At 37.0% G+C, this 72,089-nt stretch overlaps 1 protein-coding gene across 3 annotated transcripts; it reads left to right on the top strand.

The window, feature by feature from the left end:
- Positions 1-36,072: 36,072 nt before the first annotated feature.
- Positions 36,073-48,784, top strand: LOC142504637 (putative histone-arginine methyltransferase 1.3). Of its 3 annotated transcripts, none has more exons than XM_075617508.1 (15): positions 36,073-36,381; positions 36,732-36,794; positions 37,094-37,196; positions 38,172-38,312; positions 38,535-38,638; positions 38,741-38,839; positions 38,925-38,994; positions 39,198-39,294; positions 45,699-45,753; positions 45,984-46,067; positions 46,523-46,600; positions 47,295-47,398; positions 47,482-47,654; positions 47,758-47,909; positions 48,466-48,784. In XM_075617508.1, exons 1-15 carry the CDS (start codon positions 36,208-36,210, stop codon positions 48,511-48,513), a joined length of 1,545 nt encoding a protein of 514 aa, XP_075473623.1. In that variant the 5' UTR covers positions 36,073-36,207; the 3' UTR covers positions 48,514-48,784. The 3 variants fall into 3 exon arrangements, with proteins under 3 accessions (XP_075473623.1, XP_075473622.1, XP_075473621.1); XM_075617507.1 differs by having other exon boundaries at positions 45,699-45,812; positions 45,953-46,067; XM_075617506.1 differs by having other exon boundaries at positions 45,699-45,812; positions 45,953-46,067; positions 47,479-47,654.
- Positions 48,785-72,089: the final 23,305 nt, after the last annotated feature.

Raw genomic sequence — 72,089 nt, 5'->3', positions numbered from 1 at the left:
AGTCCTAGCCCTCCTAGGACTCTCCCTAGGACCTAACCCTGACCCCTAGGACCCAACATCCTGACCTGGTCGAGCCCTCTTGCCCCATGCACCACCACCGATCCTTGCACCTTGAAACTAACAAACAAACTCACGGCCCTCTTTGCTTCTCTTGCCTACGGTTCCAGCTTAATTTTTTTCTTTTTATTTTATCATGCTTTGGCTATAAACAATTCAATATTAATATCCTATTCATGGCAGCCACTTAAACAACATAAAAACATATTTTTTTGAACCCAAAACACATGCTTTAAAAATCAATTATGATGCATCTAGAAAATATTGCAAGGTGCAACTTGTTTTCATGAAATTTTCAAACATAAATACATAATATGGTGTGATGATGAGTAAAAGGAGAATATGGCGTGCCTTTGCGTATTTTACGCACGAAAAACCGTTGGCGATTGAAGAACGGCGACAAAGAAACGACGGCTTAAAAATCCTTGCAACTTTTGATGCTTTTCCTTCAACTTTTGTGTGTGTGTCTCGTGTGAAAATTGAGGGGAGAATTTTTGATTTGCTAGGAGAGTGTGGCGTGTAGTGCAAAGGGTTTGGGGTAGGTTAATTGCATATTATATAGTTTAATTAATCCTTCAACAAGCTTAGGCCCATTAGGTAGTTAATTAGGCCCAATTAAGCTCATTAGTGATTAATTAAAATATTAAAAATAATTTTGTTTAGAAATGTTTGTGAATTTATTAGCCGGGTTGCCAAAAAGCTCGTATTTTTGTTGAAAAACCAACACCGATAAAAATTACGTCCCGGCGTATAAAATCACCTAAAAACCCCATATTTTCAAAAATAAGAAAAAGCATCACCCATATTTTTAAATAATTAAAAGCAATTATTCCAATAAAAATATTTTCTATTTTTTCTTCCTTCGGTCTCCGTTCCTCGATCGCAACTCGAATATCCTTTTTAAAAATACATTTTAATGCAACCATGTAAAAAAAACAATTTTAAACATGTAAATATGCATCACATAATTAATTAATGCAATTAAATCATTTAATTGAAATACACAAAGAATTTAATGATTTGTGCATGTGGTTCGCGTAGACCTTTAAATTTTCGGGGCATTACAATCTTCCCCCCTTAAATTAAATTTCGTCCTTGAAATTCGCTTATCCGTAATAACCCAAAGTTTAGACTTAGTTCTAGCATCCCAAAAATACACGCTTTCGCTGCGCTACTCCGATAAAGCTTAAAATCTAGAAGGTCCTTACGTCTCCTTGATCCTAGTTAAATTTTCCTTCTAAATCCTTATTAGCGATTTGCAACTTAAGAAAACTCATAATAACTTAATGTTATTACTATTATAACCTCGAATTTCAATTTTTCTTACAATTCCCAATATCAAAAGATGGATGACCACTTATCGTATATTACCTTCCTTATTTTATACCCAAAATATTCATCAACTTATCAATTTAAAATTTAAAATCTCAAACACACCTTCAAATTCTTAGATTTTTCAAGCCTAATATCGATTCATCCTTAAAAACCCATGAACAACATTCCTTATAACACTATAACCAAGATATCCCAAAGTTTCAAATATTCTTAAAAGTCTAAATCATCAAAAACTATTATCAATTAACCCATTCAATCCTCACTTATTGATAAACTAGTCCCCAAATTTCGTAATAATTGCAAAACAAATTCTTAATTTCCTCAAAAATTATCCTAATTGGTCCTTAATTTCGAAAATCTTACGATTAACCCATAAGTTCTTGGCATTCTTAATTTCTTTCTACAGGTTTCCCATAATATAATTTCGATAAATTTAACCTTATTTACCAAAAAAATCAATTCCTATAACCAATCTTATCTTTCATCAAATTAAGATCCCAATTTATATATTTCTATACTCCCAAAGTCGATGAAATTTTCGAATAATTATTACTTATGAGTAATTCCCAAAAATTAATTCAACTAGTAATCATGAATCATAAATATTTTCTTAGAAAATCTACGTATCCCAAAAATATTCATACAATTCTCGATTAACTTATAGCCCAAAAAGTAAAACGTCAATACTAAAACCCAAAAAATAAACATAGTCCAATTCCACCACACAACCAACATGCGTTTGAAATCAAATAATTTCTTATTTCCTATCGTATCACATATAAAATTCTAAAGCATATAAAACATATATTATCATAAAGCTATTAAACATTAGACATAAACATATAAGTCATGTACTTATGCAGGTAACATTTTAAAATCATATAAAGCATGTAAATTTACAAGTTGAGTTGACGACTGATCTTTCCGGCGATGATGGTGGCACAACCCTTTACATGACCTTTGCTCTGATACCAACTGAAATGTCTGCTATTCGTTTTCTTAAAACGTGCTAGTTTTTTTTTTTTAAACCTCACTTAGCATCGGCCGAACCATAAAATATTTTTGACATCATTTTAAAAATAAACATCCAACTGCCATTTAAAAATCCAAAGGAAAATATTTTAAAGCATAAAATCGTCAAACATTTTATCAACCTAAAAATATTATTCGAAAAGTATAGCCCATACTATAACCTCTCAAAAATCTCTCATAACATAAATAAAAGACGTAAGAATATCTTTAACATTACTTAAAATCATAAATCATAACTAGTGCGGAAAACTAGCGTCGGTCCTCGGGTTATGTGCACCTTCAGTCCAGCAAAGTCAACCATCAAGACCTCCATTAACATTTTTATCATAATAACCTGCATCAATCACACCTAGTGAGTCTAAAGACTCAACACCCCATATTCTTGATAACGAGTAATACGTAATACAGTTAACATATAACAGTGAAAAATACTTGTACTTAAAATATCGTTTTCATGAAGATGCATAAACATAAATATTTTCGTAAACATTTTCATGATGCATAAAACCTTTAAATAAAAACATTTTCATAGTCTTATGCATAAACATTTTCATATAAACATGAACATATTCATATTCGTATCCATATTCATATCAACAAATTCATATCATCATATTCATATTCATGTTCATATTCGTGTTTGTTGAATTCAGATCGTGATTGTGACTCGTATTCTTAATCGTATTGGGCGATGGATCCATCTAAAGAAAAACACAGTACTGGGCGGCGGGGACACCAGCAACCCTCTCACCAGTCAACTGGGCCTTGGCCTACGTATTCGTATCCATATCCAAGGAAACACGATCGTCAGGCTCCCACTGGGTCTAAAATTTTTTCTTTTAAAACACAAGTACGGAGCGTAATGGAATGTAACTAATACACATCTCAGTATATAAGTACAATAATGTACAACAATTATTCAAACTAGTCTAAGGTTTAACTACTAAATTTCAAGTATTAAACCAAGTCTACAATAAGTCCGGAATCACCACTCTAAACTCGTCTTCTCTCATCATCTTCTTGACCCCGATCCTGTCCCACCTGTTGTCATGCACACATACAAAACAAGACAACAGCCGGATATTCCGGTGAGAATAAATCCCAGTATAATACATGTATACATGCATATACACAATATAAATCATAAAGCATATTATCATGCATAAAATCCATAACAATAGGTTTCATAGTCTATGAAACTAAATCAAAATAAGCATTCAGTAACATAGGGTTCCATAATCTCTGAAACCAAAATAAAATAAGCACGCGACTCAATTCAAGTCATATCTTGACTTAACTCAACTCTAACTCTAGGGATCCCGATGAGAATAAGACGTCACTGTCTGTCACCTACCCTCCCAATCGGGGTGACTGTACGTCTTATTCCTAGACTTCGGCCCTGTCTATATCGAATATCTACAATCGGAGTGACTCTGATCCGAAGCGTCGATACCACCGAACATCTAGTAATTTGGCGAATCTACCAAATGACTTTCCTATTTCAAATGCTTGAATATAATTCTATAAACAAAGCATAATCATATAAAAAAGATAAACAACAATTTTAGTATGTGATTTTGTTGGGAAACTCAAATTGAATCTCATTTGAGTTGTGTCTTCCCCAAACAAAACATGAATTATACCTTTGTCTTCCCGATTGACGAAGACGAAGTCTTGTATTCCAATCTGTCCATACCCAATCTGGCAATGACAATCGCATAAATACAATATCAGTATATAATTCGACTCAAAACCTGTTCTGATCAATACTCAAATTAGTATATAATCTGATCCATATCTGAACAAGGTACAATCTAATTCATATCAACGATATCATCGAAATCATTACTGAATCTGATCACTCTAAGTCAACTGATGTTTCGACGGCATAACAATACAGTTTCGATATCCCCGTCAATCTCAACATCACAGATATAATATCAGAATTCATAATCAGTATCAGTACAATTCATAATCTCAATATCTGTACGCTTAAGATCAGTAACAACACAACTCTGATATCAAATCCCAATCAATATCTTTCGAAAATCATAACAATTGTATAAACAGTCTATTCTTTAATCTGACTTCAATTATACAATGTCTACTGTAGCAGAAACACCATATCTGATTCATATTCAATTCTGACAATATCCTAATTTCAAATCATGTCTAAACGTAACAAAACTTACGTCCAGTTGTAGCCTGTGTTGATAGGAGTACAGTACTGAAGTTGGATCTAAAATCGAACGGGCGGATTTTGTGAAATCTTGATTTAGAATTTCACGAAGAAATTCCTCAACAATTTTCCTTCGATTCCTTCTTTTTGCTTCTGAAGGTTGGCTTGTCTTATATATATATTGCATGTAAATTGTACGTGGCTTTTCCAAAATTTGCCAAAAAACCTCTCGTGCATATGCGCGCCCAAGCCCCGCGCATATGCGCGAGATTTATTATCTCGGCGCTTGTGTCTCAACCGCTCGCGCATATGCGCGCCCATCGTCGCGCATATGCGCGAGACCTACTGTCTCGTGCATCCCCTTACTCGCGCATATGCGCGCCTTTTGTCGCGCATGTGCGCCGAACTCTCTGGACGTTCCGCGCAGATGCGCGCATTCAAGCCGCGCATGTGCGCCGAACTCTCTGGACGTTCCGCGCATGTGCGCGCATTCATGTCGCGCATGTGCGCGGGGACTTTTCTTGCACAAAATGTCAAATCTTCTTTCGGCTCTCCCGGTCTAATCCGTTTCATCTATAATCATCTCAATTAATAAATAAATCATTTCAGATTAATCTCAGATTACAGTAATAAAATCTCGGGCCTTACATAAACAATTCAATATTAATACCCTATTCATGGCAGCCCCTTAAGCAACATAAAAACATATTTTTTTGAACCCAAAACACATGCTTTAAAAACCAATTATGATGCATCTACGAAAATATTGCAAGGTGCAACTTGTTTTCATGAAATTTTCAAACATAAATACATAATATGGTGTGATGATGAGTAAAAGGAGAATATGGCGTGCCTTTGCGTATTTTACGCACGAAAAACCGTTGGCGATTGAAGAACGACGACAAAGAAACGACGGCTTGAAAATCCTTGCAACTTTTGATGCTTTTTCCTTCAACTTTTGTGTGTGTGTGTCGTGTGAAAATCGAGGGGTGAATTTTTGATTTGCTAGGAGAGTGTGGCGTGTAGTGCAAAGGGTTTGGGGTAGGTTAATTGCATATTATATAGTTTAATTAATCCTTGAACAAGCTTAGTCCCATTAGGTAGTTAATTAGGCCCAATTAAGCTCATTAGTGATTAATTAAAATATTAAAAAAAATTTTGTTTAGAAATGTTTGTGAATTTATTAGCCGGGTTGCCAAAAAGCTCGTATTTTTGTTGAAAAACCAATACCGATAAAAATTACGTCCCGGCGTATAAAATAACCTAAAAACCCCATATTTTCAAAAATAAGAAAAAGCATCGCCCATATTTTTAAATAATTAAAAGCAATTATTCAAATAAAAATATTTTCTATTTTTTCTTTCTTCGGTCTCCGTTCCTCGATCGCAACTCGAATTTCCTTTTTAAAAATGCATTTTGTTTGAAACTAAATTCCGGCGTTTGACAAAATATGAATCAACTGAAAATACGAACCAACTGATCGAGTAAACTGAACTCAACAACTGGACTTAATAATTGAAATCAACTGACTGATCAGTTGGAAACTGATCAGTTGATATATTCAGCCGTATGCTAAGCACCCTTCAACTGAACATATCTCGGGAAAGCACAATCAACCGTCAAGAGACATAGAAGATTGCAACGCCGCACTTCAATCAATACAGCTTAGAAAAACGCATTTCGGCGAAAGCAATTAAGACGCCGCATCACAATAAATGAAGCAAACAATGTCCAAGGAATAATCAACGGATACAAAGATTCAAATTCATCTCAAGTTACTGTTGGAGAAAAGAAGCTTATAAATATGACAGAAGAACAGCTGAAGAAAAGAGAGTCGACACTATTCAAAAGCTTGCTGTCACTCTGTCGAAATCTCTGCTCAATCTTACTTGATATATTCGTAGCAGTTAAGGCACAATTTGAGCTCATTAGCAAGTTGTAATAATCGTTGAAATTCGATAGTGCTAATATCAGTTACGCACTGAGAACATTCGGTAATACTAAGAGTTTCAGTTTTGGCAGTGTTAAGTCCAAACTGAAGTGGGTCAGTACAATTCTTGTATTTGATCAAAGTCTTTTAGTGGATATCCTATCCTTGAGATAGATGGGGTGACGTAGGAGTAATTAAATTCTCCGAACATCCAGAAACAACCCTTGCCTATTTTTATTTCAGTTTCGTATTCTATCTTTCAGTCAGTTATTTTCCGCAACTACTTTAGTTTAACTGATTGTCATTGACCAACAAGATTCCGAGAATCAGTTTGTCACCAAACTGAACTCAAAATTCGAAAAGATCAGTTTTAATTGTGAGTGTTTATTCAACCCCCTTCTAAACACTCTTGATACGTTAATCGATCCTATCAAGTGGTATCAGAGCAGTTGAATCTTGTTCTTGAATACTTTTGATCTAAAAACTTGCCAGCATGACTTCATTCAACAAAATTCCCATGTTCTCCAGAGAAGAATTTGATGATTGGAAAATCAGAATGCAGGCTCATTTGGCTGCACAAGATGATGACATGTGGTATGTCATAACTGATGGACCCATGAAGATTCTAAAAGCAAATACAGTAGTTGCCATAACAGAAGGGGCACCACAAAGAATAGAAAAGCCCAAAGGGTTGGTGGCTGATGATTCGGAGCGATTATCTAAATTCAAAATTTTCAATGGGAAGAATATTCTGCCACCCAAGACTAAACTAGACATTTCTCCTGCTCAGTTTGTAAAGATAAAACAGGAGATTGGGACTCAACAGGCGGCTCCCAAATCAGTTAAACAGTAAAAGACGTTGGCTCAACTGAAGACAGTTAAAATAAAACTGATTATTAGTGAATCCGATTCTGAGAAGACGCCCTCTCCAAAAATTGCCAAGAAACCAAGAACACAAAGGACAAAATTACCAACCACAGTAGAATCAATTCCTACTGAAAGACTGATATCTTCAGATGCCCAACAGCCTATCAAAGCAGTTCCTCTGAAGATTATTCCACCAGAAATCTCAGCTGGTGCAACAAAGGAAACAGTTAGAATCAAAGCTCCTCTAATCCACATCAATCGTCCTACCGTTCTAGCACCTCCCAGACCCAAAGGTATAAAGATTATAGAACATGTGGATACTACTCGTACTGGATTGGAAATTCTACACATCCTCAGTACTGAAAAAGGCAAAGGCAAATTGATTGAAGAGCCCAGGCCATCCAATTCAATTCAAACTCATATTGACCTTGTTTGGGAACATGTTAATAATTTTGCAGCATCAAAACTTAAAATCTATGATGATTGGACCGTCTACAGAACTCAAATTTTTGCTAAGCAGCTGAAAAAGAAATCCCAGCTGAACAAATTTATCAAACTGGAAGCAATTGTCCTCAAAATGGTCAAAGCTGCTACAATTGTTCAGGCTTTGGAGAGAAAAACATATTTTTTTGATCAAATTCGAGCTAAGAAGCTATCTCAACTGCTTGAGAAATTAAAGGCAAACTACATTCCCACCAATCCAACTGCCTATAATGATCGAGCTGTGATCACTCAGCTAGATACAGATCTTACTAGCTTGCAAGATCAGATAAAAATGTGGAAAATGGATCAGGAGTTAGTTCTTCCTGAGGAAGCCTCTGAAGAAGAAGAAGAAGACCCCTCCCTCTCAGCAGAAAGAGCCATCCTCAGAACAAACTATTGTTACAACTGAAGAACCAGTTCAGGATGTGCCACAATCATCTGCTGTGGAACATCAGCTGTACTCTGAAGCCGAGTTGAATTTTGCCAACATTGATGAAATAATTCAAGCAGTAGTGACAGAATCTATGAATAATGAAACCATTTCTGAAGAAGTTGATCACTCAACTGATCAAATCACTCAAGAGGTTTCTATCTCAATAGAAGCACCAGTTCAGCCTGCTATTTCTGAACTAAAGGAGCAAACAGTGGTGCCTACTCAATCACCTAATCAACAGATTGCTGAAAATATGGAGGCAGTTCATGACCCTTTCACTAAAAATCTTATTCAGCAGGAAAGCCCAATTGTTGATCAACATCAATCTTCATCTCCTCCAGTCCAAGTAGCAGTAACTGAAACAGATGTTCCAGCACAGACTGTCTCTGAAAAGATATTATCTGATAGAACCATGGTGGTCTTTGATCAAGTCTCACATGAACCAAGAACATCTAATCAGTCACCTCCTCTTCAATCCACAGAAATGGATCTTGTTCTTGAAGAAATCCAGAATATGCAGCACAATATGCAGCAGATGATTACTGAATTCTCTCATACTATCAAATTGGATTCTTCAATTGAATATGACTCCGCAAAACTGAAAGCCATTCAAGAAAACATGGAGTCTCTTACCCGAACTGTACTTGAGATGAAAAATAACAGAGGTCTAGCTCAAAGTCTCTATACAACTTAGGATATAATCAGTCAACGAGTTGAGCGATTGGAAACTTCTGTTTCGAATAAAATGGAATTGCTGCAGACTTGTTTACAAACTGTTGTCTCAAGTATCTCCGCAGATGTCAAAATTCTTTCCACTGACGTTCGAAAATTATCTGAGAAGATGGATTTGTTTGACAAAAAGGGGGAAGAAATCAAAGATCAAAGAGCATCTTGAAAAACAGCAGAAAACAGCAGAAGCAGTTAATCAGATTATTAGATTCAGCTGTTATTAAATCAAGATCTCTTTCAGTTCAAGAAATTCAATCTCTTATTTTATCTACAATGAGCTCAGATGTTCAGTTATTATTTACTTAGTTTTGTCAAACACCATAAAGGGGGAAATTGTTGGAAACTAAATTCCGGCGTTTGACAAAATATGAATCAACTGAAAATACGAACCAACTGATCGAGTAAACTGAACTCAGCAACTGGACTTAATAACTGAAATCAACTGACTGATCAGTTGGAAACTGATCAACTGATTGATCAGTTGGAAACTGATCAGTTGATATATTCAGCCATATGCTAAGCACCCTTCAACTGAACATATCTCGGGAAAGAACAATCAACCGTCAAGAGACATAGAAGATCGCAACGCCGCACTTCAATCAATACAGCTTAGAAAAACGCATTTCGGCGAAAGCAATTAAGACGCCGCATCACAATAAATGAAGCAAACAATGTCCAAGGAATAATCAACGGATACAAAGATTCAAATTCATCTCAAGTTACCGTTGGAGAAAAGAAGCTTATAAATATGACAGAAGAACAGCTGAAGAAAAGAGAGTCGACACTATTCAAAAGCTTGTTGTCACTCTGTCGAAATCTCTGCTCAATCTTACTTGATATATTCGTAGCAGTTAAGGCTACAATTTGAGCTCATTAGCAAGTTGTAATAATCGTTGAAATTCGATAGTGCTAATATCAGTTACGCACTGAGAACATTCGGTAATACTAAGAGTTTCAGTTTTGGCAGTGTTAAGTCCAAACTGAAGTGGGTCAGTACAATTCTTGTATTTGATCAAAGTCTTTTAGTGGATATCCTATCCTTGAGATAGATGGGGTGACGTAGGAGTAATTAAATTCTCCGAACATCCAGAAACAACCCTTGCCTATTTTTATTTCAGTTTCGTATTCTATCTTTCAGTCAGTTATTTTCCGCAACTACTTTAGTTTAACTGATTGTCATTGACCAACAAGATTCCGAGAATCAGTTTGTCACCAAACTGAACTCAAAATTCGAAAAGATCAGTTTTAATTGTGAGTGTTTATTCAACCCCCTTCTAAACACTCTTGATACGTTAATCGATCCTATCAAGTGGTATCAGAGCGGTTGAATCTTGTTCTTGAATAATTTTGATCTAAAAACTTGCCAGCATGACTTCATTCAACAAAATTCCCATGTTCTCCAGAGAAGAATTTGATGATTGGAAAATCAGAATGCAGGCTCATTTGGCTGCACAAGATGATGACATGTGGTATGTCATAACTGATGGACCCATGAAGATTCTAAAAGCAAATACAGCAGTTGCCATAACAGAAGGGGCACCACAAAGAATAGAAAAGCCCATAGATGAATGGACAAGTGAAGACAAAAGAAAAGCAAATCTTGACAATGTGGCTAAAGACATTCTGTACAAAACGCTGGACAAAGTAACTTTCAGCAAAATAAAGATGTGTAAAACAGCCAAAGAAATTTGGAAAAAGCTGATCCAGCTGTGTGAAGGAAATGATCAAACCAAAGAAAATAAACTTTCTGTTGTTGTTCAAAAGTTTGATAACATCAAAATGAAAGCAGGAGAATCAATGCACGAGTATGATGAAAAAGTGAGCAGTATCATCAATGAGTTAAATGCACTTGGAAAAGTGTATAATAACAAAGAGATTGCACTAAAGATAATGAGAGGTCTTCCCAAGGAATGGGATGTCAAAACCATGGCAATGAGGGAGTCCAAAGATCTAAATCAGATTGAACTTCATGATTTATTTGCTGATTTAATGGCTTATGAGTTCGAGCTGCAGACCAGAGAAGGAGAACCATCCACCCCTGCAGCCACAACTGCTCTAGCTGCTGTCAGAACTGAACAAATCAGTTCAGTCGAAAAATCTGCTGATCAGTTGAGTAATGATGCTATGTCATTATTCATCAAAAAATTCGGAAGATTCATGAGAAAGAATCAAGGGAACTTCCAGAAGCCATACCAAAGGAACAATTCCAAAGATGGACCAAATGCCTGCTATAACTGTGGCAAATCAGGTCACTTCATTGCTGATTGTCCTAAACTCAAGAAGGACAGTCAAGGCTCAACTGACAGAAGAAAGAAATCATATGAACGCAAAAGAAGATCCAAGGAAGATAAGAAGGTCTTCAGAAAGAAACATGAGGTACTCTTAGCTGAAGAAAACAAATCTAAATGGGCAGAAACTGACAATGAAGAGTCGGAACCAGAAAGCTCATGCAGTTCTAGTGATGATGAGGAAGTAAAGTGCTTGATGGCTAATGATGCAGCAGAAGAATCATCTAGCCAACAGGTATTTGATTTCAGCTCAACTGATTTCACACGAGAAGAACTCATTCTAACATTACATGACATGGTAAATGAGTATCAAAAGCTTGCATCATCATTTGAAGAAATCAAAGCAAAGCAAACGGATCCCACAGACAATAAAACCAAAACTGATGAATCAGTTGATGGGTTGAGTCTAAAAAGGGAAATTGCTGAGCTAAAAACAGAAAGAAACAAAAAACAGGAATTAATCCAGAAGTTAATTCTTGAAAATTCAAAACAAACTGAACTTATTCAGGCTTGGAACAAATCATCTGTTGCATTGAATGATATACAGAACTCCCAAAAACAAGTAACTGATAAAACTGGTTTGGGGTTCTGTAACCAAGATGAAATGTCAACCAATGATACTCAACCAAAACTGAATATGGGCAAAGGGAAATACGTTCACTTTGTCAAATCAGTTATGGTACAAGAACAATCAGAGCCAAGTAAACTGGTTGAAAAGTCAACTGAAAGTATGAACAAGGGCAAAAGATATGGTATTGGTTATAGTCAAAAATTCTCAACTGATTCACAAAGTCAGTCATCAAAGAGATTTTACAAAAACCATTCGAATGGCTATTTCAATTACTATAACTGCAAGCTAGTTCAGAAGAGATATAGACTGAACAATCAGTTGAATAAAGCTAAAACACATATTGTATCATTCGTACACCACACAAGCAAACAAAAGCCGATAAAAACCATTTGGAATACAGCTACTGGAAAGCCTGTTAGACTAATCCAAGTATGGGTTCCTAAAGGACTAATCAGTTCAGGACCCAAATAGATATGGGTACCAAATTATATTATGTGTGTGACTGCAGGTAACAGGTACAAACAGGAACTCAATATGGTATTTGGACAGTGGATGTTCGCGACATATGACAGGAGATGCAAGTGTGCTATCTCAACTGATCAAATACAGTGGTCCAAATATCAGTTTTGGGGACAATTCCAAAGGTAGAACTGTGGGTAAGGGTAAGCTTATCCATGGTAACTTTACTTTTAAAGATGTTCTATTAGTAGAAAACCTGACTGGTATAGGACCAAATATCAGTTTTAATTGTGAGTGTTTATTCAACCCCCCCTTCTAAACACTCTTGATACGTTAATCGATCCTATCACATTTTAATGCAACCATGTAGAAAAATATATTTTAAACATGTAAGTAAATATGCATCACATAAAATAATTAATGCAATTAAATCATTTAATTGAAATACACAAAGAATTTAATAATTTGTGCATGTGGTTCACGTTGACCTTTAAATTTTCGGGGCATTACAAGGCAAGCTTGTGGTACTCATTAACCATGTCATGAAGAGTTGAAATAAGTTATTCTCTAGTGAAATCAGTTGAGGTGAAGTCAAATACCTGTTGACTGCTTGACTCCACTTCTGTATCACCAGCCATTAGACACTTTACTTCCTCTTCACCATCACTGGAATTGCATGAGGTTTCTAGCTCTGACTCTTCGCTGTCAGTTTCTGCCCATTTAGATTTACTTTCTTCAGCTAAGAGCACCTCATGCTTCTTCCTGAAAGATTTCTTATCATCCTTGGATCTCTTTTTGTGCTCATATGACTTTTTATTTCTTTCAGTCGAGCCTTGACTGTCCTTCTTGGGTTTGGTACAATCAGCAATGAAGTGACCGGGTTTGCCACAGTTGTAGCAAGCATTTGATTCCTCTTTAGAATTGTTTCTTTGATAATGCTTCTGGTAGTTCCCTTGATTCTTCCTCATGAACCTTCCAAATTTTTTTATGAACAATGACATAGTATCATTGCTCATTTGATCAGCAACCTTCTCGACTGAACCAGTTGGTTTTGTTCTGACAGTAGCTAAGGCAGTTGTGGCTGCTGGAGTAGAAGGTTCTCCATCTCGAGTTTGCAGCTCAAACTCATAGGCCTTCAGATCAGCGAATAGATCATGAAGTTCAACCTTGTTTAGATCCTTGGACTCCCTCATTCCCATGATCTTAACGTTTCACTCCTTGGGAAGACCTCTGATCACTTTTAAGGCAACTTCTTTGTTGGTATACACTTTTCCAAGTGCATTAAGTTCATTGATGATACAGCTGACTCTTTCATCATACTCATGCATCGATTCTCCAGTTCTCATCTTGATATAGTCAAACTTCTGAACAGCAACAGAAAATTTATTCTCTTTGGTTTGTTCATTTCCTTCACAAAGCTGGATCAGCTTTTACCAAATTTCTTTAGCTGTCTTACACATTTTGATCTTGCTGAAAGTAATTTTATCCAGCGTTTTGTACAGTAAATCCTTTGCTACATTGTCCAAATTTGGTTTTCTTTTATCCTCGGCAGTCCATTCATCTCTGGGCTTTTCAATTCTATGAGGTGCCCCATCAGTGATTGCAACTGCTGTGTTGGCTTTCAATATTTTCATCGGACCTTCAGTGATGACATACCACATGTCATCGTCTTGTGCAGCTAAGTGAGCCTGCATCCTGATTTTCCAATCATCGAAGTCTTCTCTGGAAAACATTGGGATCTTGTTGAAGGAAGACATGATGAACAATTTGAGTAGAAATATTCTGAGACGAGATACAACTGCTCTGATACCACTTGAAAGGATCGGTTAAAAGGTGATAAGTGTTTAGAAGGGGGGTTGAATAAACACTCACGGATTATATATATTTTTCGAATATTGGGTTCAGTTTAGTGACAAACTGACACTCGGTATCTCGTCAGTCGATAACAATCAGTTTAACTGAGAAAAACGGTTGAGGAAGTAAACTGACTGAGAGATAGAATAACTAACTGAAAGTAATAACTGAAATGAAAATGCACAAATTTTGTTTCTGGATGTTCGGAGAATAGAATAACTCCTACGTCACCCCTTCTATCACGAAGATAGGATTTCCACTAAAAGACTTTGATCGAATACAAGAGTTGTACTGACCCACTTCAGTTTGGACTTAACACTGCCAAAACTGAAACTCTTAGTTCAAAAAAACTTTTACAGTGCGTGACTGAAATTTAACACGACTGAATGAATCTAACAAAGATTTCAAAGTGCTAACATGCTCGTAAATATAGCCTTGATTGCTACTTATATATCTGGTAAGATTGAGCTCTTGATATTTGAATACGAGTGGTGATTTTAGCAGAGTAACAGCAAGCTTGAATAGAATAGTTGTTTGTGTGTTCTTTCTTCGACTGCTATTCTTGCCTATTTATAGGCTTCTCTTCTAACGATAATATTAAATAATATTTGAATCCATATATCCGTTGATTGCCAAGTCAATATTCTCTGACATTCGTACACTGCAATCTCTGAAATGCGGCGTTCCACTACGAGTTGCAGTCTATTGTACTATCTGTCGGTTGTCGTTCTCAACTGATGACGTGTACAACTGAGAGATCAGCTGAAGGATAATAGCTTGAGTGTTTTCGATTGAATATATCGACTGATAGGTTTACTACTGATCAGTCAGTTGACTGCTCATTCAGTTGCATAAATCATTTGCATTGGTATCAGTTACCTTTAATATTAAGCACATTAATCATCAGTTAGGCAAGTGATAGTTGATTTGCGAAGCCTGGTTACTTGATCAGTTAGTCCAATAAATTCGATGCTTAGTTTGTCAAATCACTGAAATTTATTTTCCAACACATGTCAATTAATCAGTATTGAATAATTATCAACTACTATGTTTGATTCAGTTGGACTTATATATGTATAATGCAATCCAGTAGGGAGCATTGATAGTTTTTCGACTACATATTTCTTTCCTGATTTATATGTGGTAAGACACATATATTTCTCATTTCCTTCATTTATTGTCTCAGCATGATACCCATGGGAATATATGTCATTAAAACTCAACAAATTTATTTTCGATTGTGGTGAATACAAAGCATCATTTAAAGAAATTTTGTACCATTAGGTAACAAAAAATGTGCTTTACCACAACCTTTTATCAAGTCTACAGGATCTGATATCGTATTCACCATTGTTTTTGTTGGTTTTAGTTCCAAGATTTATATTTTATCTCGGAGAATAGTGTGCGTTGTACCACTATCAAGTATGCAAACTTCCATGAGATTAGTTCCTTGTTTAGCTTTGTCCATAGCATTTTCCATATTTGAACTTTAAAAAAAAATTATGCAATGAAAATAAAATTACTGACAATTTATATGTAATAAAATGCATATCATAATTATACAATAAAACATTAACATATGAGCACATAAAAAATAAAATATTTTTCATTTTTATTCCACCAATATATTGATCATTTTTAGAAAAATCATTTAGAAAATCTACAACATCAAAATGAGTTGAATTACTCAAACGGTCACTGTATTCAATGAAGTTGGTCTCTTTTTCTTTCTCCTTTATCGATTCTTTATAGAGCTTACAAAGATGCTCGGGGGCTCGAGAAATACTAGACCACTGTCGTGGAGTTAGAGGTGTCAATCGGGTGGGTTAGGTCGGGTTTCGGGTCAACCCGCGAAATTTTTTTTATTTTTTTTAAACCCGAACACAACCCGAACCCGAAGCAACCCGAAAACCCCTAACCCGAACACGAACCCGTATAACCCGACTCAACCCGTCTAACCCGCCTAACCCGAATTTTATTTATTTTTTTAAAAGTTTTTTTAAAAAATTATTGAAAAAAATTTAAAAAAATAAAAAATAATAATAATATTTTAATTTAAACACATAATAACAAGATTTTCGATTTAAATTTGAAATTTTAATCGTAGAAAATTAAAAGTATATTTACTAAATCAAATAAAAAATTGTTAAAAAAATAAAAATATGCAAAATAAATATTAAATGATGAAAATTTATCATATAAATATACAATAAATTTTGTTCAAACATACAATATATAAAAATATATGTAATATTTTCAAAAAAAAAGTTCGTGGGTCAACCCGCGACCCAACTCGACCCAACCCGAAACCCGCCTAACATGACACTAACCCGAACCCACCCAACCCGAACCTGATTTTTTTCGTGTTGGGTCGTTTCGCATTTTGACACCCCTACTTGGAGTGCCGCATCTAAAACAAGAAATTTCAAATTTTTTTGAGTGATTTTCATTAACACTCATATTCTCATGATGCCTTTTCAATTGGTGGTTCGTGACGTACTTTTGAGATGAGTTATAGAAATAACTATTTCGACTGTTTTCAAAAACCACGGCCGCGACCACTTCCGTGTTCACATCCACGTCCACGTCCACGTCCACGTCCATGACCACGATCTCAACCTCAACCAAAACATTGTTTCTGAATTTGATTTTGGTTCACATGTTTAAATTCATTTTTACTTACAACATTTACTTCTTGAAATATTGTTGATCAAGTGGGTCGGGACTAATGATTTCTCATTAGCAGCTCTTTGTTTTTTTCCTCCACAAGAAGACATGCAATAAGTTCAGAATATCTCGCAAATCCACGCTTTTTATATTGTTGCTGTAGAGTTATAATTGATGCGTGAAAAGTGAAAAATATTTTCTCAAGCATTTCCAATTCCGTAACCTCATGTCCACAGAATTTTAATTGCAAGATTATTCGATACATCGCTGAATTGTTATCACTGACTTTCTTAAAATCTTGGAATCTTAATGTATTCCATTCATCACGGGCGGTCAGAAGTATAACTTCCTTTATATGTTCAAATCTTTCTTTTAATCCTTTCCATAAAGCCATGTGATCTTTTTCAATTAGATATTTACATTTTAATCCTTGATCAAGTTGTCGAAGATAAAAATATTATAGCTTTTGTCTTTCTTGTGATGATGAGATACCATATTTTTTAATGGTCTCACTTATACCCAATGATTCAAGATGAATTTCTACATCGATAGTTCATGGCATATAATTTTTTCTCGTAATGTCGAGCACAACAAATTCAAACTTTGCCAAATTTGACATTAAACATCCACTACTTGTTTTTTAAAAATACTAGAATTTTTTTCCTCATAACTATTTTGGCCGAATGGAAACACATATTTAACATCCAACTATATTTGAAAATTAAAGTAAATAGTTTAAATCATAAAAACGTCAATCATTTGAAAACCCTAACTTAGCAAAATTGCTAGAACTAACAACATTTCAAAAACCACTCAAAATCATAATAAAATTCATAAAAATATCTTTAACATTATCTCAAAAATCATAAATCATAAACTTGTACGGAAAACTAGCACTGGTTCTCGGGTTATGTGCACCTTAAGTCCAGCAAAGTCAACCATCAAAACTTCCATTATCATTATTATAATAATCACTTGAATCGATCACATCTAGTGAGTCTAAAAACTTAACACACCATATTCTTGATAAAAATAAGACACATACAGATCACATGCAATAGTGAAAATAGTTTTACATAAAATAACATTTTCATGATCATGCATAAACTTAAACATAAATATTTTTAATAAACATTTTCATATTATCATAAACTTATTCATATTCATCATAAACATAATTGTATTCATCATATTCATATACGTATTCATTTTCGTTGAATTCAGATCGTTCATTGTTACTTTTGTATTCGTATTGGGGCGATGGATCCATCTACATGTAACCACAATACTGGGTGGCAGGGACATCAACGACACTCTCACCCGTCAACTGAGCCTTGGCGTTACGTATTAACATATCATGTCAATGGAAATAAGATCGTCGGGCTCCCTCTGGGGCTTTCTCCCGTAAACGGGCTCTCTCTGGGGAAATTTTCGCTGACGATATCTCCAATAATATCATCGTATCATGGTATTAGTCACAATTACTTTATTTCCTTAAACATTTCGTATTTTCATCACTTATAAAAATTCAACATGCATATCACGTTTTTCTTTTAAACCAAGCATGAAACATGTCTTTTAACGTTAATGTTTCATTATAAAATTTCATAACAATATAAAATAATCACATTAACATATAAAACAGCATTCAGGACACTGCCATGACGTTTAGTAATTTCTAGATGTAAAACGACCGTTTTACCCCTGGAAGCATAATTTTTCGTATTTATCCTTAGACCTCGGAACGACGTCCTGAATCGTCTCAAACTTATCCTAATACCTTAAAAACTCCCATAAATATTTCTTAGGCCTAAAATTTAGCTTGTCAATAGGTTTCCCGATTCGTTTTTAAACTTAGAATTACAACTCGTTTGTGACTCTTATAGACTCGAAACTTAACAAAACTTTACCAAACTTGAAGCAAAGATTAATAACACCTAAATAACCCATATTCAGCCCAAATCAAGCCAATTATAACCCTTGAACAAGCCTAAAACCTTGCTGGAAAATTTTTCTCATTTTTGGAAAACCCTAATCTATCCTACCATGGTTTTCTTCAAGCCTATGCCATAACCATCACGTCCAGACCCTAACCAACCATCCTAGGACCTGGATCACACCCTAGGGACCCTGTTGGAACGAGCCTACAATGCCTAGAACCTCTTGCCCTAAGCCGCTCCCCTTCATGCACTATACGCCCCAAAAACGACGTGCAGCCTATGTGCCCCATGTCCAGCCCTTGCACCGCCCATCTAGGACCATGACTAGCCTCTCTTAGGACCATTGAACACCTCCCAAACAGCAGCTAGCAGCCTCCCTTGCCTAGGATAAAAAACACAAACCCTAGCCCATTTTGCATTCATCCTCTTACCTTAAATTTTTCAGCCTTTAGACGTACACCTAGGGACCCTTAAACATGTTGAAAAACATCCTTTCAAGTACCCCTACGATAGCAGCCCCTTTGTGCATCATTATGAGGAGTTTTAAAAAAAGAAAACTTTAGTTTTATGCATAGTAAGCCATAAAAACGAAAATACAAGGTAGTGTTTCATATTTTTCATGCAAACATGCATCAAACAATAATATGGTGTGATAGATGAGAAAAAAGAAGATTAAGGCGTGCCTTTGAACGCACGAATTTACGTTGACGATTGCGAAGAACGGCGATGAACGACCTTGGATTGAATTTCCCTTAAAGAATTCAAAACTTCCCTTGTTAAATCTTTGTGTGTGCCGTGAATTGTAGGTGAAAAGGAGTCTTGTTGATTTGCTGGGGGAAGGGGCGTGAGTTGTGATTTAGTTATGGGGAGTTTTGTACTTTAAATACTAATTAAAGTACTAATGGTAGCTTAGGCCCATTAACTAGTTTAGTTAGGTCCAATAAGCCCATTAGTGCTTAATAAAATTCTTTTGTTTAATAAAGTTTGTGAAATTATTAGCCAGGTTGCCAAAACGTTCGTATTTTTGTTGATAATCCAACACCGATAAAAATTACGTCCCCACGACGTACAAAATCAGCTCAAAACTCCTTATTTTCAAATCAAAAATAAGAAAAAGCATCAATCCTTATTTTAAATAATCAAAAAAAATTATTTAATAAAAATATTTTATATTTTTCAGCTATCGGTCTCCGTTCCTCGATCGCAACTCGGATAGCCTTTAAAATACATTTTTATGCAACCATGAAGAAAATACATTTTAAACATGTCAACATGCACAACATAATTAATTTATGCAATTTAAACAATTAATTGAAATACACAAAGAATTTAATAACTTGCATGCATGTGGTTTACGTGGACCTTCAATTTTTCGGGACGTTACAATCTTCCCCACTTAAATTTAATTTCGTCCCCAAAATTCGCTTATCCTTGATAACCCAGAGTTTTGACTTAATTCCAGTATCCCAATAATCTATGTTTCCGCTGCACTAATATGATAAAATAATTAATCTTAGGGTGTCCTTTTGTCTCCTCAGTCCCAATTAAATCTTCTTTTTAAATCCTCGTTTGCGAATCGCAACTTAAAACGACCCATGATGACTTAGTGCTATGTTATTATAACCTCGAATTTTCAACTTTTCGAACAATTCCCAATATAAAAAGATGGATGACCATAATTATCGTATATTACATTCCTTATTTTATACCCAAAATGTTAATCAATTTATCATATTTCAACATTAAAATCTCAAACGCATCCACTAACACTTATATTTTCAAGCTTAATATTGATTTATCTTACAATACCCTTGATTAACATTCCTCATAACATTATAACCAAGATATTTCAAGGTCCTAAATATTCTTTCAAGCCTAAATCATCAAAAATTCTTATAATTGAAACCATTCAATTCTCGCTTATTGCTAAACTAGTCCCCAAATTCCTTAACAATTGCAACATTAATTCCTAATTTCCTCAAAAATTATCCAATTGATCCTTAATTTCGAAAATCCTACAATTAACTCATACGTTTTTGACATTCTTAATTCCCTTCTACAGGTTTTCCATAACATAATTTTCAATAATTTTAAGCTTATTAACCCAAAATCAATTCACATAACCGATAATGCCTTTCCATCGAAACATAACATCCCAAATTATACATTTTCTTACTTCTAATGATTATCGCAGTCTTCGAGTCATTAATCCTTACTTGTAATTACCAAAAATTAATTCAACTAGTAACCACGAATCATCAGTATTTTTTTAGAACCTACATGTCCCATAAAACATTCATAATCTTCACGATTAACTTATGACCCAAGAAGTAGAACATCAATACTAAATCTCAAAAATCAATATAGTCTAATCATTTTCAACCTTTCCTAAGGTCCATTAACCAAATTCTTAAACATGTCCATTTCCACCACAAAGCCAGCATGCATGGAAATCATATTGTCCTTATTCCATATCGTAACATTCATAAAAATTCTAAATCATATAATCTTTTACCTTTCAAAATCATGCAATGATGCAGATTTAATCATGAAAATCATTTATCATGCGAGCTCAAACATAAATGCCGTCCATGTTTTTAAATCATGCAGCATATACTTAATCTATTTTTGAACAATTTTAAGCATATAAAACATATATTCTTATAAAGCTATTAAACATGTGACGTAAACATACAATTCATGTAATCATGCAGATAGCATCATATAAATCATATAAAGCATGTAAACTTACAGATTGAGGCTTGACGACTGAGATTCCCGGCACTGATAGTGGCACAACGCTTCGAATATTTCTCTGATACCAACTGAAACGTCCACTACTCGTTTTTTTAAAAGTACTAGAAATTTTTTTTCTTCATAACTATTTCGGCCGAATGGAAACACATATACTTAAAATATTTTTGACACCATTTTAAAAATAAAACATCCAACTATATTTGAAAATCAAAGGAAATAGTTTAAATCATAAAAATGTCAATCGTTTTCAAACCCTAACTTAGCAAAATTGCTAAAACTAACAACCTCTCAAAAATCACTCAAAATCATAATAAAAGTCATAAAAATAGCTTTAACATAATCTTAATTAAAATTCATAAATCATAAACTAGTGCGGAAAACTAACGCTGATCATCGGGTTATGTGCACATTCAGTCCAGCAAAGTCAACCATCAAGACCTCCATTATCATTATTATCATAATCACCTTCATCGATCACACCTAGTGAATCTAAAGACTCAACACATCATATTATTGATAACAAATAATACATATACAGATCATATGCAACAGTGAAAATACTTTTACATAAAATAACATTTTAATGATCATGCATAAACTTATACATAAACATTTTCATATTATCATAAACTTATTCATATTCATCATAAACATATTTGTATTCATCATATTCATATACGTATTCATTTTCGTTGAATTCAGATCGTTAATTGTGACTTTCGTATTCGTATTGGGGCGATGGATCCATCTACATGTAACCACAGTACTGGGCGGCGGGGACATTGGCGACACTCTCAACCATCAACTGAGCCTTGGCCTTATGTATTAACATATCATGTCAATGGAAATACGATCGTCAGGCTCTCTCTAGGGCCTTCTCCCGTAAACGGGCTCCCTCTGGGCGTTTTCCCTGATGATATCTCAAATCGTATCATCGTATTAGTCAAAATTACTTCACTTCTTTCAACATTTCGTATTTTCATCACTTATAAAAATTAAACATGCATATCACATTTTTCTTTTAAACCAAGCATGCAATATGTCTTTTAACGTTAAAGTTTCATCATAAAATTCCATAAACATTTAAAAATATCACATTAACATTTAAAACAACATTTATGAAACCTCCATGACGTTTACTAATTTCTAGGTGTAAAACGACAATTTTACCCCTGGAAGCATAATTTTTCGTATTTATCCTTAAACCTCGGAACGACGTCCCAAATCGTCTCAAACTTATCATAATACCTTAAAACACTCCCATAAATATTTTTTATGCCCAAAATTTAGCTTGTCGATAGGTTTCCCGATTCGTTTTTAAACTTAAACGTACAACTCGGTTTTGACTCGTATGGACTCGAAACTTAACCAAACTTTACCAAACTTGAGCAAAATCTTAATAACACCTAAATAGCCCATATTCAGCCCCAATCAAGAAAATTATAACCCTTGAACAAGCCTAAAACCTTGCTGGAAAATTCTGCTCATTTTTGGAAAACTCTAATCTATCCTACCATGGTTTCCTTCAAGACTACGCCATAACCATCACGTCCAGACCCTAATCAACCATCCTAGGACCTGGATCACACCCTAAGGACCCTACTGGAACGAGCCTACAATGCCTAGAACCTCCATTTCTAAGTCGCTCCCCTTCATGCACTATACGCCCCAAAAACGACGTGCAGCATATGTGCCCCATGTCCAGCCCTTGCACCGCCCATCTAGGACCATGACTAGAGTCGCTTAGGATCCTTGAACACCTCCCAAATAGCAGCTAGCAGCCTCCCTTGCCTAGGATGAAAAACGCAAACCCTAGCCCATAGAAACCCAATTTTCTTTCATCCTCTTATCCTAACTTTTCAGCTTTTAAACGTACACCTAGGGACCCTTAAACATGTGGAAAAACATCCCTTCAAGTACTTCTACCATAGCATCCCCTTTGTGCATCATTATGAAGAGTTTAAAAAAATAAAACTCTAGTTTTATGCATAATAAGCCATAAAAAGGAAAATACAGGGTTGTGTTTCATATTTTTCATGCAAACATGCATCAAACATATAATATGGTGTGATAGATGAGAAAAAGGAAGATTAAGGCGTGCATTTGCGTTTTTAACGCACGAATTTACGACGATTGCGACGAATGACGAGGAACGACCTTGGCTTGAATTTCCCTTAAAGAATTCGAAACTTCCCTTGTTAAATCTTTGTGTGTGCCGTGAGTTGTATGTGAAAAGGAGTCTTGTTGATTTGTTGGGAAGGGGCGTGAGTTGTGATTTAATTATGGGGAGTTTTGTACTTTAAATACTAATTAAAGTACTAATGGTAGCTTAGGTCCATTAACTAGTTTAGTTAGGTCCAATAAGCCCATTAGAGCTTAATAAAATTATTTTGTTTAATAAAGTTTGTGAAATTACTAGCGGGGTTGCCAAAACGTTCGTATTTTTGTTGAAAATCCAACACCGATAAAAATTACGTCACGGCGTACAAAATCACCTCAAAACTCCTTATTTTCAAATCAAAAATAAGAAAAAGCATCACCCTTATTTTAGATAATCAAAAACAATTATTTAATAAAAACATTTTCAGTTTTTCAGCCCTCAGACTCCGTTCCTCGATCGTAACTCGGATAACCTTTAAAAACACATTTTTATGCAACCATGTAGAAAAATACATTTTAAACATGTCAACATGCACAACATAATTAATTTATGCAATTAAAACAATTAATTGAAATAGACAAAGAATTTAATAGCTTGCATGCATGTGGTTTACATGCACCTTCAATTTTTCGAGACGTTACAGACACGGTAATACTAGAAAAATAACAATGCATTTTATTAGTTAAGTTCTAAATTTATTTGTAGGACCGAGCGCTTGTCGCGTTACCAAAAGCTATAGCTAGTGGTAATGGTGCAACTCAAATATTTTAAACGGCACAGCAGCTCAAGCACCACGGTTCAATCGCTCTACCAAGCAAGGACAATTATTGCATCCAAAAATCTCCCTCCCAATAATTGCTCCTTGCAATCAATGGGAATCGAACCCGTGACCTTGGCTGTGATACCAATTGTAGGACCGAGTGCTTACCGCTTTACCAAAAGCTATAATTGATAGACTTAATTTAATTGTGGTGATGATAGTCAAAACCACTAGATCGCGTTAGTAAAACCAGAAGATAGTATAAAAGCAGAAGTTCTCGTATCGACTTAACAAAGCAGTACTCTTCGAGTACTTATCAGTTTAAAAAAACAGAAGCAGAACTTGACTTCTACTGAATCAGAACCTAACGATCTTATATTAAATGTTATCGTTACTTTACCAAGTACAAAGTATTAAATGCATCATTAATGCTGAACAAAGTCATTTAATACATCTTACCAAATGTGGTATGAAACAAAACTGATTGTTCTGAAGCTTTTTGCCTTTTTAGGTAACAAAGCTAATTTTATCAAAAGTCAAAGAAGCCGTTTTGTTTATAGACGTTGGATTCAAGGCTTCTATAAATACACAAGATCAACGATGTTTATAGGTCACCGATACCGAAACAACGTTTATATTCTTTGATATACGAATGTCGATTTGAGCACTCAGAACTACTTATTATCTTCAAGCTCAATATACAGAAAAGCAGTACACGCTTCACTTTAGTTATCTGATCTTTTGAGATCATATTGTGCTGACTGTTTCTTACTCTCTCTACAATCGTATTCAAGTTACTATATCTTTGAGAAGAGTTTGTAATCTGGAAAAGAGTCTTTTCTAGAACTTTGCTGTATTCGTATTATCGTGTTGAGAAACTAAGAGTTTCAGTAGGCGAAGGATAAGTCCTACTGAAGTGGGTGTGTACAAGCATTGTACTGTAAAAACCAAAGTCTTTTAGTGATACCTTCTGGAAACAGAAGAATGGGAGACGTAGAAGATTTTATCTTCGAACTTCCATAAACAACCGTTGTCTACTGCCTACTGTTTTATTGTATTTCACCGTACTCCATTGGATCATTTCCGCACAATTTATTGTGATCTGCTGGATTTACTCTCAAACAAGAATAGTTATAATCTCTAACACGATTCAAGCTCCTTTTGCACAAACAACCGTCAAAGGAAAGAGTTTGTTCACCCCCCCTCTAAACTCTATTTCGATCCCCAACAAGTGGTATCAGAGCCAAGGTCACGGGTTCGATTCTCATTGATTGCAAGGAGTGCAATTATTGGGAGGGAGATTGTTGGATGCAATAATTGTTCTTGCTTGGTAGAGCGATCAAACCGTGGTGCTTGAGCTGCTGTGCGGTTTAAAAGATTTGAGTTGCACCATTACCACCAACTATAGCTTTTGGTAAAGCGACAAGCGCTCGATCCTACAATTGGTATCAGAGCAGATTTCTCTTGTTTTATATTTATAACAGATATGGCACACTTCAGCAATGTTCCTATGTTATCAAAAGAAGACTTTGATGACTGGAAGATCCGGATGCAAGCTCATCTTGCAGCTCAAGACGATGACATGTGGTATGTCATCACAGATGGTCCTTTGAAGATCTTAAAATCTAACACTGCTGTTGTTGTTACTGAGAGAGCGCCTCAAATGGTTGAAAAGCACAGAAGTGAATGGACTGGCGAAGATAAGAAGAAAGTCAATCTTGATAATGTTGCGAAGGACATTCTTTACAAAACCCTCGACAAAAATACCTTCAGCAAGATCAAGATGTGCTCTACTGCTAAAGAGATTTGGGAGAAGCTCATCCAAATCTGTGAAGAAAATGAGCAGACGAAGGAGAATAAACTGTCTGTAGCAATGCAGAAATTCAAGAATCTCAAAATGAAAGCTGGAGAAACTCTGAACGAGTTTGATGAACGGTTCAGCAGCCTGGTTAATGAACTAGCAGCTCTGGGGAAAGAATATGGCAACAGAGAAATAGCACTCAAGGTGATGAGAGCTTTACCCAGGGAATGGGACGTTAAAACAATGGCTATGAGAGTCTCTAAAGATCTAAACAAGTTGGAGCTACATGACTTGTTCGCTGACTTAAAAGCCTATGAGTTCGAACTGGAAGTGAGAAGCGGAGAAGAGCCCTCAACAAATCTAACTACAAAGGCTCTTGCTGCTACTACTGTTGCTGCTGTAGCTGTTCCGCAAGAATTACCTCCCACCATCATTGAGAGCACTTTTGAAAAGACAGCTGAAAAGATCAACAATGATGCTATGTCTCTCTTTGTGAAGAAATTCTCCAGATTCATGAAGAAGAATCACCGAGCCTACCAAAGCCCTAACTGGAACTTCAAGAAAGATTCACCACCTCGTGACATGGCGTGCTTTAACTGTGGAAAGATCGGTCACTTTATTGCTGATTATCCAAAGCCCAAGAAGGATGACCAGAAGAAAAAGGAATACAAGAGGAATGACAAGAAGTTCAGAAAAGACCGCAAAGCAATGATTGCTGAGAAAAGCAAATCTAAATGGGCAGATTCTAGCTCTGAGTCTTCTGACTCGGAAAGTCATTCCAGCGAAAGTGATGCAGCAGAGATCAAATGTCTCATGGTAGATATTGAACCAACCTCAACATCAGGAGAGGTACTTGACTTTGACTCTGATGAATTTACACGAATTGATTTAATTAAAGCACTGCATGACATGGTGGAAGAGTACTCAAGACTTTCTCAATCATTCGAGGAAGTTAAGATTGAAAATCAAGACTTAAAAGATCAAGTCAGTAAGTTCACTTGCTTACAAGAGAACAGGTGCAATGATTTAAAAGTTGAGATGAGGAAGTTAAAAACTGAGAATGAAAGAGTGAATGCAGATTACCAAACAATGAGGTCTGAAAACCAGAAGCTATCTGTTTTGGTAAATGCATGGAACAAGTCTTCTGTTTCCTTAGAGAAGATGCAAGAATTGCAGAAGCAATCCGGTGACAGTAGTGGTCTCGGATTCAGCAATAATGAAAACACTTTTGAAACAAGTACTAAGCCAGAGCTGGATAAAGGCAAAGGGAAATTCATTCACTTTTTCAAATCCAATGTGTTATATGAACCCAAAGTACCAACTGTTCGAGTTGAAAGGACTGTAAATCAGACGAACAGAAGGAAGCATTATGGTCTGGGTTATGTTGAACCTAAGGGAAGAGTTCACCAGAGTTCTGGATCCAGCAGAGAATTCAACTCAGGAGGACAACCCCCTATGAAGGTTAAAAACTACCAGCACTACAATTCTAGACCTGTTCAGAAGAGATACAGACCAGACAACAAAAACAGAAGGGAAGAACAACATTCTAAGATAAATTCTGTTAGAAATAGCAAATCTTCCTATTGCACACACCGCTTTGGATACCCGAAGTACAATGTAGAGCCCAAAATCAGTACACGTATAACCCATACTTTTATTTAATTGTTAAATCATTTATTTATTTCTAAAATGATTTTAGCGATGCATGTTTTATGAAATTGCATTATTTTAAATTATTTATGTTTATGTGATACACGTTAAAATATTTTTTGAGTTTCATGTTTAAGGCGATTATTCGATGCGGGATCGAGAAAAAGAGACCGACGACGATTTTGGCAATTTTAAAATGTAGTATTTTATTTTAAGTTAAGAATGAGGCATTTTAAATAATTTGTTAGGTTTTTAGCAGTTTTAAAAGCCTAATTTGGTTATTAGGTGATTCTAAAATTTCAGAATTTTAAAAGGTGTACCTATTGTGTATTTTATTTCAATTTTTAAGATGTTAGTATTTTGTGGGGAGTTAGTATTTTAGTTAGTATATTAAGTGATTATTAGTATTTTTAAATAGCATGCTAATTATCATTTAAGCAATATTTTAATCCCCTAATTTAACTAAACACACACACACACATACATGTTTTTAACACACACACACACATACACATACACATTTCCTTCTCATATTTTTGAGAGCAAAACCTAGGGTTCTCCTAGCAAGATTGCAGCCGCCCCTCTCCTCCGATTTTTCCCAGCGATTTTCGTTGGTTTTCTTCAAGGAAAATAGTGCCACGTTCGTCCCGGATCGTCTCTCGCATCCTTCCCGCTTCGGTATCGTCGTTTCGGTATTTCAAATCATCAAAAGGCATGTATATTCTTTCGTTTCTGCATCGATCTTGTCATAGTAAATATTTTGATGTTTATTGTATGAAAACCATGTGTGTGTTATGTAAGAGTTTGAGCAAATATGGTTGGATCACTTTTGAAACGGTTTTTGGATCTCAAAACTCGAATTTGGTGTCTTTTTAATTACTGCGACTTTTCGGTTCGATTTTCTGGAAAACTTTCAACATATGAAACGTAGAAATTTTTGATACCTTCGATTTGATATAAAATTCGAAATATTTGGATAAGAATTAAGTGAGTTATGGCAGTTTTTGTGGAACTGCTCAAACTGCGTTTTTCCGAAAATTATGTTCTTGATGTGTTCTTGAAGTTTTATTATTGCAGGCTTCGTTAGGGATTGACGGGTGAGTGCTGCTATGTTTAAGTACATCGACAATGATGTTGGGATGATTGTTGGTGTTTCGTTTCATGTCGTTAGGCAATCAGTTGAATTAGAAGTCGTAGGAATTGATTTGGTGTCAAATGTCGTGTTCACGGATTGGGTTGCATCGTTTGTGATGCGTAGTTGTTTTGAGGTGTTTGTTGGAGTTTTATTAGGTGCCATAGCATCCTAGGATGGGTCTCGAGGCATTGATTCATGGTCCGTATGATCGAGTTAGGAGAGATAAGCCTTAAGTGTAGTGTTTCTTCGTGGTTCGCGATTCCAGCACCTACACGGACCTGTAGACGGACCATGACACGGGGTCCATGCACTTTTTCCTTCAAAATGCAATTTTCCAGTGCCTACCCGGACCCCTACACGGACCCGTACACGGGGTCCGTCCGTGTACCCCCTTTTTAAATTTTTTTTTTTAAATTTGATTATAAAATATAGGATTTGTTTTGTGGTTATGAATATAAAACATAGGATTGGTTTCGGGGTTCTATATCATGGTTTAGTACGATTAAACGAGGTCAAGTTCCGAGTGATCTAGAATGTCCTAAGCTATTTATTTACTTCGGTGGTGAGCACGAATACCTACGTCTAAGTTATGCCAGTTAAGTGTTGAAATTCTTGTTAGTATGTGCAGCAGTGGCCCCAAGCGAGATCCAACGAATCCCTCAACGCCAAGTAAGTATGTTCGACGTGCAAAGAAAATACTTTAAGTTTTTGAGGTATGCTAAATGTCTTGTGACCAAATTATGTATGGGATTGGAAAGCGGTAAAGTATGACCAGGGATCAATCCACCCCGTTAAATTATGAACGGGTTTAGATCAGGATTGGAAAGCGGTAAAGTGTGATCAGGGACCAATCCACCCGTTAAATTATGAACGGGGATCTCATGTATGTGGCAGTGGATCTTCCCTGTCAGCCCAGTACTGTGGTTTTAGTCTGATCAGACGTATTTATGTATGGTCACTTGCTTTGAAACATGCCTCTACGCAAAATGATGAAGTTCATGTATGTTAAAGTATGTATGATACAAGTATGTTTAAGAAAATTCTTATGATGATGGCACATCTAAGTTTATGCTACTACGTTCATGTTTCAAGTACGTTTATGCTATTACGTCCTCAAAAACCCATTATTTTCAAAAATAAGAAAAAGCATCACAAATAATTAAAAAAAATTAACCAATAAAAACATTTTCTATTTTTCAGCCATCGGTCTCTGTTCCTTGATCGCAACTCGAATAACCTTTAAAAATTACCTTTTAATGCAATCATGTAGGAAAATATATTTTAAACATGTCAATATGCACAACATAATTAATTAATGCAATTAGAACAATTTAATTAAAATACAAAGAATTTAATAATTGCATGCATGTGGTTTGTGTGGACCTTCGAATTTTCGGAGCGTTACAATCTTCCCCCCTTAAATTGAATTTCGTCCTCGAAATTCGCTTATCCTTAATAACCCAAATTTTAGATTCAGTTCTAGTATTCCAAAAATCTACGCTTCCGCTGCACTACTCTGGTAAAACTTAAGTACTAGAATGTCCTTACGTCCGCTTGATCCCAAATAAATTTTCTTTTAAATCCTTATTTGCGAGTTGCAACTTAAAAAGACCCATAATGACTTAGTGTTGTTACTATTATAACCTCAAATTTCAATTTTTCTTACAATTTTCAATATTAAAAGATGGATGATTATACTTATCGCATATTACTTTTCTTATTTTATACCCAAAATATTCATCAACTTATCATATTTCAACCTTAAAATCCCAAACGCATCCGCTAACGCTTAGATTTTCAAGCCTAATATCGATTCATCATTAAAACCCTTGATTAACATTCTCTATAACATTATAATCAAAATATCCCAAGGTTTCAAATATTCTTAAAAGTTTAAATCATCGAAAATTCTTATCATTTAACGCATTCAATTTTTGCTTATTACTAAACTAGTCCCTCTTAAAAATTATCCTAATTGGTCCTTAATTTTAAAATCCTACGATTAACCCATAAGTTCTTAACATTTTTAATTCTCCTCTACGGGTTTCCCAAAACATAAATTTCGATAATTTAAACTTATTTACCCAAAATCAATTGCTATAACCAATTTTACCTTTCATCAAAACTTAAAATCCAAATTTATACATTTTTATATTCCTAAAGTCGTTGCAATCCTCGAATAATTATTATTTATGAGTAATTTCCAAAAATTAATTCAACTAGTAACCACGAATCATAAATATTTACTTAGAAAATTTACGTGTCCCAAAGCATTCATAATATTCATGATTCTTTATGGCCCAAAAAGTAGAATGTCAATACTAAAACCCAAAAATCAACATAGTGCAATTCCACTATAAAGCCAACATGCATTAAAATGAAACAATTTTTTATCTCATATCGTAACACGTATAAAAATTCTAAAGCATATAAATCAAATGTTATCATAAAACAATTAAATAGGTTACGTGAACATATAATTCATGTACTTTTGCAGGTAACATCATAAAATCATATAAAGCATGTAAAACTTACAAATTGAGGCTTGACGACTGATTTTCCGGCGCTGATGGTGGCACAACCCTTTACAGGACCTTTGCTCTGATACCAACTGAAACGTCTGCTATTCATTTTCTTAACTTGTACTAGAATTTTTTTTTAAACCTTACATAGCATCGGCCGAACCATACATATTGGTATAAATTATTTTTGACATCATTTTAAAAATAAACATCCAACTAACATTTAAAAATCCAAAGGAAAATATTTTAAAGCATAAAATCGTCAAACGTTTTATCAACCTAAAATCATTATTTGAAAAGTATAGCCCATACTATAATCTCTCAAAAATCTCTCATAACATAAATAAAATTCGTAAAAATATCTTTAACATAACTTAAAATCATGAATCATAATTAGTGCGGAAAACTAGCGTCGGTCCTCGGGTTATGTGCACCTTCAGTCCAGCAAAATCAACCATCAAGACCTCCAAAATCATATACATAATCAATATCACCTGCATCAATCACACCTAGTGAGTCTAAAGACTCAACACACCATAATCTTGCTAACAAGTAATACATATACAGATCACATACAACAGTGAAAAATACTTGTACTTAAAAATATCGTTTTCATGAAGATGCATAAACTTTAAACATAACCATTTTCATAAACATTAATAAAAACATTTACATAATGATGCATTAACTTTAAACATAAACATTTTCATATCCTTTTCGTAAATATTTTCATATCATCCTCAATATGAACATGCATAACTTAAACCTCAACATTTTTCTTTTTCCTCAATCATAACATGTATCCTTTCATCATGATCATAAACATATTTATTTTTCATTGAATTCTGATCGTTAATTGTGACTTTCCTCGAACCTGAAAAAGTCGATGGATCCATCTACATGAAACTGCAGTACTGGGTGGCGGGGGACACCAGCAACACTCTCACCGGTCAAATGGGCCCTGGCCTATCCTCATCGAATGGAAATACGATCGTCGGGGCTCCTTCGAGAGCCTTCTCCCATAGACAAGCTCCCTCTGGGGCCTTTTCCCCTCACAATATTCTCATTCTTACCTCAAATACTCATATCCTCAATAGTCACAATTACTTCACTTCCTTCAACGTTTTACATTTTCATCTCTTTATAAAATCTTGCATTTAATATCTTTTTCCTTTTAAAAACAAACATGCAACAAATCTTTTAACATTATCGTTTTATCATAAAAATCCATAATCGTTTAAAATAAACATTTTTAACATATTAAAAATCCATGACATTTAAAATAACATTTTAACATCATAAACCTTTAAAATAACATGTTAACATCATAAACCTTTAAAATAACATTTTTCACATGTTAAATCATAAACATTTTAACATATTAAATCATAACCTTTTAAAATATACCTTTAGACATATTAAATCATGAACATTTAAATTCTACACTTTAACATCATAAAAATTCATAAAAATTTAAAATAATCATATTAGCACGTAAAACAGCATTCAGGACACTGCCATTACGTTTATTAATTTCTAGTGTAAAATGATCGTTTTATCCCTGGACGTAAAATTTCGCATTTTCGACTTTTCCTTAATTTTATTGATTCTAATATGTCCCAAATAATTATTTAAACTTACATGAATTTTCTCATATTTTTATTTAGCTTAAATCGATGACTTTTAATTTATTCTTTAACTAAGACGTATTACTGCTATTTAATCCCGAATTAAACCAAAACTTAATATAAAATTCCCAAATTCAAAAATTAGACTTTTAATAATTATTTGATATTAAATATAAATTTTCATAATTTTATAAAGCTTAACTAGACTTTTCAATTAATTCCTTAACTAGCGTTTCGTGAAGCGATTAAATCCCAGATAAATCCAAAACTCGTTATTTTGATCCCAAACTTTAAACATAGCATTTTTATTATTTATTCTACCCTTCCAAGTCATGAGCCACACCCAGGGACTCATGAATTCAATTTTTTTTTCTAAAATTCGAAATTGACCCATTTACAAACACACTGAGCCATCTCCCAAAATACTAGAGCCACGTCCGAGTCACCTCGAGCCAAACCTGAGCCAACCCACCTAGGGACCCTACTGACCAAGCTCAGCCCGAATAACCAGCCCTGGCCTGCTCAGAACACTTCTGCCCCTCAACCCCCGATGGTATGCATGTGTGTAGGTGAGTATTATAGCTTATCTAGGACTCCTAACCCAATTAGGACCCTTCCAGCTTAGCCACCACCGAGCCCACCTGACCCTAACCTTCCCTGGACCATGCCCATACCCAGACCAGACCAGCCCCTAAACAAACGCACGAGCCGCCTGAAGCAAGCCTAGGATGCACGCACTTTGTGATCTTCCCTCACGTTTTGCACCTCCAGCTGAGCCAGCAGCGAACCCTCTTGAGCCAACCTCAACCCAGACCCCATATGGACCCTACTGAACCCTTAGAACCTATGGAATCGACCCCAGCCCCTGAAACCTAAGACATAACATAAGCTGCAGCAACACAGCCGAAGAGACCCACTTGACAAAGACCCTTGTTTTCTTGGTTAGCAACCTAACCCACGAGCCAGCCCTTGAACTAGCCCCTCATGCACCCTCTCAGGACCCTAAGGACCTAACCTAGCCCATCCCTTAAACCCTGGACCGAGCCCCTCAACCCCTGGAAGCCTGCGCACTTCTGCGCAAGGCTTGAAGAATAATCGGGTAGGAGTCCTTGATGGCAAGGACTCTTCCCAGCCCACTAGCTCGAGTCCTAGCATGGCTAGGACTCTTCCCTCGACTTAACCAAATCCCTGGCTAGCCCTGCCTCCAAGCCAAGACCAAGCCCTCCCCTTATCCATGAAACCCGATTCCCAAAACCCATGACAGAAAGAAAACGACTTCCAGCTTGTTTGCTTGTGGTGTGGCTTATCTGGTGTGTCTTAGGACCCTTTAATTCATGTTAAAACTTGGCTTGATCATAACTTAACATCATGGCAGCCCCTTTATACGTATAGAACAAGTTTTTGGATCAAAATTCATGAATTCAATGCATGTATGTGCAATATTTCGAAAATAAATCAAAGAACTTCATGTTTTTCATGCACACGATATTTAAAATGATAATACGATGTCATAGATGAGAAAAGAAGATGTATGGCGTGCCTTTGCGTTTTAAACGCACGATTATTCGTTGACGATTTGCGAAGAACGGAGCAAGACCTTGGCTAGACTTTTCCTTGCAAAAATCTCGATTTTTCCTCTCACTTTGGTGGTGTGTGTGTATCGTGTATATGGAGAGAAATTTAGAGAAAGAGGCGTGTGATTTTTTGTGTCAAATTGTAGGGTTTGAAGTGGTTTTAACATATTATATACTAGTTAATCCTTTAATTAGGTTTAAGTCCATTAGGCCCTCAAATTAGGCCCACTAGTGCTTGATTAGGAATTAAATAAAATATTATCATAGTTTTGTTTAAATAAGTTTGTGAATTTATTAGCCGGGTTGCCAAAAAGTTCGTATTTTTGTTGAAAATCCAACACCGATAAAAATTACGTCCCGGCGTATAAATCACCTCAAAAACCCCTTATTTTCAAAAATAAGAAAAAGCATAACCCATATTTTAAATAATTAAAAATAATTAACCAATAAAAATATTTTCTATTTTTCAGCCATCGGTCTCCGTTTCTCGATCGCAACTCGAATAACCTTTAAAAATTACCTTTTAATGCAATCATGTAGAAAAATATATTTTAAACATGTCAATATGCACAACATAATTAATTAATGCAATTAGAATAATTTAATTAAAATACAAAGAATTTAATAATTGCATGCATGTGGTTTGCATGGACTTTCGAATTTTCGGGGCGTTACAGTAACAATAAACAGTAACACAATAAAATTATATAAGCGGTGTAATAATATAATTACATCACGTTATTATAATGAGGTATCATAAACTAATTTTATCTAAATACATGATATTATATATTAAATATATACACAATAAAAATAAATAAACAGTAAAATTTTGAATATCGTTACATTTTTCTTTTGTTTTGGAGCTTGAAAAAATATGAAGAACCGAACTTTCGAGTATCGTGCTGATAACATGTTAAAATTAAAAATTTACGGTAAAAAGTAAAAATCTCAAACTCATAAAATCTATTAAACTACAGACTTTATAAAATTTTGTTTACTTAATTGTGTTCTTTTTCACAAATTGAGAGACATATTTATAAAATTTCTTTGGAAATAATCAAAAAATAAATACATAATCACATACTAATTTTCAATATTTTCAACTCTTAGTTTCAATGTTCAATAATTTGAACTTTTTATTTTGAACACAACTCTTTATTTTCAACAAATATTTTATTTAAACAAAAATTGCAATAATCAATAGTTTTGTCCGAACATTTAAATTCATTATCAATTATTTTTTTATTTAATATTTATACATGTAAACTGTTGCCCCAAATCGTCAACGAAGCCGATGCAGCTGCCGTTCTAAAACCTCCCTTCTTCCCACTCAAAAACCCTAAATTCTTATATGTATGCATTCCTTAATTGAAAATAAATTATTGTGATTTCATGGAGAATAATATGCTTGATGATCAAGATTTTTTGGTAGCTTCGATTTCACAGCTATCGATTTCGAGCAATTCTTCGCAGCCGGTGGTTGCGCGGTTTCGCCCCGAATGGCTTCAATTTGACTTGGACTCCGATTCAAACAACTTAGTCCGATTCGAGCTACGCAACTCCAAGGTCAGAATTTTTTTTTTTGCTTTGGAAAATTTATTTGTTGCTTTTTTTTTACTTCACGTGTTCGAGTTCAATCTTTTTGTACCCATAGTGTGTGGTTGGAGGTTTGGCTTTATTTCCCGGATGTTGAATCAAGTTTGAATATATTGGCATCCATGCTAAAGAAGTTTGTAGCTTTAGTGCTAGGTTAACGAGATTTGTACTACTGGAATTTAAGTATATCAGGGAAATCATTTTCCATGGATCAGTTAATTATTCTCTCTAACTGCTTTCACAAATGGTACCTTTTAAAAAAAATGTGTTTAGCGTGTAGTTATGGTTTATGATAATGCCCGTTTCCTTTTACTTTCCAGCTTTTCAAGCTAGGACCATCGCAATCAGTATGTGTATCTGAGGCTTCTGAAGTAAATAAGGAGGTATTTTACAATTTATCTTACTCATGCGACAAACACAATTTGTGCCACCCTTTTGATTATTTCAGTTGGTAGCACTACTACTTTGATTGCAACTCACTATTATATTATGTGTATGAAGTTCTCTATGATTTTCTGTACCTTACAAGTAATATGCTATTTTTGTTGTAATGGTGAAGATAAGAAAAAGAAGGATTTTGTTTTCTTTTATTTTTTATTTTTGTAGGATAAAAAAGGATTTCTTTCTATGAATGATATCATGTAGTTAATAAGATGTGATGGATATTTTTTCTGTGAATCAGAAGAACTACTCAAGGGGAATCACCATACAGTTTATAAATGAGGAGGAAAGTAGGGCTTTCCATTGTGCATTTGAACAACGGAAGAAAGACGTGACTGTTCAAGGTTGGTTTTTTACATGGTTGCAGGTGTCTCGTGGAAGATGTAATTGTGTGATCGTCATTTTATCTTTATTTATTCTTGCTGCTTTCTTCATCGCGCTCTTAAATGATGGTGGTAGTAGAGTCCATCAACTTGTATGTGTAGCCGGTAATATCATTAATTTGAGGCTAACTCGATTCAAGTGTTCTGTTGCTTATTTCTAACTTTTCATCTAGGACTTACCGTATTCTTCACCACCTCTAAACATTTCATTTTATTTCAGCCAATGTTCACCCTTTATGTGGCATCATTAAATTCCTGCAACACCGCTATGACTTTAAAAGACAATTTGTCTAAAATGTGATTGCATTATGTGTCTGAAATCTTGTTAAGAATCTTTGTCTATTGGTCACTTATAGCTGTTTGATTCCCTGTTGATGAATGGTGTCGATTCATGCCCATTTGGCCATAGTCCATTACCTTGTCGCGAACCAAAAAATCACGATTGAGTTATTATGAGCATGTATGCCTGCAGATTTTTTTTAACGATTCATGTAAATATGCTCCATTATAATTATTGCTGTCTGATTTAAATTCAAATGTAAATCTAGATACACGTTGTTAATGTTATAAATAAGGACTCTAAAATTGGGAGTATATACCAGTCTTTAGTTTATAACCGTGGCACACTTTTTCTATGCAGTAGTGATAATGATTAATCATGCAAGTTTGCATATGAACTCTCATCAACAGATAATGTCGGCAGTTGTTAAGTACTCGCAGTTCTGAATTTTATTTAAAAACTCTAACATCAAAGTTCTGAGTAAGGATTTTCTATACCGTTATTAGCGAGTTTTAATATGTTTATAAAGTTTTCATGTCATGCAGTCCAGTCTTCTGTCATTTTGAGAATATGATTTAATTAAACGATAATCAGACAGAAGTCGATAATACTGAAGGCAGAGGGACGTGGAAAGTCATATGCAATTTTTTTTGCAGGATCATTTTTGCCAAATGGAACAGTGTTATCTAAAAGTAAATTTGAGGACAAAATAGAGGCATCCTCTGCCAAAATGTACTTTCATTACTATGGACAGCTTTTACACCAGCAAAATATGATGCAAGATTATGTGAGGACAGGTTACATATCTCAGCCATAAATTTATATCTCTTTGAAATTGTTTTTGAACCCTGTCACTCACATCTGAGCTTTTCTTTTTACCTGCATCTTCATTGGCATGTGCTATTGTTTTTCATTTAGAGATATTTTTATTCAAGAGCTTATGATTCCATGGCATTGGTTTCTAAATTTAGATTATAAGTCTCATTCGATTGTTGACTTATTAGAAATTTGTGTTCCAGGAACTTATTATGCAGCTGTCATGGAGAATCGTGCTGATTTTGTTGATCGTGTGGTAGTTGATGTTGGTGCAGGTACTGGCATATTGTCATTGTTTGCTGCTCAGGTACTGAATTACATACGATTCTTCGCACTCCCTCATTGAATAAACTGATTACTTTACCATTATAGACCAATTGGTGGCTGAATTAGATATTCCTTTTCGCAGGCCGGTGCCAAACATGTGTATGCTGTTGAAGCATCGGACATGGCAGGATATGCTCATAAACTTGTAGCTGGGAATCCATTGCTCAGCCAAAAAATAACAGTGATTTTTCTGACCATACTTTAATATTTTTTTCAGATCAGTTGTTTGCTCCATTATCAGTGTAATGTCCCTGTTTATTATGTAGGTTGTAAAAGGTAAAGTTGAAGAGGTTGAATTACCTGAGAAGGCGGATATTTTAATTTCCGAGCCAATGGGTACGTCTGCTTATCTTTCTTTCGTCATCTCGCAGATGTAACATTTTGATATTTTGGAAAGTTAATCTGGCTAAACTAAATGAAGAGAACTGTAGTATGCATGGATCTATTTAGATTCATGGAAATGCTCTTCTCACTTTCCATAATTTTCAGTTTGAAGAAGACCTGAAGGCATATAATGGCCTCTAAATTTCCTGCTGCAGGCACTTTGCTAATCAATGAAAGAATGCTCGAGTCATACATAATTGCGAGAGATAGATTCCTTATTCCAAATGGGAAAATGTTTCCAGGTTTAGGAAGGTATTTATTATCCAAAATAGTCTTCTTTCTGTGCTCAATTCTATGTTTTCTTCTAAGCAGAAAAATTCTCCAAACTTTTCATATGGACAATGAATTGGAAGTGGATAACTCCGTTCTTTTCTTATTTTCCTCGGTTTCATTGTCTCTGGATTTTGTCTGAAGTATATTCTTGAGTTTTACTCTTTTTTATATATTATACATCATGGATGTTCTCATTTTTCAAGATAATAGGAGTGTATTTATGCCTATGCTTCTCTTTTTTATAATAATTCTCTAATTTCTGGTGGCTTTGAATTATAATAATGCTTGAATGATTTGGTTTTAGTCATGATATGGTTATATGTAGCATTTGGATCATGCATCCCGTGAGCTGCTTTTCGAGCTATTCATTGTACGATATTCTTTGAAGGGCTACGATGTTCCTATTTCCAATTACCGGGATGAATTTTTATTGATATTTATATTCCGAGTTGTGTAAATGACTAGAAAGCGCCTCAAACTATCTGTAGCCAATCAAATAACCTAGTTGTAGAGTTATTGGTTTTCCGAGATTCAGGTCTTGTTATCGAGTCACACTGGGGGTGTGAGCGTGGATTTTTCTTAGTAAAAGATACATGAATATGCATGTACCTGTTTTTTCTATTTGCTGCTGTAGGATAGGTTTTTTTTCCCCACATCAGTAAGAGCTTTACTTAGTGGTTTTATGGAAAGAGTTGAGAGGAACTAAACCCCAGTGAGAGAATTTTTCAAAAATGCACTCTACCTCCAAAATTCCCTCTTCATCGATAACCCATCAACTTCAGTAATGCACCACAATATTCTACTCCCCTGACCGCAACCGCCCTTCGAGCCCGGCGCCGGTAACTAGGGTTACGGTCCTTTATTGTGGGATTTCTGTTCGTCTTTTTCCCTATGCTTCAGACTTATCTGCGCAATGCAAGCCAGGAAGTAATCTGCTGACTTTATGCAAATTTCGATCCATTTCCGACCACCAAACCAGCTTTGTTGGCGATTGGTTTCACCTTCTCGTTGCTCAACTGCACTGTTGGTGGCCATCATCTTCCGCCAGCATTCAGTTACTCTAGCCATTCTTTGCCCATATACAACCATTCACTATCCTTTTCGAATACCTAATCGTTCCACATTCCTCTCAAATGTTAAGGAGAGAGTTTAGCAATTACCATACTGCTAAGGCAGTAGAGGAGGTTAGAATAGAGCAAAAATTATTTCTAATGTCACTGGGCAAAAGGGGAGACTCTATTTGCGTGACAGAAAGAACTCGGAATGCGACTTACATGCTGGAAAATGGTCATAAGAAGGGGGGAAGTAGTTATATCGGTGCAAAAGTTTGTTAACAGACGAGGAAGCTACATTGAAGTATCCACAATTGAGCGCTCCGGTAAGAAACAGCGAATTAGAATTCCAAGCGGACGGTACGAGGAGGGCTGGAAAAGTCTGGTGTTTTTTGTCGGAAAAATTCTGAACAGCGGCATATGGAAAGGAGCATATCACTTGAAGGATAACCAGCAACGTCGACAATCTGTGTTCAGTGGTAAGATCAATTCAAGTCCTACAGGATCCGGGAACATTGATGCACATAAGAATTCAGACAGTGCTTGAGCAAAGAGTGGAACAAAGCATTGATTGTCACGATGGAATGCGTTAATATTTCTTGGGAAATGGTAACGTTAGCCCTTGGTAAGGCGGTTGAGAAGAAAATTGAGATCTTTCCGTTCAAAGCAAATCAAGCACTGTGGTGGCCAAATAGTAGAGAGGATTTTGAATTTTATTTGAAAATCAGTAGATGCTTTTTGGAGAAGAGGATTTCCTTGACTTTTGAACGTTGGAGGTTTTTCTTGGTTAGGGACAAAGGGCTCTAAAGTGTTGGGATCAGATCCAGTGAGAAGGAGCAAACAAATCAAGATTCTCAAAAGGCTTAGTCCGAAAGAAGTGGATGCTTTAAACAAAGGAATAGTTCAATCAATGAGCAACAATGAGAATGAGCATACAAGGCGTAGCGATCGGCCAGAGGATATTAGTAAACAAGAAAAGAACTTTGAGGTGGTCTATACCAGAAGAAAATCAAAGACAAATAATGCTTGGTTTAATACACAAGATGAGGCAACGACAAAGATCACACATGGGAGGACAAGGATTTTACAAGGGATCAAGGCAGTGGATCCGTAGAGGATAGTTATTTTAGCGATATGGGAACTCACATGTCAATCAGCTCGGATACGACGACACGCACCAGCTTGGGTTTGGAAGACATAGGGGATCTCTTTGCTTCACCTTCGGATAAGGTAAACAACAAAATCACTTCTTCGCATATTCATTCCTCCGATACTTCAATCCATTCTTCGGTCTTTTCTTTCATTAAAAATTCAGGGGGGGGAGGGGATATTGAGGTTGAGGAAGGTTCAGTTGTTGGTGAAAAGTCGGGTATGTCAGGAATTAAAATCCACGAGGGTGATAGAGAAAGTGGGGGGATGATGATATTGTCCGAAAATGATGGAGAATACGGTTGTTTGGAGAACATGGGAGTTAAAAGGGTGGAGATAAGAGATGACTTGAAGAAAGATGGAATACGTCAAACGGGAGAAAAGGTGTTTCGATGAAGATCTTCTCTTGGAATATAAGAGGTGGAGGGTCGGCAACGAGGAGAGGATTCATTCGAGATATGCTACGCAAGGAGAAACCCGATTTGATTATTCTACAAGAAACAAAAAAAGAATTGATTGATAGGAGATTTATATCAAGCGTTTGGAAATCAAGGTTTGTTGATTGGGTTCATTTACCATCAATTGGATCATCAGGGGGTATTTTGGTTATGTGGGATCCGAGAGTGGTATCCATCACGGACAACATGATTGGGGAATTTACAGTTTCGGTATGCATAGGATTTAGATAGTTGGTGGTTTACTGCAGTATATGGACCATGCACAGCAAAACTTCGACACAAGTTCTGGGATGAGTTGGCAGGTTTGAGAGTTCTGTGTGGGGAAAGGTGGTGTTTGGGAGGGGATTTCAATGTTGTGAGATATTTGACGGAGAAAATTAATAGCTACTCACAAACAACAAGTATGGCTTGTTTTGATATGTTGATACAGGAGTTGGAATTGTGTGACCCTCCATTACTGAATGCGAAATTTACATGGTCAAATTTGAGGGCTACACCGATTTGCAGCATGATAGATAGATTCTTGTTTTTGGGAGGGTGGGTGGAATTATTTCCATATCATAAGCAATCTGTTTTGCCGCGCATTACTTCGGATCATTTTCCAATTGTATTGGAAACACAGAAACTTAATTGGGGGCCTTGTTCATTCAGATTCGAGGATGGGAAGGTTATAAATTCATGAGAAAACTAAAGTCGATTAAGGAAGAGATCAAATTATGGAACGATGAGGAGTTTGGGAAGATTGAGATGAGGGAGGCAGAAATGCGAAACAGAATTATGAGATCGGATGAAATGGAGAGTGACGGGAGGGAGAATGCGGAAGGGGTGGCTGAAAAATTAAAAATTAAATGTGAGTTGGAAGAGTTGGTGTGTCGACGACACAGAATGTTACATCAAAAAGCAAAGATTAAATGGTTAAAAGAAGAAGATCGCAACACAAAATTCATCCATTCCTTGCTAAACCACCGAAAAACAAAAGCAATGATTAGTAAATTGGAAATGGATGATGGAGAGGTTATAGAGGATGAGGGTCAAATTGTCAAATTCATTGTTGATTATTTCCAAAATTTGTATAGTAATAGATCGGTGAAAAGATTTGGGATCGAAGGAGTGAAATGGGCAACTATCGATGATGATATGAGAGCTGAACTAGAACAACCTTTTTCCGAAGAAGAGGTTAAGAAGACGGTGTTTGCGTGTGACAGGCGCAAAGCACCGGGGCCCGATGGCTATACTTTGGCACTTTATCAGGATTGTTGGGATACAGTTAAAGGCAAGTTAATGATGGTCTTTGCAGAATTTTACGAAGGGGGGATCTTAAATGGGTTGACCAATGAATCGTATATATGTTTGATACCAAAGAAACATGACTCGTTAAAGGTAAAAGATTTCAGACCCATTAGCCTCACAACGAGCTTATACAAGATAATAGCAAAAGTGTTGGCTACAAGGATGAAAAAAGTGTTGTCACATACATTGTCAGAAACTCAAAATGCATTTATCGAGGGAAAGCAGATATTGGATTGTTGTTTGATTGCGAATGAGTTGGTGTAAGAAGGGAGGAAGAAAAATAAAAAAGGGTGGGTTTTGAAAATTGATTTTGAAAAAGCGTATCACAATGTTGAATGGGATTTTCTGGATTTTGTTTTACAGAAAAAGGGCTTCGGGGAGAGATGGAGAGGATGGATAAGAGGATGCGTGTCTAATGTTTCGTTTTCAATAATGATTAATGGGAGACTGAGGGGGAAATTTAAAGCATATAGAGGACTTAGACAGGAAGATCCTTTATCACCTTTTTTGTTCAATATGGTTGTGGATGTTTTGGGAAGATTGGTTGACAAAGCGAAAGAAGAGAACTTCATCAGAGGGTATGAAGTGGGCCGAGATAAGGTGGAAGTATCACATATACAGTTTGCGGACGATATTTTGTTCTTTGTGAAGACGGAGGAACAATTAGGCTTTTTGGTGCGAGTTTTGAAGGCGTTTTGTGATATGTCAGGATTGAGGATCAATTGGGACAAGAGTGCTTTATTGGGTTTGAATCAAGATGAAGTGGAGGAGGATATAGCTAAGGGGATCGGGTGCCATAAGGAACAATGGCCAATAAAATACTTGGGAGTTCCTCTAGGGGGTAATCCTCTACAAGTGTCTTTTTGGGAGCCTATCATGATTAAGATTATTAGAAAATTGGCAACTTGGAAAAATGCTTTCTTGTCTAAAGGGGGTAGAGTGACATTGATTAATGCGGTGTTGAGTGCTCTGCCTATATATTTCTTGTCTCTCTTCAAGATACCAAAAGGAGTGGCGGGGGAGATGGAGAAAGTAATGAGAAACTTTCTTTGGGATGGGAATGAGGGAGATTCACATTGTCATATGGTTAGATGGGAAAAAGTTTGTCGACCGAAAGAGAAAGGTTGATTAGGTCTCAGGAATATATGTTTGAGGAATACGGCGTTAATGGGAAAATGGTGGTGGAGGTTCAACGTTGAAAGTGATACGCTATGGAAAAGAATAATAAAGAGTAAATATGGGTTACAAGAAAATGGATGGGATGCGGGGTTGGCTAAGAATGTGACTTTTAGATGTCCGTGGAAGTTCATTTCTACATCATACCCAACTTATCACCGATTACTAAGATTAGTGGTTCGAGGGGGGACTAAAATAAGGTTTTGGGAGGATATTTGGTTGGGGGATTCAGCTTTCCGGGATTTGTTCCCTTCTTTATTTCAGCTATCTTTGGCTCGTAATTTGCCTATTTCTTTTTTTGCTTCTTTTGAGTCTTCGTCACATAATTTCTTTTGGGACTTTCATTTCCGTAGATCTCTCCGTGAGGAGGAGATCAATCAGTTATCTTCGCTTTTAGTCGTTCTTGAGGGATTTAGATTGGTGGAAAGGGTAGATGATTTTCAACAGTGGGAGGGGGATCCGTCCGGGAAATTCACAGTCAAATCTTTTTTTCACTCATTCTTCACGGACAGTAAAGGTCCAGAAGATTTCAAATTTTACAATATCATTTGGAAAATACCTATTCCGTCAAAGATTCAAATTTTCTCGTGGACAGCAATCCTTGCAAAATTACCGACATCCGAGATGATGCAAAAGAGATATCCTAATTGTTCTCTTTGTCCCAACTAGTGTGTGTTGTGTTGTAAGCATGTGGAAACACAAGATCATTTGTTCATTCACTGCAAGTTCACTCATGCGTTGTGGTGTAAGCATGTGGAAACACAAGATCATTTGTTCATTCACTGCAAGTTCACTCATGCGTTGTGGTCTAGGGCTTTGGAAGAAATGCAACTGGTTTGGGTTGTGCCGAAGACAATCCAAGATTTGTTTACTACGGATTTGGGTCATATGCTTGGCAAAAGAGGTAAAATTTTCTGGAGAGTGGTGATCCATGGAATTATTTGGGCGGTTTGGTTGGAGAGAAATAGAAGAATTTTTGAAGAAATGGAAGAAACCAAGGAATAATGTTGGGGAAAAATCAAGTTCACAACAGCAAACTGGATTCGGGCGGATAAAAACTTTCAGGGATTGTCTACATTTGATATTTTGAGAGATTGGTCATATGTGTATGATTAGAAAATAGCTAGTTCATGGCAGTGGATCACTAGTCCACTTCTTGTACTGTAAAATTCTATTATTAATAATATTGTTATGTTTCTTATAAAAAAAAAAGTGGTTTTCTTATGGATAATATATTTGTTCTTACTTGTTTTTGTAGGATACACATGGCGCCATTCAGTGATGAGTATTTGTACACGGAAATTGCAAACAAGGTTGGCTACTATTATTGCAGCAGGTGTTGCAAATGTCCTACTGGGAAAACCAGGGACGGGTTAGCCGTCAATTAATATTTTAGGCTCCGAGAGGGAGGGATGGCATTTCACTGCATGGAATTTTAATTGTATAAACAAGTTGAGAATGTTATGTTGCTGTCGAAATATCTTCCTTGACAATGCTTTTCTATCGCGGCAGATATTTGATTTTGTTTCTTATTTCCACCCAGGCTTTATTTTGGCAGCAACAAAATTATTATGGTGTAAATTTGACACCTTTACATAGTGCTGCATTTCAAGGATACTTCTCACAGGTTGGCTCCAATTCTTTCGATTTGTCTTGTTTGTTTTTATGTTCACATTAAGTTGCAAATCACTATAAGACCATGTGTTAAGTTTTCAATCCATGATGCCTTTTATATAGTTTCTTTTATCATTTCAAAATAAATACAAGACAATTTAATTCTGGATGGTCAGCATCACATGTTTTTATTTTCTTAGTTTTTTATCTTTGGAAGGATGAATTTTGGATGTCTATATCATTTGTGTTGAATGCTGGGAACCTTTTTCCTTTTGTATGTGTTTGCAAAACCGAGATTGGAAAAAGTTCTTTTTGGTTTTCTATAAATGTTTTACGAAAGTGATAATATTCTAGTGAGTCCCATTGTTGTGATCATATCTTGAACTTAAATGTGTGGGTCAAATTTTATTGAGACATTATAATGAAAATATCCTCGGGCATGTCAATCTACTTTGGATTCTTTTGCAGCCAGTGGTAGATGCTTTTGATCCAAGATTATTGGTGGCTCTTGCAGTTTCCCACGAGATAAATTTCATGTCCTCCAAGGTAAATGTTAACTTCAACCAAGTAGCTATTTTGTATGAATACAACTTCAAATTTCGTATATGGTCGATACTTGAATTTCAGAAATAATTTACTGAACTATCTCCTAGTCATTTGTTGACTGTTTTATTAGTACATCCACTCTTAACTTGATCGGGGACTAACATGGTTGGACACTTTTTTTAATCCAATGCTCAACTAGATAGATGGAAAAGCATGCTAACCCCTTGGAAATGTGAAGCAAACTCAATCATTTTGTTAAGGGGGAATCTTCTTGTGCTATACCAAAATTATGATATAGTGGTTTGATGACCATTTCTCTGAGAAAATAGTTCCAAAAGATTTCGTTCATTTTTAACCATCAATCGTAGCATAATTTACATAGGAAATATAAATTTTTTGTTTTTGAACAATGGAGTCACTGGTGGACTCAACATTTGTATATCTAGTGCTCTCTTTACTTATCATTCATATCCAGAACTTTTACCGTAAAAACTTGCTGTGATTTATTTATTGAAAAATGAGACTGAAAGGTCTCAATTTTCTCGTAAATCTGACTCGGATAATTATAGTTTATAGTTCCTTGAAGAGTATTCGACCGTCAGAGTTGCTGGTTGCAGCACATTATCAGTTGCTATCTTTTCTAAAGTTGTAAATATAGGATTGCATGCTAACAAATTATCAAAATTTATTACAGGAGGAAGAATTATATGAAATCGACATCCCATTGAGGTTTATAGCTTCGGTAGGCACCAGAATCCACGGTTTGGCTTGTTGGTTTGACGTGTTGTTTGATGGAAGGTAATGGTTTTATGATTTGTGTTTGCATTTTCTTTTATTTGCATTTGCACCGTGCTGACTGCATCAAATTGTTGCAAAAGTAGCACTGTACAAAGGTGGCTCACCACTGCTCCTGGTGCACCTACGACACACTGGTACCAGCTACGATGTGTATTGTCCCAGCCAATTTATGTGATGCCTGGCCAAGAGATAACAGGTCGACTACGTATGGTTGCTCATAAAGCACAGAGTTATACCCTTGAGCTAATATTATCAGGTTGGTTTATGCAATTATTTTTGTAGTCACGCACAAATATTTTTAAATGTGTTTGGTTCCTTCTACCTCGAACTTGATAAACTATCATTTACCAATAATATAGCTAAAATGTGGGGCCCTGGTGCTGAACAAGGAGGAATACTACAGACGTCATCTGGTAAATTTGATCTCAAAGAGCCCTATTACCGGATGTCTCAACCTCAGGCGTATCCAATGGCCCAAGAACAAACTCCTCAGCAGCTACTACAAACACAGGTTTTGAGCATGCAGCTGTGTTGCATATACCTTTTTCTCATCGAATGAAAGCAGTAAATTTGGGTGTTCATGAAATTTGCTTGTATTATTTTCCTCTTCCCGCTGGAACAACTTTGTTACACTTGTTCAAGCTTTTAACCTACCTGGTAGTAATACTGATTTTCTTCCCAAGAAACGACATCGAGGTAGTTTGAAATTTCTTCCCCAGCTTCCCAGCTACTTTTCAATCATGTTACGTTGACAGCTCAGGGCAATCCATTCACAACTCGATTTCCTTTCTTTTGTTAAATCGGCGCAACTTTGTTAGACTTATTCGAGCTTTTAACCTACCTGGTAGTAATACTGAATTTCTTCCCAAGATTGAGGTAGTTTGAAATTTCTTCCCTGCTTCCCAACAACTTTTCAATCATGTTACATTTACAGCTCAGCATAAAATCCACTCTCAACTCCATTTCCTTTCTACTGTTAAATCCGCACCCTTACATAATCATAAGAAGAAGCATTCTTCGATTGATTATAATTTGAATTTAAGTAACTTATATGTTGCATAATGCAGGATTTACAAACACTATCCCAAGATGAAGGTTCAGATTTATTGCAGTAATCTTTGTGATTCAGAGGCAGAGCTTCCATCATCACTTCAATGACAAATATACCGATTGTTTCTTGATGTTCCCCTTTTTATTACTTTAATTTTCTTGACCTAGTGTTTCTTTCTGTCTGACTACTTGTTACTTCTATATCTTATTACTTGTTACGTCTATATCTTATTACTTGTTACGCCGCTTATGCCCTCCACTGGTTGTTCTAGGTGCCTTTCCGCCTATTGTAATTCATGGTTTTATTCAATTCAGATCAGAGACGGGGTGGCGACCGTCGTCCTCGCATTATTTTGTTTTTTAATTTTATTGACTAAGAGCTTAAAATAATTATATATTTTTTATTTTCACCTTAATATTTGTTTTGGCCCCTCCTAAAATTTTAAAATTTTTTTTGTTTCCAACCTCCATTTTCGGTTTCCTCCCTGATTCAGATCATTTTTTTGGATCATGACGAGTGATTTCTGGAGTTCATGTAATAATTTACCTATTCATTTATGATTAAGATGAATATTTTTGGAAATTATGTACTTTATTTTTTTTAGCACATCTAACCCCAAGAGAGTTCTCAGTTCATGGCGTGATATCTCTGACGCATAAGAAAATTGATGATTATCGCCTCTCTGCTAAAGGTAGGTTGATCTTACCTATAAAACGGAACGTTGGATTCAGGAACATTGGCAAAGAAAAAATTATATTTAATTCATTGGTCTTCATCACATGCAAGTTCAGCCATATAACATTTTAAGTATACAAGTATCGGTTAAGCTTTGCCTACGAATCAAATGCAAAAGCGTATGATCAAAAACCAAAAAAAAAGGAAATGCTAAAAGAGAAGCCGGAACAAAATATGTGACATATGGTTGTTGACAGCACCTAGCTTGAGTTCCTGTTGGTATGAGGAAAAAGGCTCCCGAGTATGGCTTTGGCAGCTAGAAGGAGAGCTACAATGTGATTGTTGCTGATCTGAAGTGCTTGTCCTGATACTAATATGCCAATTTGGCTTTTTGTTCCATCCAGCCCGAACCCGAACGAGTAATCTGGAATTCCTACAAGTGGAAAACTGAGATTGCAGGTTGCATCCCCATATAACATCACCTCTCCAGTTCCTCGAAGTCAGACCTAATTAGCTTTGATTCTTCACAATGGTGTAGCCTTTTCCCTTAAAGCACCCTTCAGAGCTTGCCCTGAATGTGCCTGAAATGGTTTGAGTCCGACAAGAAGCATCATTTCTGGTGAGAGTTGGCCGTTCTACAACTGTGATTTGTTGATCCTCAAGAAAAGTGCTGGGTACTCCAGTGGTCTGAACATTGAATCCTTCTGTAGAGTCCAAATTCAGTACACGTAAAACCCATACATTTATTAAATTGTCAAATTGTTTATTTAAGTTTAATATGATTTAAAGCGATGCATGATCTATTTAATTGCATCATTTTAAATTATTTATGTTTATGTGATGCACGTTAAAATATTTTCTTGAGTTTCATGTTTCAGGCGATTATTCGACGCGGGATCAAGGAAAAGAGACTGACGAAGATTTTGGCGATTTTAAAATGTAGTATTTTATTTTAAGTCAGGATTGAGGCATTTTAAATGATTTCTTAAATTGTTAGCATTTGTAAGTCTTAATTTAATTATTAGGTTATTTTTAATATTTTTTAAAAATTTTTAAAATTGCTCACTTGTGTATTTTTATTTTATTGGGGAATTTTAATAAATTTAGTATTTGATTAATATTTAATTAGCATGTTAATTATTTTATTAAGCAAAATTCTCCCCTAATTAACTAAAAAAAATGCACGCACACACACTTTTACACACACTTATACACGACACACACACACTTACATTTTCATTGGCCTTGTTTTAATTTTTGAGAGCAAAGTAGGGTTCTTAGAACAAGAGAGCAGCCGCCCCTCCCTCTTAAATTTTCCAGCAGATTTTCGTTGGGTTTTCTTCAAGAAAATCGTTCCACGATCGTCCCGGATCAACCCTCGTACCGTTTCCGCTTCGATATCGCCGTATCGTGAGTTTTAAATATCAAAAGGCATATATATTCTTTCATTTTCGCATCAATCTTGTCATAGTAATAATTTTGATGTTTATTGTATAAAAAACATGTGTATGTTATGCAAAAGTTTGAGCGAAAATGGTTGGATCGCTTTTGAAATGATTTTTGGATCTCAAAACTCGAAATTTGCTGTCATTTTAAATATTGCAATTTTTCGGTCGATTTTCCGAAAAACGATTCAACATATAAAACGTATTACTTTTTGATATCTTCAATTCGATAGTAAATTCGTAATTTTTGGACAAGAAACGAGTGAGTTATGATCGTTTTTGTGGGACTGCTCAAACTGTAATTTTCTGAAAATATGTTCTTGACGTGTTGTTGAAGTTTAATTGTTGCAAGCTCGTTGGGAATCGACGGGTGATCGCTGCTGCGTTTAAGTAAGTTTAGTATGATGTTGGGATCGTTTTTGGTGTGTTGGTTCGCGTCGATAGGCACATGATTGCGTTAGAAGTCGTATGATGAGTTTTGGTGTCAAAATGTCGTGTTTACGGGTTGTGTTACGTTGTTTGGAGTGCGTCGTCGTTTGGGGCATTTGTATGGGTTTGAGTCAATGCCGTACCATCCTAGGATGGGTCTCGAGGTGTTGATTTACGGTCCGTATGATCGAGTTAGGAGGAATAAGCCATAAATGTAGTGTTTCTCCGTTGGTTTACAATTTCAGCATGTACCCGGACCCTTAGCCGGACCCTGACACGGGGTCCGTGCCCTTGTTTCCTTCGAAATGCGAAAGTCCAGCATCTACCTGGACCCGTACCCGGACCCTTGAAAGGGGATCGGTTTTAGGTGTTCTAAAGCGCAACGGAAGTTCAAAATTTATTTTCTAGCAAGAAAACCGAACACCTCATGTACTAGGATGTGTAGTAAATACAAAACACAAAATATGACATTCATAGTGTGTTTAGAAATATACATATCAGTCACAATGGATTGATGATGGCTCCAACTTAGTTTTAAAAATTAAGCTCTTGAAAGGGATGACCCAATCTACAAGCTTTCCAATGAGCACTCCTTGCTCAAAATCAAGCCCACCACTTGCAAGCTCGAACCACCTTACACTTGCACTAGAAAATGTAAGGCATTTTCTTTGAGAAGTATATGAATTCCTCAACAACTTGAAGAACAAAATTTGGGAGAGTTTTTACTTGCAAATTTCGGCCAAAAAGTGTGTAGAAGGAGTGAAGAGATTGCTTTTCTTGGTGTTTGAAAAAGTAGAGACAACCTTTTGCATGCCATGCAATTTTTAATAAAAAGTATTCCCCAACCCTTTAACTCCCAAGCATGCTTTTGACTTGGGCTTGTAACAATTACAAGGCCCATGGACTTTTATTTAAATGTCCCAAACATATTTGAGTCCATTTAAAGTTTACTTGATTTATTCAAGCCCACTAGTTTAATAATTCTTTCTAATTGGGCTCTACAAAGCCCAATGTTATTTAATTAATCCAACACTTGAATTAATTTAATTATTTGGACTCTACTAGGTCAACTAGTGTTTAATTAATTCAACACTTGAATTAATTTAATTTAATCCATAATAATGTTTATGAAAATCACAAATTTCAAATACATTATTTCTTTGGGCAACTTTTAATTTAGGAACACTTCCTCAAATTAAAAGTTACATTCTCCTTATAGAAGTAATACTTCTATTTTATTTACCCTTATAAACTCTTTTATAAGCCGTTCAACACATTGAACTATTTTACTTCTCAACGGGATCTAGAAAGCTAGCACTTGTGTGGCCCTCAATGGTTCATTGATACAACTAGCCGTGGGTTCACATCTCCATGTGATTCGGACTAAACATGTCCTTATTCGAGCATACTCCAATTGCTTCATTCTTAATTATCAAATCCTTGATAACAAGAACGTCAGAATTCAAGTCTGATAGTACTCAACCAATCATGTTAAACGCCTAGCAGCATCGCTTACATGATTCCCTAGGTTTCAAATGATAGTGCCTCCAAGAACCATTCTATTATGGTTAGCGTACAGTACGGTCCCTTCAACTCATATATCCCGACCGATTCGACAACCATTGGTATATCGAGAGTTGTCAATGAATCGATACTATGTGTCATGTCATAGTTGCATCGATGGTGTAATCTATGAAACCCCTTTCATAATTACCACCATACTCTGATAAGAGATTTCAAACTACAAACACATGATATCACATAGGATATCCATACCCGAAGGTAAGCGGTGAATCCCCGACTACAATGCATCGACTCCTATATGTTTCGACAAAACACCCAACCTTGCCACTTGATGACCCCATGAGAGTCGGTAAACAAGTCAAAGTGTAAGGCTAGCACATAGAGTCTCAATGTTGTCCGGGGTCATAAGGACTAATGGTGTACAACCATAAACTAGGACATTTCCACTCGATAAGTGAGAACCACTTAGAAAGTCCTCTATGGAGGGTTGTTCAGTGCACTCTACAAGGAGCTCCTATCTGCATGTTCGGACATCACAATGTCCCCTACCAATGAAACATGATACTCACATCGCAGATACTAGTCTCGAACTCGAACGGCCTATATCCTTATTAGCGACGGCTGAATCGACTAGGATTTGTTTAGAATATACAGTATTACAAATATGAGTTTCAAGATACTCATCTTATGAGCATCTCATATTCTTTCTACTATTTGTATATTCAAGGACTTTATCTATGCAACTAGCATGGGTATATAGATAAAGAAGTGCCAAAAACAATAATTTCAAATATTATTAAAATAAAAATTGTTTATACATAGAGTTTAAATATGAACCCTCGGCCAACACTTGGCTCGACGGGCACCTACTCTAACAATCTCCCACTTGCACTAGAGCCAACTACCCATATGCTTCAAACCCATCGATTCGCGATGATTCTCGAATAATGGACCAGGTAAAGGCTTAGTTAGTGGATCAGCAACATTATCTGCGGAGCCGACTTTGTCAATCGAGACATCTCCTCTTTCCACGATCTCTCGGAGGATGTGGTACTTTCTCAATACGTGTTTGGACTTTTGATGAGACCTTGGCTCCTTTGCTTGAGCAATGGCTCCCGTGTTGTCACAAAACGCAGGGACATAAGCAACTCCATTAGGAATGACACCCAACTCTTGGACGAAATTCCTTATCCAAACAGCCTCCTTTGCTGCAGCTGATGCAACAATGTATTTTGCCTCAGTGGTGGAATCCGCTGTACTGTCTTGCTTGGAACTCTTCCAAGAGACAGCAGCTCCATTGAGCATGAATATGAATCCAGAGGTTGACTTCGAGTCATCGATATCGCTTTGGAAGCTAGAGTCGGTATAGTCTTCCAATTTCAGTTCTCCACCCCCATAGACCAAGAACAATTTATTGGTCCTTCTCAAATACTTGAGGATGTCTTTCACAGCTTTCCAATGTGGAAGACCGGGGTTCGATTGATATCTACTCACTACACTTAGTGCGAAAGCCACGTCAGGACGTGTAGATATCATCCCATACATGATGCTACCAATTGCAGATGCATACGGAATGCGTGTCATCACCTCTATCTCTGCATCAGTCTTGGGAGACATAGACTTGGATAGGGACACGCCATGACACATTGGTAGATGTCCTCTCTTGGACTCATCCATCGAGAACCTCTTCACGATGGTATCAATGTATGTGGGCTGGGTGAGACCAAGCAATCTTCTTGATCTATCTCTATAGATCTGTATTCCCAATACAAAAGATGCTTCACCCAAGTCCTGTATCGAGAACTTACTCGTTAACCATATCTTAGTTGATTGCAACATTCCTACATCGTTCCCAATGAGTAGAATGTCATCAACATAAAGCACAAGGAATGTCACAGCACTCCCACTGACCTTCTTATACACACAGGGTTCCTCAGGATTCTTAGTAAAACCAAACTCTTTGATTGTACTGTCGTATCTAAGGTTCCAACTTCTAGATGCCTGCTTTAGACCATAAATAGATCTTTGAAGTTTGCATACCATATGCTCACTTCCGATGGATGTAAACCCTTCAGGTTGAGACATGTAAATCTCTTCCTTAATATCCCCATTAAGAAAGGCTGTCTTGACATCCATCTGCCATAGTCATACCATGCAGCTATGGCTAGCAATATCCTTATGGACTTGAACATTGCAACTGGAGAAAAGGTTTCCTCAAAGTCAACTCCTTGTCTTTGAGTATATCCTTTTGCTACCAATCGCGCCTTGAAGATCAATACCTTCCCATCCGCCCCAAGTTTCCTCTTGTAAATCCATTTACACCCTATGGGAACAATTCCTTCAGGTGGATCCACGAGATTCCACACTTGGTTCGAATGCATGGAATTCATCTCAGATTCCATTGCTTCAAGCCACTTGGATGAATCGGCATCAGATAACGCTTCCTTGAAGGTCCTTGGATCACATCCATGGTTAGGCTCATCATGGCCCTCTTCAAGAAGCAGACCATATCTCATAGGTGGTCTCGAGACTCTCTCGGATCTTCTAGGAGCTTGTATCTCCTCTCTAGGCTCTTCGGGTGTGGGTTCTATAATTTTGGGTGTCTCTCGAACCTCTTCGAGTTCTATCATCTCCCCTTTTCTATCCAATAGAAATTCCTTTTCCAAAAAGGTTGCATTCCTAGAAACAAACACTTTTGTTTCTTGGGGATGATAGAAGTAGTATCCAACCGAATTCTTTGGATATCCCACAAAGTAACATAAAATGGATTGACTATCCAATTTATCTCCCACTACCTGCTTCACATAGGCAGGGCACCCCCATATTCTAAGATAAGAATATTTGGATGGCTTACCCATCCATATCTCATATGGTGTCTTATCAACTGGCTTTGAATGGTCATTGTTCAACAACATTGCCGCTGTCTCAAGTGCATATCCCCAAAAGGATGGCGGCAACTCCGTGAACCCCATCATAGACCGAACCATGTCCATCAAAGTCCGGTTACGATGCTCCGAAACACCATTCAACTGCAGTGTAGCGGGCGGAGTCCACTGCGAGAGAATCCCATTCTCCCTAAGATACTCTTGGAACTCGGCACTCAAGTACTCACCACCTCGATCCGATCGAAGTGTCTTGATGCTTCGTCCCAACTGTTTCTCTACTTCACTTCTGAATTCTTTGAACCTTTCAAAGGCTTCAGACTTGTATTTCATCAAATACACATACCCATACCTCGAAAAGTCATCGGTAAAGGTGATGAAGTAGGCATGTCCATGCTTAGTGGTGATGCTAAGCGGACCGCACACATCGGTATGGATCAAATCCAATAACCCTTTGGCTCGCTCCACATGGCCCTTAAAGGGAATTTTGGTCATCTTTCCTTTCAGACAGGATTCACAAGTCGTGAGAGCATTAATATCAGACATATCAAACATGCCTACTCCCCCTAGCTTGTTCATCCTTCTTAGTGAAATATGTCCTAATCGAGCATGCCATAATTGTGCCGAATTTAGAGTATCTTGTTTTCGCTTGTTTGTTGTTATTATAGATTGGACATTGTTTAGTGGAATATCTTTAAATTTTAAGGTGTAGAGATCGTTTTCAAGTTCTCCAGTACCAATTAAACATTCATTCTTGTAAATGTTGCAAACACCTTTGTTAAATAAACAAGAAAATCCATCTTTATCAAGCATAGAAATGGAAATAATGTTTTTCACCAATTCAGGTACAAACAAAACATCTCTTAATATTAACTTAAAATCATTGTTCAAATGCAAGTAAACATCTCCTACAGCCTTGGCAGCAACCCTTGCTCCATTGCCCATCCTCAAGAAGGTCTCACCTTCCCTGAGCCTTCTACTTCTTCCCATCACCTGCAAATCATTACAGAGATGTGAGCCACAGCCGGTATCCAATACCCAAGAAGTAGAGTTAATTGAAATGTTTACTTCAATATAGAACATACCGTTTCAGGTACAAACAAAACATCTCTTAATATTAACTTAAAATCATTGTTCAAATGCAAGTAAACATCTCCTACAGCCTTGGCAGCAACCCTTGCTCCATTGCCCATCCTCAAGAAGGTCTCACCTTCCCTGAGCCTTCTACTTCTTCCCATCACCTGCAAATCATTACAGAGATGTGAGCCACACCCGGTATCCAATACCCAAGAAGTAGAGTTAATTGAAATGTTTACTTCAATATAGAACATACCGTTTCAAGAACTCTTCTGGGCAAGATATTCCCTGCAGTTACGCCTCCAATGTCCAGGCTTCTTGCAGTGATGACAGATGTCAACAGTCTTGTCAGCCTTAACTGGTGTGGCTGCCACAACGGGAATCGGAGTCTGCTTCTTCAAGGGAACGTTCTTCCTGGGACGTTGGAAAGAACGCTTCTTTTCCTTCCCAGGTGGACCGGTCTTCGTACCAGATGAAGAGCCCACATAAAGAACCGGTTTCTCTTTCTTGATGGTGGACTCAAAGGTCACAAGCATGTTCACCAACTCCTCAAGGGTCGGCTCCATCTTGTTCATATTGAAATTCACCACAAAAGGATCAAACGAGCTAGGCAATGACAACAGCAATACGTCGGTGGTCAGCTCCGATGGCAATGTAAGATCCATGCCCACAAGCTTATCCACAAGCCTAATCATCTTTAGGCCATGCTCATGGACCAAGGCCCCATCTCGCATGCGTAAAATGATCAGCTCCTTGACGGTAGCATGCCTAAGAGGCCGTGTTTACTCACCAAAGAGCTCCTTGAGATGCAAATGAATGTCAGCAGCATTCTTTGCATCCTCAAAACGCCTCTGCAGCTCATCATTCATAGAAGCCTGCATATAACACCTGGCTTTCAAGTCATGGTCACACCAATCCTTGTAAGTCTGCAATTCCTCAGGAGTGCAGCTAGTCGGAGCCTCAACAGGGGGCGACTCAGTCAGTGTATATGCAATCTTTTCCGAGTTCAAGACGATTTTCAGGTTTCTTAGCCAAGTGAGGTAATTAGGTCCGGTTAATACGTGTTTTTCGAGTATAGCAGACAGCGGATTGCGAATCGAAGACATTGTCAAAAATGTACTGAAAAGTAAACAGATAAATGTTAATGACTATTTTAAAATATTTAGTAAGATATAAAGTATGGACTTTTACTTTATAAATTTTTCGCTCCCACTGTTTTGACATTTTCACTACCCTCTAGTGAAAACGGGAAACTCCTTTCCTCAGTAGGTACGCAAGGTCCAATTAGCGAATTATGATCCCGAATAATATCAGCCAATCACAATTCCTAAAAGATAGTTTCCAATTGCATCTCCATGCAACCCTCTACGTAAGCTTTTTTCTCACGTTTGATTAGGACCCAATAATATGACGTCGTTCATCTTTACGTGTCAAGCCTTACACAACGATGTTGAACTTTAATGGACGGTCGCCATGAGTTCCCTCAATAATATGAGCCAAAATCATGGGAGTTCCACTTAGTTCACATCACCATGTCAATGGATGTCACACCTTTCGGCACCCAGGGCCCCCCCAATAATATGAGCCGAGCCTCGAGCACGGGTAGCGTTAATCATGCACCCATTGTCGATGGAAGACATGGAAATTATAAACAAATTAATAACGCACATACTCATTATTTATAACATATCATGCATATATTATAAATAGTAAACAAAAAAAGGATGATCAATCGCCCCAATACTAATGGCCCGTGTGAGCTAAACACGGGCCTAGGTCCAATCCTAGGGAAATGCAAGGGATGCAAATGCAACTATTACATATGCTTCCACTATTTACATGTCTTCGATCTTCATAATCACCAAGGCCACCATCTTCCAATCTTGATCTTTCACTATATTAATATTTACAAATAAATATCCATGGCAAATAGGGATACATCTCATGGGGGGTGGGAACGGCCCATAAACCAAGCCCACTTTAAATTTGATAATTATTACAATCATTCAACACAAAATATCCTAGCATACACATAGCAAATTGGGCTTGGGCTTTTGATAATCCTTCATGCATAATATCACATATCATACACCATCAATTAATTATCACAATAATTAATTGATCCAATATTATATATCTTGATCAAATCACTAACCGCAACGATTATAAACTAAATTAACAAAGTATACAAACACCTTTCTCTACTTTCTAATTAATTTATTTATAACCGAATTTCTTGTAAATCACAATTTACTATAAATAATTAAAGTCCAACTTCAATTATTTATTTCATGAGAAAATATTTGCAACTTTTTTAAATTTAAACTTAAGGGCCCAAAAAATCAATTTTCACCAAAAACATTTTGGCCCATTTAAATTTCACAAATATGTTAGCCATCTCATGGCCCAACAACTTCAAGGCCCATGACACTTTGATAATCCAAAACACCTTTTGGAAATCCTAGTCGTCATCGCTGTCGCCGGAGCTCCGTCGCCGGATTCCGGCCAACAATTTTTTTTTAATTTTTCAAGGGGGGATTCGGGCAGCCCCTCGGGCAGCTCGAGCTGCTCGAAATGGGCAGCAACATGCTGCCCGTAAATCCCCTTTGTCTTGGCCTTGATTTTGTTGCAAAAAATACATCTCATGCGGTTAGAAATCGACCTCAATATAATATTATGTATATGCTACACAAACTAGTACTCTTAGCTCATGATACCACTTGAAAGGGGATCGGTTTTAGGTGTTCTAAAGCGCAACGGAAGTTTAAAATTTATTTTCTAGCAAGAAAACCGAACACCTCATGTACTAGGATGTGTAGTAAATACAAAACACAAAATATGACATTCATAGTGTGTTTAGAAATATACATATCAGTCACAATGGATTGATGTTGGCTCCAACTTAGTTTTAAAAACTAAGCTCTTGAAAGGGATAACCCAATCTACAAGCTTTCCAATGAGCACTCCTTGCTCAAAATCAAGCCTACCACTTGCAAGCTCGAACCACCTTACACTTGCACTAGAAAATGTAAGGCATTTTCTTTGAGAAGTATATGAATTCCTCAACAACTTGAAGAACAAAATTTGGGAGAGTTTTTACTTGCAAATTTCGGCCAAAAAGTGTGTAGAAGGAGTGAAGGGATTGCTTTTCTTGGTGTTTGAAAAAGTAGAGACAACCTTTTGCATGCCATGCAATTTTTAATAAAAAGTATTCCCCAACCCTTCAACTCCCAAGCATGCTTTTGACTTGGGCTTGTAACAAATACAAGGCCCATGGACTTTTATTTAAATGTCCCAATCATATTTGAGTCCATTTAAAGTTTACTTGATTTTACTCAAGCCCACTAGTTTAATAATTATTTCTAACTGGGCTCTACAAGGCCCAATGTTATTTAATTAATCCAACACTTGAATCAATTTAATTATTTGGACTCTACTAGGTCCACTAGTGTTTAATTAATTCAACACTTGAATTAATTTAATTTAGTCCATAATAATGTTTATGAAAATCACACATTTCAAATACATTATTTCTTTGGCCAACTTTTAATTTAGGAACACTTCCTCAAATTAAAAGTTACATTCTCCTTATAGAAGTCATACTTCTATTTTATTTACGCTTATAAACTCCTTTATAAGCCGTTCAACACATTGAACTATTTTACTTCTCAACGGGATCTAGAAAGCTAGCACTTGTGTGGCCCTCAATGGTTCATTGATACAACTAGCCGTGGGTTCACATATCCATGTGATTCGGACTAAACATGTCCTTATTCGAGCATACTCCAATTGCTCCATTCTTAATTATCAACTCCTTGATAACAAGAACGTCAGAACTCTAGTCTGATAGTACCCAACCAATCATGTTAAACGCCTAGTAGCATCGCTTACATGATTCCCTAGGTATCAAATGATAGTGCCTTGCAAGAACGTTTCTATTATGGTTAGCGTACAGTACGGTCCCTTCAACTCATATATCCCGACCGATTCGACAACCATTGGTATATCGAGAGTTGTCAATGAATCGATACTATGTGTCATGTCGTAGTTGCATCGATGGTGTAATCTATGAAACCCCTTTCATAATTACCACCATACTCTGATCAGAGATTTCAAACTACATACACATGATATCACATAGCATATCCATACCCGAAGGTAAGCGGTGAATCCACGACTACAATGCATCGACTCCTATATGTTTCGACAAAACACCCAACCTTGCCACCTGATGACCCCATGAGAGTCGGTAAACAAGTCAAAGTGTAATGCTAGCACATAGAGTCTCAATGTTGTCCGGGGTCATAAGGACTAATGGTGTACAACCATAAACTAGGACATTTCGACTCGATAAGTGAGAACCACTTGGAAAGTCCTTTATGGAGGGTTGTTCAGTGCACTCTACAAGGAGCACCTATCTGCATATTCGGACATCACTATGTCTCCTACCAATGAAATATGGTACTCACATCGCAGATACTAGTCTCGAACTCGAGCGTCCTATATCCTTCTTAGCGGCGACTGAATCGACTAGGAACTGTTTAGAATATACAGTATTACAAATATGAGTTTCAAGATACTCATCATATGAGCATCTCATATTCTTTCTACTATTTGTATATTCAAGGACTTTATCTATGCAACTAGCATGTGTATATAGATAAAGAAGTGCCAAAAAAAATAATTTCAAATATTATTAAAATAAAGATTGTTTATACATAGATTTTAAACATGAACCCTCGGCCAACACTTGGCTCAACGGGCACCTACTCTAACAACCCTTACACGGGATCTGTGTACTCTTTAAAAAAAATTAAATTAAATTTTAGAGATTGTTTTGGGGTTTGACGTCATGATTTAGTACGATGATTAAACCAGGTCGACTCCCGAGAGATTTAGAATGTCATAAGGAAATTTTTCATTTTTGGGTGTGAGCATGACTACACGTCTAAGTTATGCAAGATAGGTATTCGAACTCATGTTAGTATGTGCAGCAGTGACCCCAAGCGAGAACCAATGAATCTCTCAATGCCAAGTAAGTATGTTCTACGTGCAAAAGAAAATATTTTTATGTTTTTGAGCTATGCTAAATGTCTTGTGACCAAATTATGAACGAGTTTGGAAGTCGGTGAATGTGGCCAAGGATCTCTCCACCCCGGTAAAGCATGACCGGGTTTAGATTAGGATTGGGAAGCGGTAAAGCATGACCAGGGACCAATCCACCCGATAAAGCATGATCGGGGATCTCATGTATGTGGTAGTGGACTTTTCCTGCCAGCCCAGTACTGTGGTTTAGTCTGATCAGGCGCATTTATGTATGATTCACTTGCTTTGAAATATATCTCTACGCAAAATGATGTTATGTTTGCTAAAGTATGTATGATGCAAGTATATTTAAGAAACGTTTTATGATGATGGCACGTCTATGTTTATGCTACTACGTTCAAGTTTCAAGTATGTTTATGCTATTATGTTCAAGTTTCAAGTATGTAAGCCCTAATTTAAACATGCATGTGATTTTATTATGTAGTACTTGCTATCTCTAGTTTTATACATTATGAGTCTTTAGACTCACTAGACTTGATCGATGCAGGTGAGGATGACTACGAGGAGACGAGGGATGGGGACCAATGAGCCGGCTTGGACTGCGCAGGAGGTTAAACCCGAGGACCGCCCATGTTTTAAGTTTTTATGCATGAAGATTTTAATACACTGATTTCACGTTATGGTTTACGATGTTTAAGCAAGTGTTTTTCATAGGCAAACTTTATATGTGATCTCTTTTATTGCAAATATTTTAGATGAACAGTTTATATTGATGATCGAAATTTGAAAGTTTATTTTGTATTTAAGAAAATTTTTATTTTTTCACAAATTTTAAATAGTTTAAAAGTACGGTACATTATAGTTGGTATCAGAGCGGTGTTTTTGTAAAGGGTTATGCCTACTGCCAGTTGCGAGAAGCTCATGAAGTCACACCTCAAGTCTTAAGTTTTAAATTATTTCATGTAGTAAGAACCAAGTCATTATTTCAGCAAGTACATGTTTTAAGTTCAAATTACGTGCATATTATGTTATTGATATGACGTACATGCATATTGGGTTTACGTGTTGGGAAAATTTTGGAACAGTATGCCTCCCAGACGTATGGTTGCACGTGGAGTAGGTGAAGAGGACAGAGAAGCTCAGGATGGGGAGAGGGTCACTCCTCCTCGTCCACCCCCAGACATGCAGGCTCAGATTCTTGCAGGGATGACCCAGTTCTTCGCACAGTTTGCGGAGAACCAAGCTACAGTGGTTACAGGGGCGAGACCCCAACCGGAGGCAGTTTACGAAACGTTTAGGAGGATGGATCCTAAGGAGTTCTCGGGGACTACTGACCTGATGATAGCAGAAGGATGGATTAAGTCAATCGAGGTAATCTTCGCTTTTATAGAGCTGTAGGACGCAGACATGGTCAGGTGTGCCACTTACCTGCTGACAGGAGACGCCGGACTTTGGTGGGAGAGTGCTTCAGTGTTAGTGAATCTGCGAACACTAACCTGGGATGGTTTTAAGGAGGTCTTTTACTCCAAGTTCTTCACTGAGGAGGTACGCTCCCGCCTGACCAGGGAGTTCATGACGCTGCGTAAGGGAGACAACAGCGTCGCTGATTTCGTGAGGAAGTTCGAGAGGGGGTGTCACTTTGTGCCCTTAATTGCTAACGATGCCCCTAGAGAAACTTAGGCATTTTATGGATGGGTTGCGGTCAATCTTGCGCCGTGATGTTCGAGTTGCTGGTCCTACGACTTATGCAGTTGCCGTGTCGAGAGCTTTGGCGACAGATCAGGACCAGAGGGACATTGAGGTCGATAGACAGGGCAAGAAGCCCTGTCAGGCACCTCATCAGCAGCAACAATATCGAACCCAATTTGAGAGGCCTTTCCAGGGGCAGCAGGGAAATAGGCCATTTCAGGGACTGCCGAAAGGCAAGGGTCCTATTTCTCAACTGAAGGCTCCACAAAAGCCCAGTGAGTACCTAGTGTGCCCGAAAGTGCCACCGCCAGCATCCGGGACACTGTTTAATGGGATCGGGAAAATGCTTCAAATGCGGATCCAGCGATCATATGCTGAAGGACTGCCCACATTGGAGGCAGCCGACCCAAGGGAGAGTGTTCGCCATGCAGGCAGAGGAGGCGAATCCAGACACGACCCTGTTGACTGGTAACTTATTTATTTTAGCACTGTATTATTTTTGCGGTACATGTTTCAAATTTTATTTGGGATTATTAGTGTGCTAGTTAATATTTTGGTGACTTAGGATTATAAGTTTTTGTGTTGTACAAACGTCTCTCAGGCAATATTTTCATAAAGAGAGTAGCCACGAAGGACTAGTTAGATTCAGGGGCCACTCACTCTTTTATTTCAGAGACGTCCGCTAATCATTTGGACGTAATGTCTATTGGGCTCGACGCGAGTTACTCAGTGACAGTCCCATCAGGGGAAGAATTATCAGCTACTAGTGTGGTTAGAGACATCGATCTTGAACTGCAGGACCACCTAGTTTATGCCGATCTGATCGTGTTGCCGATGCCAGAATTTGATATTATCTTGGGAATGGACTGGATGACGAAGAACAGAGTTCTTATTGATTTCAGGAAAAAGTCAGTATTGGTAAGACATTTGGGCATGGAGCAGTTTCTCTTTGAGCCAGATAGATGGATAATTTTCCCTCGCATGATCTCTTGCATGCAGGCACGAAGACTTATTCACAAGGGGTGTCAGGTTTTCTTGGCCAGTATTATTTTTGCACCTGACGTACCAACTCTTTCTATATCTGACGTACCAATAGTCATAGATTTTCCTGACGTTTTTCCTGATGACATCACAGGCCTTCCACCAGAGAGAGAGGTGGAGTTCGCTATTGATCTTATGCCAGAAACCGTGCCAATCTCGAATGCACCGTACTGTTTAGCTCCAGCTGAAATGTTAGAGCTCAAGCAGCAGATTCAGGAGCTCCTAGACAAATAATTCATCCGCCCTTGTTTCTCACCATGGTGCACACCAGTACTCTTCGTAAAGAAGAAAGATGGGAGCATGAGGTTGTGTATCGATTATCGAGAACTAAACAAGATAACGATCAAGAACAAATACCCACTACTAAGGATCAAGGACTTGTTCGATCAGTTGCAGGGAACCAGGTGTTCTCTAAGATAGATCTACAATCTGGTTATCATCAGCTGAAGGTAAAGGATGCAGATGTTCATAAGACAGCCTTCAGAACCAGGTATGGGTACTACGAGTTCTTAGTAATGCCATTTGGACTGACGAATGCTCGAGCGATATTTATGGACCTCATGAATCGAGTATTTCAGCCCTACCTAGATCAGTTCGTCATAATATTCATTGATGACATTCTTATCTACTCGAAGACCCAAGAGGAGCACAGTCAGCACTTGGGTACAATTTTGCAGGTCTTGCAGAGTCGCAAGTTGTTTGCAAAATTCAGTAAGTGTGAATTATGGTTAGAGAAGGTAGCGTTTTTGGGGCATATAATATCTAGCAGTGGTGTAATGCCCCGAAAATTTAAGAGTCCACGCGAACCACATTCATGCAATTATTAAATTCTCTTGTATTTTAATTAAATGTTTTAATTGCATCAATTAATTATGTTATGCATATTTACATGTTTAAAAAATATTTTTCTACATGGTTGCATTAAAATGTATTTTTAAAGGTTATTCGAGTTGCGATCGAAGAACAGAGACTGAGGGATGAAAAATGGAAAATGATTTTATTAAATAATTGTTTTTAATTATTTAAATTAAGGGTGATGCTTTTTCTTATTTTTGAAAATATGAGGTTTTGAGGTGATTTTATATGCCGGGACGTAATTTTTATCGGTGTTGGATTTTAAAAAAAAAACAAACTGGTTGGCAACCCGGCTATTAAATTCACAAACTTATTTTCACTAAAACTATTTTAATATTTTAATTAAATCCTAATTAAGACTAATGGGCCTAATTTGGGGGCTTAATGGGCTTAAGTTTAATTAAGGGTTTAATTAGTATATATTATATGAAACCCTCCCCAAAACCCCACACTTTTCACATGCCACTTTCTGATTTTCTTTTACCCCAAACTCTTCAAATTATACACGACACACACACATCAAAGCTCAAGGGAAAAATCAAGCCAAAGGTTTCACTCCGTTCTTCGTCGTCAACGGTTTTTCGTGCGTATAAAACGCAAAGGCACGCCATACATCTCCTTTTCTCATCCATCATAACATATTATTGTTTTAATTAATGTGTGCATGAAGGTCATGAAGCTAATTTTCTGTATTTTCGAAATATTGCACTTATAAGTGTTCAATTCATGATTTTTGGATCCAATAAATTGTTTCTTGCATGTAAAGGGCTGCCATGGTTTAAGTTATGATCACACCTTGTTTTACACGTGTTTAGGAGCCTTAGAACTCAACCAAAAACACCACTCGATCATAAACGCAGGCTGGCAGCAAGTTGCTGTCTTGGAGAGTTTAGGTTTCGATTTTTGTTCTTAAGGGCTAGGCTTGAGCTTGGCTTGGTTCCAGGGCTAGCCAGGGCTGTGGGAGAGTCAAAGGGTCCTAGCCATGCTAGGATTTGAAATAAGTGGACTGGGAGGAGTCCTATCTATCAAGGACTCCTACCCGAGAATTGGCAGCAATTGTGCGCAGGTTTCAGAAGTTTGTGCAGGGAGAAGGGGCTCGGCCAGGGGGCTTGGGCTGGGCTTGGTTAGGTTCTTCAGGTCCTAGGAGAGTGCTTGGGGGGCTGGTTCAAGGGGTGGCTCGATGGTTGGGTGGCTAGCAATAGAAAACGTGAAGGAAGATCCTACGTACGCGAGGCTGCTGTGTTGTTCACTAGGTGGCTGCTCGCGTCCAGGGGTTTCGGTCGGTCTGGGCATGGTCCAAGGTCAGTTAAGGTCATGAGTGGTTTGTGGTTAGAGGGCTGGAGGTGTCCTAGTTGGCTAGGAGTCTTGGGGAAGGAAGGAAACTCACGCACACACAACACATGCAATCGGGCCTCAGTTCCAAGAGGATTTTGAGCGGTCCAGGGCTGGTATTTCAGGCTGGGCTTGCTCAGTAGGGTCCCTAGGTGGGTTGGCTAGGTTTTGGCTCAAGGTGGCTCGGGCGTGGCTCGAGTACTTTGGGAGATGGCTCGGTGGGTTAGTTAGTGTGTCAAAAACGAAAATTAAAAGGCAAAAATTGAATCCATGGGTCCACAGGTGTGGCTCATGACTTGGAAGGATAGAATAAATCATAAAAATGTTATGTTTAAAATTTGGGATCAAAATAACTAGTTTTGGATTTATTCGGAGTTTAATCACCGCACGAAACGCTAATTAACGAGTTAATTGAAACGCCTAGTTTAAGCTTTATAAAATTATGAAAAATTAGGTTTAAGCTTAAATATTTATTAAAAGTCTAAGTTTTTAGTTTGGGAATTTTATATTAAGGTTTGATTTAATTCGGGATTAAAACGTATTAATACGTCACATTTAAGAGATTAATTTAAAAGTCTTCGATTTATTATAAATAAAAATATGAGAAAATTCATATAAGATTAAATAATTATTTGGGACATGTTAGAGTCAATAAAATCAAGAAAAAGTCAAAAGCGTAAAATGTCAAGTGCAGGGGTAAAACGGTCATTTTACACCTGAAATTAGTAAACGTCATGGCAGTGCTCTAAATGCCATTTTTATGATATTATGATTGTTTTTAAATGTTTATGAAATGTTCATGATTAAATTATGATTTTTAAATGTCTATGAGATTTTTATGATTTAAGGAAGACATTTAAAAGACATGTTGCATGCTTGGTTTCAAAAACAAAATTATATGTTATGCATGATTTTTATAAAGTAATGAGAATGTAAACGTCGAAGGAAGTGAAGTAATTGTGACTAATTCGATAATGTTGGAGATATCGTGAGGGTGACGGTCCCAGTGGGAGCCCGACGATCGTATTTCCATTATTACGAATATGAGGTAATGGTATGAGGTAACGGTATGTGGTAACGGTAAGAATGGAATATCGTGAGGGGAAAAGGCCCCAGAGGGAGCCCCGACGATCGTATTCTATTCGAAAGAGGATAGGCCAGGGCCCAGTTGACTGGTGAGAGTGTTGCTGGTGTCTCCCGCCGCCCAGTACTGCGGTTTCATGTAGATGGATCCATAGACTTTTGAGGTTTAAGGAAAGTCACAATTAACGATCTGAATTCGACAAAGGAAAAAGGAAAAGGAAAAAGGAAAAGGAAAAATGTTTATGATCATGAAAAATGTTTTATGTTATGTCATGTTGAGGAAAAAGAAAGGAAAATGTTAAGGTTTATGTGATGCATGTCATGAAAATGTTTATGCTTAAAGTTGATACATCATTATGAAAATGTTTCTATTTAAAGTTCATGCATCATAAAAAGGTTTACGAAAATGTTCATGTTTGAAGTTTATGCATCTTCATGAAAACGATATTTTAAGTACAAGTATTTTTCATTATTATGTTGACTGTATTACGTATTACTTGTTGTCAAGATTATGGTGTGTTGAGTCTTTAGACTCACTAGGTGTGATGGATGCAGGTGAGTTTGAGGGAGGACTTGATAGGTGATTTTGACTGGACTGAAGGTGCACACAACCCGAGGACTAGCGCTTCTACTTTTTCCACACTTGCGATTTATGAATCATGATTTATGTTAAAGATATTAAGACTATTTATTTATGCTTTTGAGAGATTTTTGAGAGGTTTAGTGTGGGCTACATTTTTCAAACTTATTGCTTTTTAGGCTTGGTAAAACAGTTGAAGATTTCATTTTATGATTATTGCACTTGATTTTTAAAAATGTTAGATGGATGATGTTTTTATTAAAATGATAAAATATTTTATAAAAATATTTTCATGTGGTAAATGTACATGGCCGAAAATTGAGTGTTTTAAAAAAAAAAATTTCTAGTACTTTTAAAGCAATAAAAAGGGTAGACGTTTCAAGTGGTGTCGAGATGGACCCAGCTAAGGTGGCAGCAATTAAGGAATGGGTTGACCCGAAGAATGCGTGAGAGATCCGCAGTTTCCTAGGCTTAGTAGGCTACTACAGGAAATTCATTCAGGGATTTTCTTCGATTGTAGTGCCACTCACTTCATTGACTAAGAAGAATGCTAAATTCATATGGAGTGGAGAGTGCCAGAAGAGCTTTGATACGTTGAAGCAAGCTCTTATTTCAGCATCAGTGCTGTCCATGCCAGCAGGGCAAGGCAATTTCGTGTTGTACACCGATGCATCTAAGCTCGGGTTAGGTGCAATGTTGATACAGCATGGTCGGGTCATAGCTTATGCCTCCAGACAGTTGAAAGTGCATGAGAAGAATTATCCGACTCATGATCTTGAGTTAGCTGCCGTTGTCTTTGGGTTGAAGATATGGAGACATTACTTGTACGGCGACAAATGTCAGATATTTACTGATCATAAGAGTCTCAAGTATTTCTTCACACAGAAAGAGCTGAATATGAGACAAAGACGGTGGTTGGAGTTAGTGAAAGACTACGATTGTGAAATTAGCTACCATCCGGGGAAAGCTAATGTTGTGGCAGATGCCTTGAACAGAAAGGTTGCAGTCATAGCACAACTGTCAGTGCAGAGATCTCTTCATTCAGAAATTTAGAGATTTGGTTTAGAGGTTTATCCTAAGGGCAGGGCTCCTAAGCTGTCTAATCTGACAGTCCAGTTTTCATTGCTAGACCAAATCCGTAGAGGTCAGCCTTCGGATGAGCAGTTGCAGAAATGGAGACTGAAGGATGAAGCCAAGGGCAGTGTACTCTACGCAACGTCCGATGGTATTGTGAGGTACAGAGGAAGGATGTGGATACCTAGTGTTGATTCAATCAGAGAGGATATTCTGACAGAGCCACATGAATCTCCATATTCCATTCATCCAGGAGGTACTAAGATGTACAGGGATTTGCTGACTTTGTATTGGTGGCCAGGTATGAAGCGAGACATCCGCCGATTTGTGTCTGAATGCCTCACTTGTCAAAAAGTGAAGGCAGAGCATCAGAGGCCAGCAGAAATACTTAAGCCGCTCCCTATTCCCGAGTGGAAGTGGGAGAATATCACCATGGACTTCGTTGTTGGTTTGCCGAAGTCAATAAGAGGATCCAATGCTATTTGGGTTATAGTGGATCGACTTACAAAGTCGGCACACTTCTTGCCAGTGAAGACGACTTTCTCCATGACACAGTATGCTGAGCTCTATATCAGGGAGATAGTTCGATTGCACGGAATCCCAGTTACTATAGTGTCTGACAGGGACCCGAGGTTTACATCGTCCTTTTGGAATAGTTTGCACACAGCCATGGGGACGAAGTTGCTATTCATTACAGCTTTCCACCCTCAGACAGATGGCCAATCTGAGCGAGTGATTCAGATTTTGGAAGATTTGTTGAGAGCTTGTGTGATCGATTTTCATGGGAATTGAGAATCAAAGTGAAGAATCGTTTGCTGGGCATCTTTGTGATTCTTCAAACAAAATATTCTCCAATGAGCAGCAATAGCTCGTGTTCTTAGAATATTAACACCGATGAATTAAATCGAGTTTGGTTAAAAACCAAGGGGAAGAAACTCGAAGTAATCCTTCGTGAAGAAGACTGTTATATTAGAAAACATTTTATCTTATGTAAACCGAATAACCGAAAAGGGACAAATTAGTTTTTGCATTCATCAGTTCAGTTATGGTGACAACTGAACTGACGGATACTCTAACTGATTCAAACAGTTTGAAAACAATAATTAAACAGTTAAATACACAAGATATGTTTATGGATGTTCGGAGAATTCAAATGCTCCTACGTCACCCCTTCTACCGCCTCGGGTTGGATCCACTAGAAGACTTTGATTTATACAACACCTTAAACAAACCCACTTAGCTAGGACTTACACCACTGCCTAAACTGAACTCCTAGACTAGACTGAAGGCAGCACCTTCCAGTCAACACTTCTTTAATGTCTATGTGAGAAAGACTACATACACAAGTTTAACGTCTTTGTGCAAGACTGTATTTGAGTGAATGAGAGTGTTTGTGTGTGTGAGAACTGAACAAGGATGTTCTCACACACTGAGGGAAACATGATTATGATCTAAGCTGATTTAACTGTGAAGAGTTCCCTCGACAGGGCTGAATGCTTCTCTTAAGCTGATATGCAATGAGCGTGCCCTTTCTTTTCTCTCGTATATGCTTAAAAGCTTTTTCACTTCTTTTTGTTGTGGTTGTTGTTGAGTCTTCACTAATCTACTCTTTATATAGGCGGGAAAACTGATCGTACAGTGAGACTCATTCATTGTATCTGTTGCATCTTGAATTCGTTTCTTGGACTTTGTGTCTCAACTCTTCGACTGCCCTTCTGAAACGTTTTGTCTTTAATGCTCTGATGCAACGTTCATTATTGTCCTTTGGCTGGATAATGGCTTTGTACCTTCACGTACAGCTGGATTCCACTTGAGAGAGTTTGTCTTCATCCATAACTGAAAGATTCTGACTGATGCTTCGAACTGGTCACTTGAACTGATCTTTCAGTTGGGCTGGTGAAATCAGTTGACTCGTCAGTTGAACTGATTTCACACTCGTTCAGTTGGACTGATCAGCTGGGTTTCTTTATCAGTTGAACACTCCTTCGGCTGGCCAGGATTCTGAGGTTCTCCTGCTGAATCATCTATGAACTGGAAAATCAGCTGGACTGCTCAATTGACGAAACCATTTAGACTGATTCATTTTGTGCGATCAGTTGGGTCTTTAGTTTGCGATGTAAACATCTCGTGAGTGATCCTAGATGCTGCCTACTAAAGTAGATTATTATTAACACAATTAACAAGTTTTGTTATCATCAAAATCAAGATTGCAAACTTGAAAAGTTCCAACACAAAGCTACCTCTAGTTGAGTTTACCTGCAACAACAGCTTCCAATCATCTACAGGAATGGCTCCCTACGAGGCACTGTAAGGGAGGAAGGGCAGATCGCTGATTCATTGGGATGAAGTCGGTGAGAGATCAGAACTTGGTCCATATATTGTTCAACAGACTGCAGATGTGGTGGCCAAGATCCAAGACAGGATGAAGACCGCCCAGAGTCGTCAAAAGAGTTATGCTGACAAGAGAAGAAGGGATCTTGAGTTTTCCATAGGTGATGACATTTTTGTAAAGATAGCACCTATGAAGGGTGTTAAGATATTTGGGAAGAGAGACAAGCTTAGTGCGAGATTTATTGGACCGTTTGATATTCTTGACAGAGTTGGGACACTAGCTTATCAAATAGCCCTACCGCCGAATCTGGCCGGAGTACACAATGTGTTACACGTCTCGATGCCGAGGAAATACCTAGCGGCTCCTTCACATGTTTTGAGTTATGAGCCGTTGCAGCTTGCTCCGGATCTGTCGTATGATGAAAGACCTGTTCAAATTATAGACAAACAGGATCGTAGACTTCGGAACAAAGTGACCAAGCTGGTCAAAGTCCGGTGGCTAAATCAATAAGTGGAGGAGGCCACTTAGGAGACCGAGACAGATATGAGGAATCGCTATCCCAAACTATTTGGTAAG

Source organism: Primulina tabacum, chromosome 9 (assembly GCF_025594145.1).
Source record: "Primulina tabacum isolate GXHZ01 chromosome 9, ASM2559414v2, whole genome shotgun sequence".
Lineage (NCBI taxonomy): Eukaryota > Viridiplantae > Streptophyta > Magnoliopsida > Lamiales > Gesneriaceae > Primulina > Primulina tabacum.
The sequence above is the reverse complement of the archived record's forward strand: the minus strand, read 5'-3'. Positions and strand labels throughout refer to the sequence as shown.

What these genes read in the sequence shown, in the direction of transcription:
- LOC142504637 (XM_075617506.1), top strand. Translation starts at nt 36,208, where the DNA reads ATGGAGAATAATATGCTTGATGATCAAGATTTTTTGGTAGCTTCGATT. An exon ending in CTTCTGAAGTAAATAAGGAG is followed by an intron (nt 36,795 to 37,093) that starts GTATTTTACAAT and finishes TCTGTGAATCAG; the next exon opens with AAGAACTACTCAAGGGGAAT. An exon ending in TGCTCAGCCAAAAAATAACA is followed by an intron (nt 38,840 to 38,924) that starts GTGATTTTTCTG and finishes TTTATTATGTAG; the next exon opens with GTTGTAAAAGGTAAAGTTGA.